A 62,515-nucleotide genomic window follows, 5' to 3' on the forward strand; every position below is an offset into this window, starting at 1 on the left:
ATACAAAAGAGAGCCTTGTTTATTTATAGCAAGAATAAAAGATTGTCTATGATGTAACTTCAGATTTTTTTAAAAAAAATAATATTATTATTAAAAGCTAGGAGAAAGTGTTTATTCATATTTCTGGAGGGTTTCCCTAGCTTTCCTTTAAGCAGGGCTTCAGGTGGGGGTTCTTTAGAGTGGTCGGTTGTTTTGTTAGTGACTCTAACGAGGTCCAGTTTGAGATGCAGACAGCTCACCCCCCCCCCGCCCCCCAAAAAGCACCATGTGCGATGTTTTCTGTCTAAACAGAGACACGCAATTGAAAAGCAAACCGTCTGAAATGACCCCCACCTAGAGCTGCGCGCCTGTGTGTGTGTGTGTGTGTGTGTGTGTGTGTGCTTGTGTGTGTGTGTAGGGGGGAAAGTCAATTCAGCATGGATTATTATTGTTATTATTATTATTATTTAGAAAACAGCTGTATTCGTATTCATTCAGAATTCTACGGCACTTTCTTTCCCATTTTAGAAAACGTCGACGGTCACTTTGAACGAAACGATTAGGTGCCATTTCTTCGGAAGGCCAGAGGCTATCAAATCAGACATGCAAAAACGACTGGAATCAAAGAATGAGAGAGGCACAGAACCGGGGAGGGAAAGAGATGAAGAGAAAACTGAAATCCCGCTGCCCAGAACGTGCTTTGCATGTTCTGTTTACTAAGAAGTAAATCCCACGCAGCGTTTTCGTGAGATGGACTGCTGAGCCCAGTTTGCTTAAGGTCTCATCCTCGCAACGCAATCCTAGGCACGCTTTAATCGAAAGGAAAGTTTCCCCAGGAAAGTGGGCACCGGGTCGTACCACCTAGCAAGTTATTGCGATGCTCGAGGGTTCATACATTATCAAGCAAGCAAGTGGGTGGGTGGGGGACTCCCCAAGTCCCTTTGGAGGCGCGATCCGCAAAGCAGTTAAGCAAGCCGCGGCGCTTCCCGAAGATCGTCTTCGAGCTCGAAAGTGAAAATGACTCGAAGTGAAAGCAATCAGCTGAGCTGACTTCGAAGTAAAGGAGTACCGTAACAGGCGTTTACATTCCAGAGATCAAGACAGACGATTTCCGCTGTTTTTTGGAGGGTGGGGAGGAAGACTTGAGAGGGCTGACCCGGGTTAGACACTGCATGTGAGAATCCCATCCCAGTCTCCCTCGGCAGGCATACTGAGCCACCCACCTGTCCGACGTCTCCTTGGTTTCGTGCGTCTTCGGAAGCGACTCAGAAGCGAGCGGCCGTCGAGGGCGGGTTTACTGGAAGTGAAACACCGTCTCAGGGAAGCGGAGAGGCACGTAAGACAGGAAAGGGATTCCCAGCTGGTAAAATCTCCCTTGAATCTGGGAATCTAGCACCAGCGAAGCGTTGAAAGCCGTGCGCGTCTCGGCGCCGGCGAGGAGGCAATCGCCGGCGAGGCCGTCCAGTTTGGAGATGCCTTTGGCCGGCCTGTGGAGGGCTTTCTTGGAGAGGATGCTGTCTATGCTGAAGCTCTGAGGCTTAGCGGAACTCCTTGGGGCGTCGGGGTCCGCCGGGTTGGCTGCGGGTGCCCCTGAAGGTGCCGATTCCTGGGGGAGCCTCGCCCCAGCATGCCCCAAGGCGCCCTCTCCCTCGACGAGCGCGTGATCCTTCAGGGAAGACTCGGGGCGCGCCGAGTGGCTTCTAATAGTCGCGCATCCGGACGGGGTCACCTGGAGGTGATGGCGGAGTCCGCTTGGGCCTGATCCAGGGCCGTTCCCTCCTCCTTTCTCTCCTCCCTTCGCGAGGTCCAGCCTGACCCTGGAGTCTTCATCCTTGCCCAAAGTTGGCACCAGGTCTTCCTCGACGGCGGAGCTAGTGGTGAGGAGATGGTGGTGGTGATGATGGTAATGGCGGTGGCTCTCCCGAGGCCTCTTGCCTTGCTCCTCAGGCGCCTCTGCACCACCACCAGAAGAGGCTTCTCCGTCCCTCTCCATCCCCTCGGCATCCTCTCCACCGACGGCGCTCCCCGCTGCTTTGGGCTTCCTCTTCCTCCGCCGGTAGTTCCCGTGCTCGAACATGTCGAGGCACCGGGGGTCCAACGTCCAGTAGCTCCCTTTGCCCGGCCGCCCCTTCTCCCGGGGGACCTTGACGAAGCAGTCGTTGAGCGAGAGGTTGTGCCGGATGGAGTTCTGCCAGCCCTGCTTGTTGTCGTGGTAGAACGGGAATCTCTCCATGATGAACTGGTAGATCCCGTTGAGCGTCACCTTCTGCTCCGGCGCTTCCTTGATCGCCATGGCGATCAGCGCGATGTAGCTGTATGGAGGCTTCTGCGGAGGCTCCTGCCGCGACAGCACCCCCGCCGAGGCGAAGCCCAGCGCCCCGGGGAGCCCTCCCCGCTCTGTCCCGTACAGGTATACCATGGGGGAGCTGCCCAGGGCAGCGGGGAGGGAGCCTCTGTACAGCTGGCTCATGGCAGATCCGAAGTGACTCGGGCTTGCCAGGGCTAAGGGAAAGTGGGGCTCCCTCTAGGACTCCCCCAGATCTGCCTGCGCTGCGAGGATCGTGGTGGCGCCCGTCCCTGCTCGCCTCGCTTTGGGCTCTTCCCCTCCTGTCGCTGCTTCATAGCGCTTTTTTTCCCCCAAGGGGGGTGGATGGGGGAGAGAGAGAAAGGAGAAGGAGAAGGAGAAGGGGGGGCGGGAGGAAATGTGAAATAATTGTTGTAAGTTTGCGATTATATGTTGACTTAGCGCTGGAAAATAAATTGTCTCCGATAAACAGCCGTTTGTGCGCCCTCGGCCCACCCACATTAATTAGAACTCTGCGCGGCGACTGCGGCCGTTCCACGTGGCTCGGCCGTACCAGCCAATGGGTCTCCCCCGCGCTCCCTTCATTTGTTTATAGCATTAGTCTGTTGATAAGTCTGCCCACCCAAGACGAATCAAGCTGTGTTTATTTGGAAAAATTTCCGGGCACCCAATATATAAACGCACTGATCTGATGTTTGAAATCTCACGTCCACCCACCCCCACCCCACCCCGCTCCTTCCTCCCACCCACCCCAACCCCTGGAAGCACACACAAAAGCAAGAGATCTTATTCGCTGCTGCAGCTTAGAAGGGAAAAGACGGGGAGCCAGCGGGGAGCTCGTTAGCCTGGCTTTCTGGCTCTCTTTCCATTCCGGGGATGGGGAAGGGCCGTGGCTCAGTGGCAGAGCATGTGCTCTGCATGCAGAAGGTCCCTGGTTCAATCTGCGGCATCCCCAGGTAGGGCTGGGATATCCCCTGCCAGAATTGCTGGAGAACAGCTGCCAGTCAGTGTAGACAACACTGGGCTAGATGGACCAACAATTTGACTCTGTATAAGGTAGCTTCCTCTACCTTCTTGCTATATTTCAGTGGGAGAGCATCTGGTCTGCATGCAGAAGGTCTCAGGTTCAGGCACCAGCATCTTCAGGGAGCTCAGTGTAGACAATACTGGACTCGGTGGACCAATGGACTGACTCAGTAGAAGGTCGCTTTCTCTATCGCTATACTAAACTCCTATCTGTGGCCCTTCAAATGTTGTTGGAACTCCAACTCCCATCAGCCCCAGCCAGCATGGCCAACAGTTAGAGATAATGGGGATTGTAATCAGCAGCATCTGGAGGGCCACAGATTCCCCATCCCTACCCTACTGCAAGGACAGGGCTATATGTGCTGTGGTCCTCCAGATGTTGGGAGATTTTAGGAAAGAAATAGTTGTGGAATTGGAGACTCCAAGGTAATGTGGGAAGCTCCAGGGCGTTTTAAAAGAGAGACAAATGCATGGGAGAAGCAATCAATGGCTACTAGTCATGGTGGCTGCATGTTGCATCTCGTGTACCTCTGAGCATCAGGTTCTGCAGATCAGGAGCAGAAGAAACCCATTGTGCTTGTCTACCACATCTGGGCTTTCCAGAGACATCTGCTATCACTGTTGGACCAGCTTGCTGGACTGGATGGGCCTGGCAACTGATTCAGCAGGGCTCTTACTATCTTCTTATCTCACTGGACTCCCAGTGCCTTTCATTTTCAGCCAGCATGGTCAAAGATTGTAGGAACTGGCATCCATCAGTATCTGGAGAACCACAGGTTGCCCACCCCAGCCCATCTGGATCAGGCCAGAAGAGCTTTCTGTTTCAGCAGTGGGTTGCCAGATGCGTTTTTGAGAAGAAACTCACAAGCAGGGTGTAAAGGCAACCCCCTCCCCCCGCACCAATTTATTATGAGTCATTGGAATATGGATTTCTTCCAATGCAATAATTTGTCTAATTATTGTCCCTTTGAAGAATCTATGCTGGTAGCCAGCAGCAGCACATCTTCTGAATGAATTCCATAGCTTAATTCTGCCTGGTTTGTGAAGATGGACTTTCTTTTGTCCTGTAGTCAGTGCCACTGAACAACCCCAGTTCTGGAGTTACTCTTTTTGTAAACTGCTTTGAGGTTTTACTACAATCAAGCAGTATATAAATCTTGTGAAAAAAGAAAGGGAGAAAAACGATTCTATGGCCCTCTTTCCACACACCATGAATAAATCTTTAAATGTTGTTTCATGTGCCTCCCTCCCTCTAAAACCCAGCCCTATGCATATTTATTGGGGGGGGGTCCCCACTGAATTCAGAGGGGCTTACTCCCAAATAACTGTGCATTGTATTGCAGCCTCGGGGCTCATTTATGCTTGCCCTGTATATCAATCAGATTGTATACCAATTAATTCTCCCAGGTCTGAGAGTGCTTGGAAGAGACTGAGTATGTACACAAAGGACCAAAGCCTCTATCATGCCATATTCTTTCCCCTGCTATAAGTGACCCCAAGAAAGATGCTTGACAATGGAGGCTGGTTCATTAGGCACATGGGGCACTGCCCCACCAATCTTGGTCTGCCCTTAGCTACAACCTCACTTCCTGCTTCTTTACAACCAGTCTAGGCTGTCAGCTTCCTACTTACTCTCAGTGTTGTCCCTTATGGAGATCAGCAGCGATGATGGCAAAACTAAAATTAGTTGGCTCCACCTGTGATTGGCTCTGGCTCCACCTTCTGCTGGTCTCTTTGCCTTCTGCCCCACCAGTTGCAACAGACACCAGCCATCACTGATGCCTAAGCCCCTCTCCCACAACTTATCCTACGTGCAATTGCAGTTAATACAAGAGATGACATGTGATGGCATTGAACGTTTTGGTGCCTGTGGCAGAAACCCAGCATGGGGACTGGAGAAAGTAAAGAACTTGACCATTTGCTGTCCTTTCATGATTCCCGCCCACCCCCCCAGACCAGCTGCCTCTTGGCAGGTCCATCCACCCCTGGAGAGAACTCAGGAGAACAATCTCATGTGTGTGTTGCATCTCAGCCAATAGGTTACATTGACATCCGGAGCTGATTTAAAACTAAGCCAATTGAAGCCTTGTAAAAAAGAAAAAAAAGAAAAACCAGGCTGCCTCTTGTGTCTGCTTTTCCTTAAATCAGCCTGTCAGTACCAATGTAAAACCTGTATGGTGTACGGGTGCTTGTGAGTGTGCAATTTCTCTCCCACGTTCAACCTTGCACTGGCAGCATTCACACGTGTTGAAAAGAACACAAGAGAGAAAGGCACCACAACACGTCTCCCTTTTTTCTAGGGTTTCTTCTTCTTCTTTTACTTCCTAGTGTGAAAACAGGCTGGCATCTGGATTGTGTCAGCTGTAAACATTGCAAATGTAGGAAATAAAAGCATGAAAATAAACTTGTTTTAAACAAAATGTTCATTCTGGTAGCTCACAGATGGGGAACCTGCGGCCCTCCAGATGTTGCTGGACTCCTATCCTCCATGGCTCCCATCATAAAATATTGTGGGGGGGAGGTAAGCCCCCCCTTAATGGATCACATGACGCAATGCGCACACACCATTTGAATGGGAATGTGCATCAACTTTGTGGGGGCCTGCCCTCTCAAATATCTTATTGTGGGGGGTCAAAGCCCCCATGGCCCCTAGGAGTTGGCTCCTATGGCTCCCATCCTCCATTCGCCTTGCTGTCTGAGGCTGATGGGAGTTGAAGTCCAACAACATCTGGAAGGCCACAGTTCTCTGTGTTGGTTGTGCAACACTCCCTGTTGTCCATGGTGACCAACCACCACAAACTGACAATAGAGAAACCAATTTTTTTAAAAAAAAATCCTTCCAGTAGCACCTTAGAGACCAACTAAGTTTGTTATTGGTATGAGCTTTTGTGTGCATGCACACTTCTTCAGATAGTCTCTCCTGATTTGTCTTGAGATGTGAGCCTGCAATGCATTTGAACCCTCACATGAAGCAGCATGGGGAGGTGGCTCAAAGATCATGAGAAGAACAGGATTTTATGCATGTGGCAGGGCTGGCTTGGGTAAGCATTGACAGCCTGCTAATGAAACCCCCACTCCAATAGAGTGGGGAGGGCACTGTCAATTCCCAGAGCTGCCTACTGTTTGCTGTTGCTAACCTATCCTTTCCTGGTGTGTGAGTAGTGACAGGAGCATGGAACAGCAGTCTTCAGCAGCCTTGCCCTCTCCCTCTAAGATAGTGATGTGCATTGGACCCAGAGACAGAGGCAGTGGAGAATGGACTGTTACAGTCAATGGGACACCGCTCCACCAACTTCCACCAGGTGTCACCTGTCTGCCTTCAAGCAACCAGCACTGGCTGTCAGCTTCTTCCTCAGTCTCTGCATTGCCTGTGCAGAACTCAGCAGAGAGAAGAAGATGGTGGGGGGGACTAGAAAGAATTAGCTTCCCCTCTCATTGGCTCTGACCCTGCCTACTATGGACCTCCCCACCCTCTGCCCTATCAGTCCCAACGTCCAGCACCAACCACCACTGGACAGTGGGCAAGCAATTTCAAGCCAAAGTGATTAGGAGGAGTAGAACCCTTGCCACATCCAAGCCCCTACCACACCCCACCACCACAAAAGCAAACCTAGAAAGAACCAGTACCATTTTGTTTGTGGGCAAAGAACATCAGTGCTGGAGCAATTCCATAAACATGGATTTCTGTTTGAATGCACAATTATAAATCTTTCAGCACAATTTGTTAAAACACACACCGTCTCAAGAGTATCTTTTCAATATCCTTTATTTGCTCTGAAGAAGGAAAGCAGGCCAATTTACATGGGTGCTCTGGAAAAGAACAATACAACCAATCAGAACATGTACAAGCTCAGGAACACAACCTTCCAATTTGCTAATGTGCTTCTGGTTCTATAAAGAAAAGGACGTGTTAGGAAGCCATACTCTGGAGTTGACTAGCCCCCAATTTGAGGACCTGATCTCCCACCACCATCACCAATCAATTTTGTATATCCCTACCCCCAAGACCCCACTGGGTTTGGCTTAGGTTATTATATTATGGTTATGATTTTATGACCTCTGTTTTGAGGTCACACTGAAATGGCAATCCCCAAAACGTCATGAACAGGGGAATACTTGGCAAAGTCCCAGGGGAGCCTGAGTCTCCGTGTGCTCAGGCCTGTTGCTTTATATTATGTACTTTCCTGTTTATAACAAAGAAAGGGATTTATAACAACTTTAGAAGTGCACACAGCTGCTTGGTGCTTACATTAGGCATTTGGGATGCTTGGGTTTTGTGTAAACGTTTAGTGGGCTTGATATTTATCTCTATTTTTATTTACTGGCGTCATGGGTTGCATCGAAGGTGGTTGCAATTCAGAAAAAAGGTATGTGTGGGGGCAGAGTAAGTATGGCAAAATAGAGGATCCCCCACATGCACGCACATGCACACAAACTTTGCTTCCTTATGCCCTCCCCTTTTCTGTCCCACAAGCTCCACCCCCCTTTCCTGCAACTCAGATAAGGGCAAAATTTAACACCCTGTGAACCATCTGTTTTCATTTCCCCCCAAAAAATCAAGTTACTAGTTCCTATCACTTTGGAAATCGGCTTGATTGAGAGTGCATGGGCAAAATCACACAGCTAAATCACACAATCTGAGCTGGGGGAAAGGAGACTGGCTGAAGATATTTTCAGAGATGAGGGGCCGCACTTCAGTGTTGCGCAGAGGTCTTCACTCTTTGCCTTGAATCAAGACATGTTCATATGTTCTTATAAATCACTACAAGTGGGGTTAAGAAAACCTAGGTGGTTGGGGGTGATGTATCAGTGACTTAGCCATTATATCAAAATGGAACCTCCATATATAAGAGCAGCATGTGGCAACTATGAAAAGGCAAGTACTGTGCTAGGGATTTATTACTGAAAATGAATCTCCCAGAATTGTACTGCATTTTATATCAGGGTGGATGTGGGGGGTATTTTTCTGCCTGTTCTGTGTGGGGTGGGGTGAGGGTGGGAAGCTATAGCTGAGGTGAATAGTGTGGAGAAAATGAATGTGGAAAGATTTTGTTTTTCCTTCTCAGTGCTAGAAATCAGGGTTATAGAATCATGGATGTCTACTTCCAGTGTGGGAGGTAGTGTGCTTCTGAATACCAGTTGCTCTTGCGCTCAGATCCTGTTTGTGGGCATCCCATAAACATTTGCTTGGCCACTGTAAGAACAGGATGCTGGACTAGGATGCTTGCCTGCTCCAACAAAGTTGGACTTCTTATGAGTTGGAGGGTTCCTTGTAGACTATTAATCTACTGGTCCAACGAAATTCTGGAACTGGTTGCTCCACAATGTGTGGATGGTCACTACCTTAGATGGCTTTCAATTGGAAGCAGATAAATTTGGAGAAGAGAGCTCTATCAATGACTGCTAGCTATGATGTAGATGGAGTGTTGGTCTAGGTCAGACCAGGGTTCAAATCCACACTCAGACAAGGAGCTCACAGGGTGACATAACATTGATCCATTACTGTGCCTCTCAGCCTCTCAACAGAGTTGTTTTGGGGACTGGTTGGGAAGGGAAAGGACCATGTATGCCACCTTGAGAACCTTGGAGGAAAAGGTGTGATATAAATGCAATAAGTAAATTCAATGTGTATGTGTAAAAAATATCAAAGTGCAGAACTTTATACACCCAAATGGCACCATCCATACAAAGGAAGTATCAGAAAGCTTGGAAGAACTCCAGCATTTGCAGAAATATTTATGGGGGCAAACCAAAAAGGGAAGGGCAAAGGTAGAGAAAAGAAAAGGTCACAGATGAGCCGTGGCGTAGCGTAGGGGGTGCAGGGGGGCCGGCCGCACCAGGCACAACATCTGGGGGTTAGGGTTAGGGGGCGCAAATCCATGGGTTAGGGGGCACAAATTACTTGCCTTGCCCCGGGTGCTGACAACCCACGCTACGCCTCTACAGATGAGAGCTGGGAGGGCCTGTCGTTTTCTTTGGAGACCACAATTAAGAGCTAGCTTTGGATAGGGAGGAGATTCTGTATCAGTTAGACAGCTTTTGCATTTTAGATACTCTGCTGCTGATTTTTCCCTCTTTTATTTTTTATGCTACTGCTACTGTTACAAGAATCTGCATTTTATTATGCATTCCACATTATTATAATTGTATCTACATAACTGTTTTTTTATCTTGTCTAGATGTTATGTTATGATGTTATGTTATGTTTTGCTGTGTTATGTTATGTTTGATGTTAAGTAATGTATTGACATTTGTATTCTATTTGTAAACCACCCTGTAATTTTTTGTCAAAGTGTATAAATGTATTTAGTTTTCCTATCATTTGAGAAACAGAAAATCATGAAACACACACACACACACTTTTGAGACTGTGTGTGCAGGCACTTAATGATATGTTTATCAGCCCAGTCCTATGCACATTTACTTAGAAGAAAACCCATTAATTTCAATGGGTTTTACTCCCCAGCTGATGTGCTATCAATGGGATTTACTCCCAAAGATCCATGCACAGAATTGCAACTTGTATGTATGTGTTTACACACAGAGAGAGAGAGAGAGAGCAGCAGCAGCAGCACATTTAATATTTGAGTATCCACTATGGTTTAGGTATGATGCAAAGCTCTTATATTTGTTAATCCATTTACTTGCATCATTACTGAAATAGTTTTAAGCTTGAGAGGGCTGCTTTGAAAGCAGCGCCAAAGCTGTGAACATCAAAAGCTGAGTGAACGTCAAAACCCCTTGTGCTTTATTAAATATTTGAAGGATAAATAAAAACAGAATGACTACTAGATGGGTATGAAATAAATAATACCTATTAAGAACACAGGTAAACATACATCCATAATGTAATATGCCCATTTCAGAGCTTGCACGTGCAGAGGGGAAACACGTGGGTTTAAAATCCAAATTCATGGAAGAAAAATGGAGAAGAAAAACATTCCACCCACAGTGCCAAGCACACTTACCCGGCAATAAATTCTGTTAAAATAAATGGGATTACTTTTTGAGGAAAGAATGTCAAAATTAAAAAGCAAGAGGGAAAGAGTGGATCGAATGGGTGCGGCTGCCTCCTCTTCAGTCTTCATGAATCCACCAGATTCCTCCTACTCCTGAACATATTAAGCAATTAAGTCCACTTAATGATTTCGGTGGGGTTTCCATGATTGAGGACCGGAGAGCATCTGCTGTGTAAGGGCAGCCAGGGCGTGGGGCGAGATTGGTGAAAAGAGAGTCTTGACTCAGGAGCCAGTCGTTCGAAGTATCCCCTCCCGCTCCCCACTGAACATCAATTCGGATCATAAAAGTGAATGCGGATCAAAGTTCCGGGTGGTTCTGGCTCCTCAGCTGGCTCCGGAGCTCAGATCGCGGGGAAATCGAAGTGAAGTCCCCAAGGAAGTTACCATCTCTCCTTTTTTTTCTCTGCCTAACACTTTCGTGGGAAAGACTGCTGGAATATCGGCGCTCTCTCCGCGACGAAAGGGTGGTGGAAGGTTTCAAAAAGGACCATAATAAATAATACTCCTTTAGACCGCAGGGTAGTCGGATTTAGGAGCAGGTTTGCACGCGACTCCGGAGAGAAATGACGCTAGCCACGTTTGTAAGGGTGGGTTGGATGGGACACTTAAAAAAAGGGGGGGGGGGATGCGGCAGTTTCCTAGAATGAGGAGAAATACGGTAACACACTAGAGACACTCAGGCCACCAATCAAAGGCCCCCGAGCTTGTGATTGGCTAATTTAATATCTCTTCTCTATTGCCGAAAATGAATGAAATTGACTAGAACGCCTTGTGGCTGAAGAGAGAGGGAAGTTACATTTTTTAAAAAAACACAATAAGAAGAAAGGCGTGGATAAATGGTTTCTGAGCATATGCAAAGAGCTTTCCCTTTGAGCATCAGTAGCAGCCACCGCACTTAGGAGCACAAAGAGTTTCCAAAGCTTCCACTGAAGCCGGCTTCATTCCTTGGAAATGATCAGCGGGCAGAGAAATAGGAAAAGGTCGTCGCTCGACGGTCAGTCACTTGCTTTGCACGCAAAAGTTCCCAGGTTAAATCTCTGGTATATCTAGTTAGACGCATGGGCGTAGCCTGCCAAAGTTGTGAGCTTTTCTTGGGAAATCAGGGGTAATACCCCATAAATCGGAAATTGCGGGGAGGGGGCTTCTGCTGGGGAGACAGAACCTCAGATAATTGAGTACTTTCAATGCTTTACAATAATATTTGTGGATCTAGGAGGCGGCTGTCCCCCCTTGACTACGCCCATGGGTAGACGACATATGGGAAATAGCTACGGGGGTGGGGGCTAGCCGGGTTTTTTGCTGCGGGTAGAGCTCCCAGTCTGTGTGGGTATTCCCGCAGATGTGAGTGGAGGGATGCCAAGCTGAATCTTTGACCCGGGTGAAATAAAGCCAACTTTTGCCCCTGCCCTCTGGCTGATACCTGAGAGGGGAGGGATTGTGAATTGGATGGAGTTGGACATTAAAGTTTTACTGAGTCAAAGCACTGGTCTATCTAGCTCACTTGCCTATACAGAGAACCGCACTATTTGGATTCAAGCAGCAGGAGATTGAACCCCAAAACTAATGCAATGCAAAGCAGATGCGCTACCACTGAACTACTGCTCTTCCACTTCACTTAATGAATATAAATGTTTTGGAGAGCCCCATAGCAGCCAAGTCGCTGAGGGGTCTTCACCCCCCCTCCCCATAAAATATTTGAGAAAATCTTTCACCCCCTAAGTTGATGGGCATTGTCATTCAAATTGTGTTTGTACCATGTTATGTGGGGCGGGGCTTACCTGGGCCCCCCAATATTTCATTCAAGTTGCCATCCCTGGAGAGCCCAAAGAAACTTCCCCTAGACCAGCCTGCTGTCCTCTGCCAGGAACACAGCCTTACCACTTTCCATTCAGTTTCTCCCAGACAGGAGGATAATTCTATAGTGGGGGTGCACAGATAGGTAGTCTTAATTACAAAGAAGGATATAATGAATTTCATTGTTCCAGTACCTTTTATTTCCAGCTAGCAAGAGTTCGAGAAACACTGTGCTTCTCATTAACTGAATTAATTGAATTATTATGATTGTTTAATATATTTTTTGATTGATTTTCCAATATCATTCCAATAGCAGCCTCATTAATGACAATACCAATTGCGTCCAATTAATACAATTATTAATGCCAGTTATTCAAATGTCAAATCATAAGATTTAATTAAACTGGCCCCCTCACATGCCAGAGGGGGCCAGTTTAATCTAACTGAATTCATATTAGTACTAGTTTGGCACCACCCACACTTTGGAACTCCCTGCCTATTGACATCATGCAGATGCCTTCACTGCACTCTTTTCAGTGCCTGCTAAAAACATCTCCATTTAGGCAAGCCTGCTCAGATATATAGAAAGTTTATGTATGTTTTCATCTATTCTTAACTTGTAATTGATTTTAATTTTTTTAAATGTTTTAAACAGTTGTTTTCAACTGTTTTTCCTGTTAATTAAAAAAAAGCAGATTGCTTTGAGAGGTTTTTTATTAAAAAAATCAAGTGGTATATGAATCTTATGAAATCAATTAAAATCAATTAAAATATTACTATCATATCATAATCAGTGATAATTCAAGATTGTAGTGCTCCTGTACAAAGCCCTAAATGGCACAGGGACCAAGTACTTGCAGGTTCACCTCCCCTAATTCCTGCCTGCCAGTGCTTTGAGATCTGCAGCAAAGTCCTCTTCACAGCACAGCCAGTGAGTATGGCTTGGGACAGGTCCTTCTCCGTGGTGGCACCGTTTCTGGAACTGCCTCCCTGGGGAAGTGCACCTGCTTCCTACATTGTTCACATTTATTTGTGGGCTAAAGCAGTGTTTCCCAACCTTTTTTGGGCAAAGGCACACTTGTTTCATGAAAAAAATCTCGAGGCACACCACCATTAGAAAATGTTTAAAAAATTAACTCTGTGCCTATATTGACTATATATAAAGTAACTCTCTTTAATAGGCATCAAATAAACACAAAGAAAGTATTTTATAATTACTTTATTATGAAATAGGACGCACCTACTTTTTTGGGGGGGGGAAATAAAGGAAAAAATTTTTTCCTTTATTTCCCCCCCCCCAAAACCAGGTCGGGGAACAGTGGGATGGCGGTGCTGCGCCTCCCCGCTGTCCCCCGAGCTTGTGGGGCTGGCCCATGTCTGCCTGGCGCGAGGGGCGCTCTACTTCAGGGCGCCCCGGCGTCGGGCGGCAGGCTACAGTCCGCAGCATGGGGAATCCTCTGTTTCAGGGCGCCCCACGCGCCCCACGGGTGCGCAAGGCTTGCCAACACGAGCGCGGAGCACGGGGCGTCCTCCGAAGGGCGCCCCATGCTCCGCGCTGCCAGCTGCCGCCCGCAAGCCTTGCGCTCCTGGGGGGAGATCCCCCGGGTGCGCAAGGCTGGCCAACACGAGCGCGGAGCACGGGGCGGCCTCCGAAGGGCGCCCCGTGCTCCGTGCTGCCGGCTTCCGCCCGCAAGCCTTGCGCTCTCGGGGGGAGATCCCCCGGGTGCGCAAGGCTTGCCGACACCAGCACGGAGCACGAGGCGTCCTCCGAAGGGCGCCCCGTGCTCCGCGCTGCCAGCTGCCGCCCGCAAGCCTTGCGCTCCCGGGGGGAGATCCCCCGGGTGCGCAAGGCTTGCCGACACCAGCGCGGAGCACGGGGCGTCCTCCGAAGGGCACCCCGTGCTCCGCGCTGCCGGCTTCCGCCCACAAGCCTTGCGCTCTCGGGGGGAGATCCCCCGGGTGCGCAAGGCTTGCCGACACCAGCGCGGAGCACGGGGCGTCCTCCGAAGGGCGCCCCGTGCTCTGCGCTGCCAGCTGCTGCCCGCAAGCCTTGCGCTCTCGGGGGGAGATCCGACTCGCCCGCCTCCCTCCCACGGCACACCAGGCAACGTCTCGCGGCACACTAGTGTGCCACGGAACACCGGTTGGGAAACACTGGGCTAAAGACATGTTTGCTCTTGTGGACTTTTGAAACACAAATGTCTGTGGCATGAGTTGCTAACCTTTTGCCCTCCAGATGTTTTGCTGAACTACAAGTCCCATCATCCCTGACTACTGGCCATAGGAGCCAACTTCTAGGGGACGAAGGCCTCACCGCCCCCCTAAAATATTTGAGGGGGCCATGCCCCCCAAAGTTGCTGGGCATTGCCATTCAAATGGTGTGAGTACACACGATCATATGATGGATTGTGTGGGGTGCGGCTTCGAAGAAGAGGAGGAGGAGGAGTTTGGATTTGATATCCCTCTTTATCACTACCTTAAGGAGTCTCAAAGCAGCTAACAATCTCCTTTCCCCTCCTTCCCCACAACAAACATTCTGTGAGGTAAGTGAGGCTGAGAGACTTCAGAGAAGTGTGACTAGCCCAAGGTCACCCAGCAGCTGCATGTGGAGGAGTGGGGAATCAAATCCAGTTCACCAGAATACAAGTCCACCGCTCTTAAGTTGGCACCTCTGATACTGCTGGGGCCTTATAGCAATTAGAATCCAGCAAAATCTGGAGGACTACTAGCCCCCCACCTCACCCCCAGTATATTGCAATCTTGACATTATAGTCGTACCTTGGTTCTCAAACAGAATCCATTCCGGAAGTCCGTTTGACTTCTGAAAACTTTCGGAAACCAAGGCGCTGCTTCGGATTGGCTGCAGGAGCTTCCTGCACTCAATCAGAAGCTATGGAAGCCATAGATGTTTGGCTGCCCAAAAAAGTTCGCACACCGGAACACTTATTTCTGGGTTTGCGGCGTTCGGGAGCCAAAATTTTTGAGTCACAAGCCGTTCGAAAACCAAGGTACGACTGGACTTGCATTTAGTGTTGAATAATGTATTTTCAAAGATGATGTATAGATTGTGTTTTGATGTCATTTCATCACTCTGAACTCCCTTGAGGGAAAGTGGGTGGGTATAAAAATGAAACAAATAGATAACAATAGTAAGAACCTGGAGTGTATGAGCAGAATAAAATAGTATGGCATTTTGAGCCTCCAAAAAATGCTCTAGAAATTATCTTGCCCACCATCTTTTTAATGTGGCTTTGAATCATCATAAAATTAACATGAAATTAGTACATATGTATTTGGCACCTTTCCCTTCAAGGAACTCGAGGCAGATGACATTTTTCTCCTCACATCAACCCTGTGAGGTAGGTGAAAGAAAAAGAGGGAGGGAGAGAGAAGAGGAAGTAACTGGTCCAATGTGGCTTTTATGGCTAAGTGAGGAGCTCAGCTGAACCTCCCTCAATGGGCATACTTAACTGCTACACCACACTGCTTCTGTGAGAGAGCTGATATAGCTCCATGGCTCAGAAACCTGAGCTATAAAATCCCTGGCTTAAAGGCTGCCTTAGCCACAAACGTACTAGGCAAACCAGCTTCTCACAGCCTTAGTCCTCTCCCACATCTTCAATATGGGTTGAATAGTAACATAGGACTTGCCGATCAGAAGGTCGGTGATTCGAATCCCTGTGACGGGGTGAGCTCCCATTGCACCTGCCAACCTAACAGTTTGAAAGCACACCAAAAAGTGCAAGTAGATAAATAGGTACTGCTCCGGTGGGAAGGTAAACGGCATTTCCATGCGCTGCTCTGGTTCGCCAGAAGTGGCTTAGTCATGCTGGCCACATGACCCAGAAGCTGTACGCCGGCTCCCTCAGCCAGTAAAGCAAGATGAGCACCACAACCCCAGAGTCAGTCATGACTGGACCTAATAGTCAGGGGTTCCTTTACCTTTACATGCATATGAAGAACTTTAGAGCAGGGGGTGGGCAGACATCAAGTTTATCTTATATGCTTTGGGGTTGGTTTGTTACTAAAAAATCCAATATCTGCACACGGGAACCATGTGCAAAAGACATATTTAGATTTTTTTTAAAAAGGGAGGGTCCTTCTGAGAACATTCTGAACCCCAAGAATTTGTTTATCAGGACTGAGTTGAGTGCATGGCCTTTCACTCGCAAAATTGCTGCTTTCTTCATTTCAGCAACCTTATTTAGGTAGGAAACACCCTCTCGGTGCTGCTATTCCAAGACAATTAAGAAACGGAAATCCTTGGTGATCTATTGCAAATTATTGGGATCGACCAGAAGATCCTTTCTGCTCATCCTTGCTTTAAAATATTCTGAACTACTCTATAAATGTTTCTGTGGTTGTAACAACTGAAGAAGTTGCCATTAAATAATTGTTGCAGTTGTGGTAACAAGCACTGGATTTGCAGGACCTGGGTGCAAATTTCATAAACTGAGGCAAGGCATATGCCCCCAGCCTCGGTTTTCTACAATTTGTAAAAATGCAAGCACTAGTGAAGCTTCTCACATGGTGGTTGGGAAGGAAAACTGTCAAAAGGCATTTTTTTCTGGGTACAATGCTGTGTAAATAGTCAGGTTTATTATTAGTAGTAATAACAACAGTAATTGTGTTAATAGATTGCTGAATAAAGTACTGAATAAGAATAGCAGACCACCAACTCCCCTAACTAGAGCTACAATCTGGTTAAATCTTATGATTTTTTAGTCCACTTATCTATTGATTAAATGTGCATTGTCTGAACCCATCCAAGGAGCTTCCTTGCCAGAAAGAAGATGCCACTTGCAAAAGCAAGGAAGAGAGAACACTGGTCGCACCCATCAGCCGAAGGACCACTGATTGCTATTCAGGAAGAACACCAGCAAGGAAAGATCAGCCTGGCCTGAACTGCTTTTAGCATCTAAAGCCTTAAAGAACTTGGGATCTGGTTACCTAAGAGACTGCACTTCACAGATGGGTCTGACAGCACTGCATGTCCCGGAGCGCACTTAGTTTGTACTAGAAACTGGGCTTTTAGTGTTACAGCTCCATCCCTCTGGAATAAGGTACCAGCTGAAATTAGACAAGTGTCCAGAGTCTTGTTATTTAGGCAGCTACTGAAGACGCTTTTAAGAAGTTAGTTAACAGACAGGATGTATGTTTCTTTTGTTGCCTCTTTATGATGGGTGTTTTTTGTTCAGCAGTGTCAGCACTGGATCTAAGGGAACTTCACATTTCCATGTTTTTGTTATTCTTATAATATTCCAGTACTTTTGTGCATAAAGACATGTCCACCACATATGGTAATATGTTTCATTCTGCATTTTGTACTCCCAGCATATTTTCAAATAATTATAATTTGATCCTTTTTAACCAGAGATGCTGGGAACTGAAGCTGGGACCTTCTGCACGACAAGCAAGTTTTCTGTCTCTGAGCTCCAGTCCGCCAGAGGCTCAGCTTTTCAGCCAGGCAATTATGCTGAGGTGCAGGGTTTGACCAGAGTTCAAAAGTTCCCTGGTTCAATTCCCAGCATCTCAATATATGACTGAGAGAGATTCACTGTCGGAAACCCTGGAGAGCTGCTACCAGTCTGTGTAGCCAGTACTGATCAGGCTAGAGTCCAAGTATCTGACTCTAAGACAGCTTCTTATGCTCTTAAACTGGCTTGCAAAAAGGACCCAGCAATGCCCTGTAGCAGGTGACCCGTATGTTTCCTAAAGTGAGCAATCAAGGAACCCCCATTGGCTGTATCCCTTCCTTTAATTCACAGCAGGTGAATTTCTAAAAGAATCAGTTAAAACCCTCTTCTGTCATGTAACAGGGAGGAAGCGCTGTTGTTTGTTGCTTTGGCTGACAGCACTGGAAAGAGACACATGATACAAAAAAGCTCCCATTGTTTGTCAGGACATACTTTGCCAGATTAAATTGGGATGGGGGGGCGGGGGGGCGGATAGACACTTCTTACGCCCCCTGCTCCTCGTGTCTAAAGTTCTAAGTGAGTTTGGCATTTGGATTTCTTGATATTCCCTTGCACAGGCTCTGCAAGGCCAAAATAAACTTAAAGTCCATGCAGGAGGCAGAGAGGCAGAGTCTTATAGACCCCGGAGTAACAAACAAGCCATTGTTCTCCAAGGAAGGCTTTGTCTCCCTACAGCCATTCCGCCAGTGTAAGGAGGGCAGGACCCACATCCTGTCATCTTAAGTAGGCAGACCCTGGTCAGGTTTTGAAAAAACTGCTTGGTCTGCAGAGATGTCAGGTAGCATCATAGGAGAATCAGAAGAGCCCTGTTGGATCAGCTCAAAGGTGCATTCATCCCAGCATCCTGCTCTCACAGTGGCCAACCTGGTGCTTATTGGAAGCTCTTGGGGAGGACTTAGGCGAGTGCAAGAGCACTTTCCCCACTTGCAATTCCCAGTGGTATATACTGCCTCTGACACTGGAGACAGAACATAACCATCAGGTACAGCCTTCTCCTCCATGAATCTGTCTAACCTCTTTTTAAAACCATCCAGCCCTGCATCTTGCTATAGCAAATGCCATAGTCTTAACTATGTTCTGTATGAAGAAACACCACGTTTTGCCTGTCCTGAATATTCAGATTTACTGCATGGCCCCACGTTCTAGTATTATATTGGGGGGAGAGAGTAGGGGAAGATCTCGTAATCCAAACCATGCATAATTTTATTCATCACTAGCAGGTCTCCTTACTTGCCTTTTGTCTAAACAAAAAAAGGCTCCAGATGTTGTAAACTTTCCTTTGTTAGCAGTCAGAGCCTAACTGAAAGCAGGAGCTTGACCATCTGTGAAATGGACACAGCCATTGTAGGCTTTGTACAAGAATCCGTCCTATTATTGTACTCCCCCTACCCCCTGGTGACGGGCTACTTCCTGCACACACACAATTCCCGCTATTTATCTAGAGGATGACTATGGGGTAGGTAGAGTGGAAGGGAAGGGCCTGTTCTCTTACAATCTGAATTCTGATGGATCTAACCCCAGGTCCCATCTAGCTAAAGCAGAAGTCTTCAGCTTTTTCACACTGTTGATTAATTCTTTCCTATATATTTCTATGGTGGTTATATTGCTGTTGCGACCCATCTTACATCGGGCCGCAACCTGGCAGTGGGTCGGGACTCCCAACCCATCCGTTGAAGGCTAAGGAGTTAATGCAATTTGTTTCCACCAGCAGCCAGTTCAACATCCCACTGATTGTGCACAGAATCTGATATTCAAATGTATCTTTCTTCTGAAAGCGGAGGTTTCATTTAGCTATCATAGTAGCAACTGTGCCTCTTCTTTAATTTTTTAAAAAATTGTAGGAAGGGAGGTTATTGGTTTTTTTTTAATGTATTTGTGTTCTTATGTTGTATTTTTATGTTGTGAGTCGCCCTGTGATCTTAGGATGAAAGGCGGTATACAAATTTAAACAACAATAATGAATACCATCATTAATAACTACTGAACTAGCTACAATATATGCATACTGTTGATAGAGCAGTTCGGGTGGTTTTATTATCTTTGTCTGCTCACCCCCAAGTTTCCCAGGATTTATTTTCTTTCTGAACAAAAATACAACCCAAATGCAGCTACAGCAATCAGCTTGGTCCAATAATACTACAGCTAGTGACTCACTTTTAAGCAGAAATTAAGGTTGACACGGAACATATCCAACATTTCCTCAGGCGTGGGGGCCATGTTTCCTTTTAAAACTTGGTTTTAGATTTTAAAACTTGTTCCCTTTTAAAACTTGGGGTTTACATTTAAAATTATTATTTGGCTTTCCTGTCACTGAAATCTAAATTTAGTTGTCTCCTTCAAGGAGAAGAAAAAAATAATAACTGGAAGTAAATGGTGAAAGCTTTTGTCACTCGGAGGCAGGGAGAGAAGAACTGGAGGACTGTTTTAAAAAAAGAAGGAAGGAAAAAGACTTCAGCAGTTTAGGCTTATATGGATGAAATCTCTTGTAGGCAGGGATAAAAGGAGGCTGTAATCTTAAGCATCCATCATGGGAAGCATATTGCATTGAAATCACTGGGATTTACCTCCAAGCAACAGAGTAATTAAGACTGAACTGAAACGCCAAACTATTGCATTTTTAGTTGAATTGATTCTAGTTAAAACTTAAATCTAGCTATCAGCAACAGTAAAACAAAAGTAGGCCTTCTTTCATTAGAAATGAATTTGAATGTCCACTGGGAGTGTGTCCCCCCCCCCCAAAAAAAAAAATATCCTGAACTTTTTATACTTTTAGAAACCTGGTGCAGGAACACATCCAGTGCCACTGCCTCAAATAAGATTTCAGCAATAACAGTTCTGCATTTTTCAAAGAAACAAAGATGGTGTTGGGAAGAGGATAAAAGTATGTTTAAGGGGAAAGAAAGGTAATTTGAAAAGGTAGATAAGGTGGTGAAATATATTACAGTCGTCAGCACAAAAAGCCAGCCATTACCAGCATCAAATTGCATATAATTGAGCCAGCGTCACCGATCACATATAACAGATCAAATGTTCATGTCACCTCCAATATCACCTTTCTGAACAGAGTCTGTTCACACATGCAAATGTGAATCACCAAGGATTGAAAAATCAAGTGATTTTGACTCAGTTGCATGTGCAACATAGTATGTCCCATGATTACCCGAATTGTTGTACTGCTGAATGCCCCATTTGTGAGAAAGCTATAAAATCCTCCTTTGCTAGGAGTAGGAAAAAAATCCAGTCAAGTCCAGGGATCACCAGGTCACCCCTTGGATGCTCTATTGTAAAATCAACCATTATCAGGTCCTTCCTTTGGCAGGGGAAAATCAGCCCTAATGGATTCAACAGTTCCTCTAGAAAGAATTGTCTGACTTCAAGCAATATTCCAGGGCTATTTATTTCCTTTCTTATTGACTCGCACTGTAATTTTCACATCTCATTGGCATTCAACTCCCACCTGACAATTCTATCCTTTATATATCCACCAACTAAGATTTCACTTCATGCATCTGACAAAGAGGGTTTGTGTACACAAACACACTTATTTTAAATTTCAGTCTTCAAGGTACAAGACTTTTGGGAGTGATGGATTGTGGAGCTTGCCTTAAATTCATGGAGTTGTCTCAGAGAATTTCCTCTGAATGACAGCTGTCTAATACTCGAGGGAAGCAGTCTGCACATGCTTAGAGGTACCATCGGCTTTATTTCACCTCCTGCAGAGTGGGGGCCGCAAGCAGCATAACAGACAAGGATGGGGGGATGGGCTGGAACTGTCCTACCACGCACCAAGGATGGAGAATCTGTGGCTTCCTGTTTCTTGACTGCAGTTCCCTCATACCTAACCATTGAGTATGCTATCTGGGGCTGATGGGAGTTGTAGTCCATCAACATCTGGAGTGCCACAGGTTTCCCCATCCCTGACTGAAGCTAGGTCTGCTCAGCGGTTAATAATAATTGTAACTAATCATCTCACTTTTTAAATTTAAATTGAAGGGTGGGCCTCCTTCCTCCACCACCATTGCCACTGGCCCACATCAAGCGTGGGAAATCAGCCAAAGTTTCCAGCTGAACAACAAGAGCAAAATTCTTAGGCTAATGTTGGCTTTAAACCCAGAACCTCCATAACCCAATGTTTAAAACATGAAATTGAGCAGGGCAGAAGTAAACACATAGAAGAGGGTAGGATGAAAGCAAGAAGTTGATTCCCATTGCTGCTGCAATCAGTGGGACTTTGCAATCCAAGAACTATTCATTCTTTAATTGTAGCAGTTATTTGAGGCAGGGATGGTTGTATAACAGTATTTTTAAATATAAAAAAGTTCTGCTTTTTCAGGAGTTCCTGAAGATAAGACTGAGAGGGGGACCCTCAAGAGAGAAAGTTGTGAGCAGCCTATTGCAATTATTACAATTCTTTATAATTTTGGGATGTGACTTGCACCCAAAGTCCTGGTAGCAGGAATATCAGTAGGTAGCTAATAGAGCATTCTCTCCTTCTTTTCCTATGATCCTAAAGGGCTCCATAAGAAATAAATGTGCTAATTATCCCCAAAATAGGAGCTACAACTAGATTGCTGTATTAGATAGTAAACATTTTGGATCCTATAATAAAGCAGGGAATTTTAATTGACTGGTTCCAAGTTCTTCAATTTAAACAAATGGGCAAATAGACAAAACCTCTCTAAAATATTTTGAAAATAAGACAACAATTTAATAAACTGAAACATTCATGTTTATTAAAAGAAAAGGCCATGCTTGATTTTTTAACAATTCTCTAATTACAATACCTGGGCCAAAATAAATACCCTGAAAATATTAACAAGTGTATCCTAAATGTACATCTTTGATTATTATAAATTCCCTCCTCCCTAACAAACCGAGCTCCTCTCTGAACCAATTTAAGTTTACCGTCTCGATAAAATTGTGAGACCCACTATTCTGTGGCCATTTACTTGAGAGAAATTCTCCTTCAGTAAAAGTACGTCTGGGTATACACACTTAGGCAGGTAGTAAATCGTGGCTAGATAGGCAAATGAATAGACTAGATACAGGGATTTTAAGAACTTGGCAATTATATAGCACTTTCCCTTAAATGCTCCCCATATATCAGGGACAGTCTACATTTAATCTTGAGGGGTCTGGATTTGTTGTTTAAAAGAAACTCCAGGATCCACTACTGTGTGTTGTATTTTCAAAGTAAGAGTGACTATTCAGTACTCTCTTTGCTTGAACAGGATGTGTCACAGAACTGGGGAAAGCACAGAAGAAAGCAACCAAATGGGTTTCGGGCTTTCCCTAGAAGGAAAGGCAAAATGGTTTGGGGTTTGAGAGGAATGACAACTAAACGAGGACATGGAACATGGTTATAAACATGGCGGAAGTAAACAGAGCACAGTTTTTATCTCTTATAATGCACAAATCTGGGGTCATCTAATTATGTCGATGCGGGATGCATAAAAGAAAATGCTCTTTTACAGACTGTGCTATGGAATTCACTGCCACAAGATGTGGTGGCAGCTTTAAAAGCAGCATTGGCCAACTTCATGGAAGAGGAGAGTCTGCCAATAGCTTTCCTTCATGATAGCTAAATGGAGCCGTCACATATAAAGGAAGTATCCCTCTGTATAATACAAGTTGCAAACCACAGGGGAGGTCTGTTCCTTTCAGGTCCTGCTTGTGGGCTTTCCAGAGGCATCTGGGCAGCCACTGTGAAAACCAGGTTGGACTCCAGCTCCCATCAGCCCTAGCTAGTGTGGCGAATGGTCAGGGATGATAGGAGTTGCAGTCCATAAATAACTGAGTCACTAAAGGCTCCTCAACACCTCACCAGTGGGACCTATGAAGCTCCTTTTATGCTTGAAATTCTAAAAAGGCACAACTAATCCATACTCTTGTGATCCTAAACATACACTCTTGGTTAAGAGTATAACAGACGCCTAGCTTGGCTGAGACAAGATTCTTCGCAATCTGCAGGCACTGGGCTGCCCATCAAAAATCAGCTAGTGCCTTCCCCTACGCCTAGTTCTGCCATGCATTTCTTTCAGCAGTCCTCAACACAGCCCTGCAAGGTAGACCAGTAGATTGTCCCCATTATTACAGGTAGAAGCAGAGAGGTTGCCATATCCCACCAAAAGAGGCTTTTTAACTAGAGATGGAGAAACTGGCCCTTCAGAAGGTGTTTTTTGTTTGCTTGCTTGCTTGCTTGTTTTTTACTACAGTTCCCATCTTCCCTTTTTAGTCCGCTGGCTGGGGCTGATGGGAGTTGGAGTTCAACAACATCTAGAGGGCCACACATTCCTAAACCTGGGGGACACCCTGCCCCTCCCTCCCATACAGTACTTTTCTTCTTTAGATGTATTTCTTTGCTATAGCTCTTCCCCACCTGCCCCAAACTGTCCACCTTTATTCTCTTCCACGGAAGTCTTGAAATCAATTAAAATCCATCCAAATATTGGATTTTGCGTGGAAAGGGGGTTACTAATAACTAGGGCAAACAGTTTTTAAAAAAACAGATTTTTTTATTTTTTAAAAAAAGGAAAGAGAAGAGAAAACAAGAGATTCCAGTATCTAGCACCCCACCCTAAACATCTTTTTAAACCCAACCCAACCCCCAACCCCCCACTGATTTGAAATGTGGCCGGAGCTAGCGGCTGTACTTGATTCTTAATCCTGCAGGTTAAGAAATAACAATTTACCTTCTAAGCGGAGACCCACCGCGACTCACTACTTTCTTCACTACTAGCCTATCCTTCACAAATACAGACACTTCGCCATTCTTGCAAAATGCTTGCAGGCTAGCGGAAAAGAGTAGCGCTTTATCCATGCTCAGAAACACATTACGTACGTATGTATTATCATCATGGGCGTAGCCAAGGAGGGGCACGGAGGGGCAGCTGCGTCCCCAATCAATGAAAATCAATAAAAATGCATAGCTGAGGTTCTGACCCCCCCTAAAAATAGGCCTGCCCCGCCCGACAAAAGGCTTGCTTCCCTCCCCCCAACCAAAATCCAGGCTACGCCTATTATTATTATTATTATTATTATTATTATTATTATTAAACAGCAGTGGTGCTCAAGGCGGTATAAGGGAATGGGGATTCCAGGGCGAAGCTTACCGATCTAACCTCCTTTAAGATGTTCCTATTGAGCTGACAGAGATTTTGGTTAAGGACGCAATTCCTTGGACGCGGTAGGAAAGTCTTATGGAACTTCGTGGGATTCTCCCTCCGAGGCGGAAGCTACGGAGCTGCAGAGGGATTCGCTTGCACGACTGCAGTCCTTGATCCCATTTTTTGGGAAGCAGATCCCATTTAGTTTAGTGAGACTTGCTTTCCAGTAAGCGGTCTAGGGGATCCTATTCGAACAGCCTTTCCTTGGAAATCAGACCCAGGTATTAAATCCGTAGAGCTGCTTGCCAGCTGATAAATCGTATCGCAATCGGGACACTACTTCGAATCTATTAATTCGAATCGGGATGTTAATTCGAAAAGTGTTGTAGCGCAGCTTTTTGGGGGGAGGGGGGATGTGGAGAACAAAACCCAGGTGAACTCCCTTGGGCATTCTCCTGTGTGTGACACATTTAAAACACAAGCAATGACAATGTTCGTTTATCTAAGCACCGAGATATAAAAGCTACTACTACTACTACTACTACTACTACTACTACTACTATTACATATAGACATCAAGATTTCGGAACCAACTTAGGAACCAAGAATCTTTTCTTCTTCTTTTGTCTTCCAGCCCAAGCCGGAATAAAGGCAAGGGGGGGTGTAAATGAATAGAAAATAATCTACCCGAAAATAAAGTGGGGACGGGTGGCAAAGAGAATGAAAAAGGGTGTAGGATAGCATAATTAAACTGCTTCTTTCAAAAAATAAGCGTTACATTGCCTGCTTTATTTATTTTTTTAATCTATATTATTTTCTCTGGAAGCCGGTGGATTTAAGAATCGGGGTAGTGAATGTTTCAATTCCTCTCGTTGGGGAATGGGTTTCACTCCGATTTATTACATCTGTGGCGGGAACTCCCCCCCCCCTCCTGATTGCTAGGGGATTTTTATTCTATTATTATTATTTTATTTATTTATAATTATTATTATTATTATTATTATTATTATTATTATTATTATTATTATTATTACAGTATTATTATTATTCCTCCTCATTAGGAGCTACACTAAAGCTCTCCAACGGCGCGATCTTAACTACTCAAAAGGAAGTCCCATAAAATTCACTGGGGCTTACTCCCAGGTAAAGAGCGTTAGGATTGCTCCTAAGCGCGACAGCGATTTTCGTTCCGACCGCTTCGCACTTATCCACAAGTGACCCTTCCGCAACTCTGGAGGGCGATTTTACTCGGAAGCGAGAGTCAAGGCATCCGTTGGGGATACTGTCCATGAAACATATTTAGAATTGCAGCTTTAAACCGGGTTTTGAACTTCGAAGGCTAACCCTACGTTGTCTGGGGCCGTTCTTGTCCTGATCCCGTGTCAAGACCATTCACAAGTGACGCGCCTCTCAGAGACCTCCCTGGTCTCGATTTTTCCCCCCATCTCCTCAGCTGCCTTCGTTTTTCTTATCATATTTTCGAAGGGTGGAGAGTGGAAGGGGAAGAGGGCTGTAAGCAGGGAAACTGCAGAAATTCACACAAACATGCGGCAGACTTTTTGAGGAGAAATAAACAGCACGGATTTATTTATTTTTTTCCAAGAATGAGTACAACAATTAAGACCACATAAGACAAAACAAACGTGACAGAGAATTCAAAGAGAATGTGTTTTTTCCCTAAATGCATTTTGTCTGTTTTTAAAGGATCAGTTCAGAGTGGGAAATCTATTTTACATTTTTTTAAAAAAAATCACACACTTGTTGTTTCCTATCTCTCTGTTTTTCTACTGAAAGTATCAGATACTTTACTCTTTAAAAAAATGTGTGTGTTTTCCAATACTTCCCATCCACAACAGTTCATCAAGGGGAAACAACAATAAATTATTCATTTTTTTTGTAATTCACTTTTAAAAGGAAAAAGGGACTTTTGATGCGTATTTGTTCACAAAACCCGAAGAAAACAGGAGGACATGTACTGATCATTAATTTGACAGATGGAAAAAGATGGGCAACATGGGAAATTTTTAAAGGAATAATCCAGTGAACTCAACTTTAAATATTATATTAATAATGGCTCTCCACTTAAGCCTGATTTCCACACATATTTACAACGCAATAAACAGAAACGCCCCTCCAAAAAAACAAATCCCCCCCCAAAACCCCCAACACCAAAACGTATACTTTTATATAGCTGTATCTATAATTATTTCTTTCCCTTTCAAAAAAATCCTATAAATGATCGTTGTGGAAATGGTGATTCTCTATAAGTTAACATTATCCGAGATCACCGTCCTTTTTTCTTTTCACAAAATAAGTTTTGCCACTGTCCTTTACTAATATATTTAACTTTCGTTAAAAAGATGCCTCCTCAACTCCCCCAAGTATAATTAACTTGAATTGAAAGAAGGCACTGAAGAACACCCCCCTCGCACGCACGCGCGCACACCCCAAACAGGGATTTTAGGGTTCGTAAAGTTCTATTTTGTGGGGCGGGTCACTTTTTCGCCCCAGTCTTTCGTTTGAATAAGAGGTCGTTTAAAAACAAAGCACGGCGCTAATTTCCTTCTATCCAATCTGAAGGGTTCGCTTAAACCCCCTCCCTTTGTTTGTTTGTTTGTTTGTTTGTTTGTTTGTTTGTGTTTCCCAGGAGTCGCTCAATCAATACTTAGTGCAGTCATACGAATAAGGGGTGGTGGTGTGGCGGTATATGGAGGGCGCAGCTCTATAGGGGATCTGGCAGGTGGAGTTGGTGCTCACCTGTTGCTCGCTCAGCGCTGTCGAGGTCTCTAGCCCCAGCCGGTGAGTGTTGAACATTTCCCGCACGTTGGAGAAGTTCTGCTGTTGCGCCCCGAAGGCGTGGCTGGGCAGGTGGTGGTTGATCTCCGACGTGTGGTTCAGGTACCAGGAGGCGGCGGCGGCCGTGGCTTGGCCGCCGGCTTGGTGGTGAGGGAGAGCGTGGTGGTGATGATGGTGATGATGGTGGTGGTGGCTGGGGGTGAGGGTCCCCTCCTGCTGCTGCCCCCCTCCCGAGGCCAGATTCATGGAGGTGAGGGGCGAAGAGGCGCCGTTGCTTTGCTGCTGCTCCGAGATGGAGGCGGCGGCTTCCTCCAAGGTGGTGGGCACACACAGGTGAGCGTTCCTCTCGCCCGTGTAGAGGCTCATGGCGCGCATGCTGCATTGGTAGCTGCCACCGGCCTCCCCCAAGCCCCCCTGGCTACAGGCCTGGCTGTAGATGGACGGGGCTTGCGCCTGGGCGTACCCAAGGGGCAAGGAGGACACCATCCCGGCCGTCCTGCTGACGGGGCTGAGCTCGCCCGGCGGCGAAGTCCGTAGAGTCATGATGTTCTCCACGCTGAACCCCGACAGCCCGTTGGTGCCGGCGCCCGGGTGGTGGGGATCGCCCGGCAGCGAGCTTTCGGTGGACACCGACGGCGTGGACGCCACGCTCCGCGGGCTGTCCTGCAGGGCGCTGCCGCTCTCCGGGCTGAGGGTCTCTACCTTGGTGATGATGGGCAGGTCCGGCGAGGAAGCCTCGCTCTTGATGACGATCTTCTTCTCAGACGGGGCGGCCGAGGAAGAAGGCGGCGGCGGGGCAGAGGCGGACAAGGAGGCGTTGCCGCCGGCGTTGTTGGACTGCGGCGTGTCCTTGGAGACGTCGGCGGCCTTCAGGGGCTCCTTGAGGTGCCTTTCCCGGAGCGTGTCGTCCTTCTCCTTGGAGACGTCTTTCTTCTTGAAGCGCCGGCGGCGTCGGAGGAAGCTGCCGTTCTCGAACATATTGTAAGAATCCGGATCGAGGGTCCAGTAGCTCCCTTTGCCCGGCTTCTTGTCGTCGCGAGGCACCTTCACGAAGCACTCGTTGAGCGAGAGGTTGTGGCGAATGGAGTTTTGCCAGCCCTGCTTGTTTTCCCGGTAGAAAGGGAAGCGGTCCATGATGAACTGGTAGATGCCGTTCAAGGTGATCTTCTTATCCGGCGCGTTCTGGATCGCCATGGTGATCAGGGCGATGTAGCTGTAGGGCGGCTTCACCAAGTCTTTGGGCGCCGTGGGCTGGTGAGGGTGGTAAGGCCCGTACGAGCGCCCCATACCGGCCGCGTACTGGTCGGGGTGCCCCGGGTAGACCCCCATGGAGCCCGCCATGCTGCCGTAAGTCCCAGCCGTCCGGTAATAGTTCTGCTCGCTCAGATAAGGGACCACTCCCAGGGCGTTGGGGTCCGAGACGGAGTAGCGGGCCTGCATGGCGTCGGTTTTTTCAAAAAAAATTCCCCTCCCTCCAAAAAGCGACAACAAAGTCAGATCTAGTAGAGGGAGGGCGAAGAAGAAAGGGGGAAATGTGCCCCCCTATGGCCTAGTCGCGTTGTTCTCGGGAGGCCAAATCGCTGCCCCCCGCCCGCCCCCTCCAATCTCCTCCGCTGAGCGAGGCCTCCTCCTCCTCCTCCTCAGAGCCAAAACATTCTCCGAAGCTGCTTTGCAAAATGGTCGAAACTCTCAAGCTCTTGCGCGGCGATCTGTCGCTGGGATCTCCTCCCGCATGGTAGAAAAGCGACGACGATGCTCTGGGAAGGAGGAGCAGCGCAATCAATGCACCGGCGTACCAAGTTTTTTTTTCTTCCTTTCTTTCTAAAAAGCAAAAACAAAAAAGCGCGACGACAGGCCAAGCGGACGGATGGAGAGGCAGATTTTCGCAAAGAAGGGAGGGGAATGACAGCAATAATCTTGTAAGAAGAAAGGGGTGAAGGGAGGCTATCGCTCAGGGCTCTCGCTTGCTCCGCTGTCTCTGCCCGCAAAGGCTGGCGACCCGCCGGCTCCGTTTGTCCCGGGTGAAAGCGGAGCGCGTGTAAACAAAAACAAGCCGTCGGAATCCAAATAAACGGTTCCTGTGCCGGCGACGCGCGCGCCACTCTGGAGCACAGCGCGAGGGGAGCCTCCGGGAAGCCCCGCGCCAGGCGAACTCCCCATCGAGGGCTGGAGAAAAGTTTCCAAAACTTCCCTTGCGGAAGGCCCGTTTTTACTCCTCGCTGGCCACGCCTCCGTCCTGCGCTCTCCGCCAATGGCGGCCCGGCTCGGGCTCGGGAGGGCCAATGGGAGAGTCAGAGGAGAGCGCCGTCAGGACGCGGCGGGGCTCCGGGAAGCGCGGCGAAGTTCGGGGTGGCTTCTGGCGTCCGCCTTCGCGGGTGGAACTGGGGCGATTCTGGAGCGCGAGGAGTAGGGTGGGTGCCGGGTGGGAGAGGTGCGATCGGTGGGATCCGAGGTCTGATTCGGTTTAAAGCCGAATCAGAAGCCGTTGCGCAAAGGCATTCGCGTTCTTAATTTAATTCCATCTATTTTAAAGAGTGGAGCCACCATCTCCGAAAAGGCTACTGTTCTAAAATATTTCCCCGCACTGGCAAATCTCCTATATGAAGCAAATTTTCCTTTTCAGGGTCGTTTGACTTTTTTTTAAAAAATGAAATCTCTCCTCATCCTACACCAACGATAACAATGCCTGAGCGCCAGTCTAGGCTACTTTCTTAAATTTTAAAGGGCGCTTAAGACAGCGCAGGGGATTTGTTCGCTCCCCTGCACCCGATGCGCCAAATCGATTTGCACTGCAAAGGAAAAAGCAAAGTTGTTTTTTAAAAAATAGAATTACTTGACACCTCCGTCCTAACTTCATTTAACACCTCGGTCCTAAATACCTGAGATTAAGTTCCAAGGAAAGTGCTTCCCCCGCTCTTTTTTTCTTTTCTTTTTCTTTTTACCACCGAGGCTCTTGCTTCGAATGAAATTGTGTAGATTTCAGTTGAGATTTCTCGCGCGTCGAGAGTGCTTAACGACTCCACAGCTAATGTGCATCAATTTAGATATTCAGTTTCTTTAAAAAGATGGCTTGAAAGGGATTTTGGTAGACTTACGACGCCCCCTCCCCGCCGCCCAATTCGACCCTCTAATTATTCCATTAGAGGCAATTAGGCTTGGTTAATTAGGGACGCGAGCCCGCAACCTAGGTGTGATTCCCCCCCCCCCCAATTTCCCGGGTCGGGACGCTCCGCTGTGCAAAGCAATTGCAAACGGGGTGGAGAGGAGAGGAAAACAATTATATTTTATTCCTTCACTTCCAATTCCATTATTATTCTTATTATTATTAAAAATCTGACAGTCAATTTCGATGTTTAAACCATATCCAAACTCCTTTAGGCTTGCTTCCTTCCTCCCCACCCCGGTTTAAATGTGCTTTTCCCACAAAGTTTCTGCTGCGATTTTTAAAATGAATGATATGACTCCGGGGACGGGTGAAGTGCTCACCGGAATGTTTTACGGTGCAATTCCTAGGCGGGTATTTTTTTAATCCCACTACGATGGAGGGGGGCTTTATTCCTAGGTAAGTGTGAGGCTAGAAAGTGAGGCAGAACATTTCCAAACTGATAAAAGACCTGTAAGTGTCGACGGCTCCTTTTGCCGCCCCAAGCTTCTATCTGACTTGATGTGACTGATTTCAATCCATTGATTTTCTGTGCTTCTAAAATAATAATGATGGCAAGCCTCTAGGATCTTGGGAGAAAGATTCCAAGGTATTGATAGCTAGTACAAGATCTTTTGTACTGTTAGGAGGCCCATTTGGGAATTTATTTATTTGAAAAGGAGAGAGGTTCAAAATACCGACCATATTAAGCAAAAAAAATATATACAAGAAAAATATCCCTATCCTTTGAAGTATTTCTAGAGATTCTGAATCTGTATTCTTTTTTTAGAGGGAGGGGGATATAAATACTCTCTTTTTTTGGAACACACTGGTCTTGTAGCCAGCTGTTTTGTGAAAGGATGGATAAATGACTTGAGGTGGAGGGAATATATCAGTATTTGTTTGTTGTCGTGAGATTTCATGGTCCTGAGATTTCATGGAAGCCCTTCAAATAAGAACACCCAAAACACGCCTGGTAAGAAGAAAAGAAATAAAATTGCTAAGGAAATTTGAAATTAAGACATGATGAGGTTTCAAATATTCTTGAAACGCCCTCTTCCAAATTCTGTTCTGTTTAATCCATCACGCTGTTACAATTAAATCCAGTTTCCCAATTTCCCTCGGAATGTAACTGAATATGTGAAAAGCATGTCACGGATTTGACAGGCAATGCAGACAAACTGGATACACAGTAACGGGAAATCTCAACCTTCTTATTTCTGAAAAACAGACGCGCTAGCCAGTATTTTAAAAGAAATTGAAATTAAAAGAGACGGGGAGATTTCCCATCTATTTTTGGAATGATTGCTCCTGCTTTCCGTTCTTCTACCCTGTTTCTGAAGTTCCAAGACTATTTAACTGAGTTACCAAAGAAAAAAAGAAAAAAGAAAATTATTCATAGATTCCCACAAAAACAAGCAAGCAAACAAAAAGAGGGAAAGGGAAATAAATAAATCCCACGCACCTTTAAATAAACTATCCAAACAATGTTTTGTATTTCAGATTTACTCCTTCGGAAATTAAGATAATCGCTTTATCGTAAAATAGGAGTGATTGGAACGGGAGGGATAAGCTTTACTGCTCCGATGCGTCTTTAAAATCCTCGAAGCAATCTTCCCAGGTACACAGAACGCTTCTTCGGACTTATCTAATTTAAATAAATTTAAATAAATTCAACGGATGTTGCATGGGTAGAGTGCCATTTACCTTTACATAGATCGCTTCCTTCATCCCCTTTTAAACTTTCCCATTGCTGCAGTCTTCGGGGATATGTTTGTCGGAAAAGACAACAGTTATAACGCCTGTTGCTTTGGAGCATCATCTAAAGGCATTCGCGCCAAGCTCACGAGCTGGAGTTTGCTGCCCTCCATTGTCTAAAAGAGTGAATTGACGTTGCCCTGGAAAAACCTCCCGCCTGTGGAATGGAGACAGCGACACCTTGTGGGTCAATAACAGCAGCGCACACATTGTAGAACGTATCTCTGCCTGTACAGTACAGTAACACCCATTGGACGGTATAGGACTTACTCATAAGAACCAACTCCTAGGGGCCGAGGTCACTTCGCCCCCTCCCAAAAAAATATTTGAGGGGGCAAGCCCCTCACCCCAATTGATGAGAATTCCCGTACAAATGGTGTGTGCGCGCCCCCAATATTTTATTCAAGTTAGCACCCCTGGACCTAGTTCTGAGTAAGCATATATATGATTGCGCTATGCATCTTTCCTTGCACCTATCACTCGCTCTCTGTTCCTAGAAAATGTAACTTGAAAAAAGCGACATTGCACATACTTTTGTTAAGAAAGAAAGAATGAAACCATAGAGAGCAACATCTGAACTTTAAAGGCTGGAAGCGAGCATCATTCATCCTTGACAAATGTATTTCCAAGTAAACGAGCGCGAAGGGGATCAAGCTATAAATTCAAAGTAAACAAATAATTACCCTAAAGTACTCAGTTTATTTTTCCCAGTAGTGATGTATGGAAGTGAGAGCTGGACCATAAAGAAGGCTGGTCTTCGAAGAATTGACGCTTTTGAATTATGGTGTTGGAGGAGACTCTTGAGAGTCCCATGGACTGCAAGAAGATCGAACGTATCCATTCTTAAGGAAATCAGCCCTGTGTGCTCCCTGGAAGGACAGATCCTGAAGCTGAGGCTCCAATACTTTGGCCACCTCATGAGAAGAGAAGACTCCCTGGAAAAGACCCTGATGTTGGGAAAGATGGAGGGCACAAGGAGAAGGGGACGACAGAGGACGAGATGCTCGGACAGTGTTCTTGAAGCTACGAACATGAGTTTGACCAGCCTGCGGAGGCAGTGGAAGACAGGAGTACCTGGCGTGCTCTGGTCCATGCGGTCACGAAGAGTCGGACACGACTAAACAACTAAACAACAACAACAACAACCCAGTTTATTGAAAATTCTATAGGGGTAACCCTACTTAGTCTGTTGGAAAGAACATTAGTGAGTAATAAAGGAAGGGGTTTTTTGCTTTGGCTTCAGGAGCATTGTTTTCACCTCTATGCACTTTTAACTGCAAATTTCTCATCCTTTATTGACTGCAGTACCTAGGTGCCATTGCTGGACCTTTTAAAGTTTCTTTCATTTTCTCCGGGCGGTAGTAAATGAAACATCCAGACTCTGCAGCTTGCAACGCACCCTTTGCGCTTGCCGAACTGCGCGCAGGTAAGCGTGCAGCGGTCGCCGGAGGAGCTGCGGACTACGGTGTCTTCTTCCTCGCTCAGTCCTGTCCCTTCTGGGCTGCCGTAGTCCGTGTCAGCACGTGGAGCGAACGGCAGCTGGAGGAGGAGCGACAATGTAACTGTCTGGGCTGACTCGGCCACTCCGGGGCAGGCATGGAGGTCGCGCAGCAAATGGGCAGCCCCGGTAATGAAGGGGACGCTGGTCTTTACGAAGTGGGGCAAGGACCTTCCTGGCAAAGCGCATGCTTTGCACGCAGAATGCCAATCCTTGGCACTTCCGATGTGCAAAAGGTGGCCGATTTGGGCATCAGCTGCTGAGGCAGCCCCGAAACAGAATCCAAGTCGTGCCGGTTAAGGAGCATTCTGATCCCTTGTTCCTATGTGGCAAGTGGGGTGCATGGGGCAGAACTGGAGCTCTGGTAGTTGGTTCTGCCAGGACCGGCCCACCTATGAGGCCAAGGGAGCATAGCTGTCAACGTCCCCCCCCCCCTTTTTAAAGGAAATTCCCTTATTCCGAATAGGATTCCTCGCAAGAAAAGGGAAAAGTTGACAGCTATTCAAGGGAGGCAACTCCCTCAGGCGGCAGGATCCACAGGGGTGGCAAATCCCAGTGTCGATCTTTCTCTCCCCACCCCACCCCGTTCTTGATAATAGCTCTTCATTCACTCCTTCTTCCCTGGCGGGGGGTGGGGCACCAGTTTGCCATCCACCTTGGGTGCCAGCCCTGAGTTCTACTATGAAGGGAGGTGAGCCAGGAAACTAGGCCCTGCGGTTCAGGGGTGCATTCAGTCCCTCCATCTCAATATCTGGCTGTCCAACATGCTGCCTTATTCTGTAAACACCTGGCTCACTAGCCAACTAGCTCCCGCTCTGTTTGCCTCCTACTTGGGAAACTAAGCCAGGAAGAAGGCTTGCTCTTACCACTGCTCTAGGTGCAGGTGGTCTCCTCGTGCTAAACTGGGGGTTGGGGCACTCGTGTGCCTTTTCAATCGCAACTAAATCAACCACAGAGGTGCTGAGGGAAGGGAGGAAGCTGGGTGCAGGTTTCTGTGCATTCTGCATAGGAACATATCAAACTGCCTTATACCGGATCAGACCATTGGTCCGTCTAGCTCTGTACTGTCTACACTGACTGGCAGCAGCTCTCCAGGGAACATTCCCAACCCTACCTGGGGCCTTCTGCATGCAAAGCAGATGCTCTTCCCACTGAGCCCATTCCCCACCATCTAGACTGATCTAGATTCTGAAGGGGCCTTGGAAACTGTTAAAAAAAAGAATGCTTCTAATTTATTAAATATAAACAGAATAAATAAATACTTGATTAAGGCTGCAATCCAAACCCCACTTTCTCGGAACTGAGCCTCAGGGAATTCAAGAGGACTTGCTTCTAAGTAGAAATGGTTGTGCTTGCACTATAAGGTATACCTAGAGTAAAGGTAAAGGGACCCCTGACCATTAGGTCCAGTCATGACTGACTCTGGGGTTGCAGTGCTCATCTCGCTTTATTGGCTGAGGGAGCTGGCGTACAGCTTCCGGGTCATGTGGCCAGCATGACTAAGCCTCTTCTGGCGAACCAGAGCAGTGCACGGAAACGCCGTTTACCTTCCCACCGGAGCGGTACCTATTTATCTACTTGCACTTTAACGTGCTTTCGAACTGCAAGGTTAGCAGGAGCAGGGACCGAGCAATGGGAGCTCACCCCGTCATGGGGATTCGAACCACCCACCTTCTGATCGGCAACTCCTAGGCCCTGTGGTTTAACCCACAGCGCCACCCGCGTCCCTCATACCTAGAGTAGACCTGTTGAAATCAGTGGACTTCTCAAGGGTCTGCTCTGAATATGTCTAGCATTTGGATTTTGTCCAGGCTTATGTGGAAAATGCCAGTGTGAATCCATCCTGACTCTTACGTTCTCTTCTTTATTGCAAGGAGTTTCCAAGTGGGACATCCGCCATAAAATTTGGGACTACATGGAAGCAAATAACTTGGCTGATTTCCCAAGACCTGTCCATCACCGGATTCCCAATTTCAAGGTATGATAGCATGGCCTCCAGGTGAAAATTAAAACACACAACATCTATTGGAACACATTCCTGCTTATTCCTACAGAGGAAGGCTGTCAATGCTTGGGACAGGTTTTGACGAAATACTGACAGTGAGTTTATTGAGTAAGAAGGCATCCGGTATCACCTGCAAATTTCATTTGGCTTCTGCATGCGGCCCTTGAGGCCTTTTGGGGTGGCCCTTTGCAACATTTGATGCCCCTCCCACAGCCCTTATGATGCCTTCCCAAAGCCAGGTAAGTGAGGCAGTAGGCTTTGGGAGGCATGAGGGTTCTGACAGGGTCCTAGAGTCCTCCCACCTGCTTCCCAAAGCGTATTTAGTGCTTTTTCCAGCTTTGGGAAGAAGGTGGAAAGTCTCCAGGACCCTGCCAGACCCATGCATCTCCTTCCCAAAGCCTAGACCAGGGGTCAGCAACCCTTTTCAGCCGTTGTCTGGTCCACCGTCCCTCAGACCTTGTGGTCGGCCAGACTAAATTTGGAAAAAAAGTATGAACAAATTCCTATGCCCCACAAATAACCCAGAGATGCATTTTAAATAAAAGCACACATTCTACTCATGTAAAAACACCAGGCAGGCCCCACGAATAACCGAGAGATGCATTTTAAATAAAAGGACACATTCGACTCATGTAAAAACAAGCTGACTCGCAGACTGTCTGCGGGCCAGATTTAGAAGGCGATTGGGCTGCATCCGGCTCCCGGACCTTAGGTTGCCTACCCCTGGCCTAGAGCCTTTCTTATTCAGCTTTGGGAAGGCAGCGTGAGGATTGTGGGGTCATCAAATTTTGGCCTTGCTCCCCCCACCCTACTGTGTGACAAGGCAGTGTGCAGCCCACGGGTTGTGTGTCAAAGTAATCTCGCGGTCCACTTGGGATGAGAAGTTGGACCGCCCTGTTCTAAGGGCTATAGCTCAGTGATCAGAACATCTACTTTGCATGCAGGAAGTCTCAGGTTCAGTCCCCAGCATGCAGGGCTGAAACCCTGGAGAGCCACTGTAGACCAGTCTTTTTCAACCTTGAGTCCACAGGTGTTGCACTACAACTCCCATCATCCCTGACCACTGGTCCAGCTAGCTAGGGAAGATGGGAGTTGTAGTCCGACAACATCTGGGGGTGAAAGGCTGCTGTCGACAATACGGATCTAGATGGACTGACTTGGTAGAAAGCAGCTTCTCATGATCCTAAGGGCTAAGCCTCTTCCACATGTCGCTTCTTACGAGAGATATCTTACCAAAACAGGATGCACCAAGTGCTTCCGCAAGGCTTCCTGATTTGCAGGAGTTCCAAAGTGCCAGGACTGTTAAAGTCAACCCTGATGCCCCCCAGAAGAATGCCCGCTTTTTAGCTCTGGAAGTGAGTATGCTGCTTTCCCCACTTTCTCCCTGGCACAGGGATCTTTCGAGATGAGCGGCTCCACCCAAGCATGGGATGTCTTTGATAAAGCCAGGGAGGTCAAGGTGGATCCTGACAAACCTCTGGAGGGAATCCGGCTGGCTGCGCTGCAGGTAACCAGACTTTTGCTCTGAGGGGCGATTTTGTAGGCTCATTTTTGTGTGAACACCCCCTGTCTCTTCTTCTCCCAGGCCAGGAAAGCTCTCTTGGTGCCAACCCCACGCCTGCGGATGGGGCTGTTCAACAGGATCATCCCTCCCCCTGGAGCAACCAAAGAAATGCTAAGAAAATGTGCCACCTCTCAAGTAAGAATGGCAGGGAGGAGGAAGCAATAACAGGGGTTTTTTTTGGTTAATTGATTTCTACTGTGCTTCAAAAAGACTGCTGAGCATCAATGGGACTAGCTAGAAGGCGGTTGAAAAGTGATTAAGTTTGCTAGATGTTTCTGTTTCCTTGCTTTCTTGATTTTTTTGTATTGCTATGTCCAGACTGCAAAGCATTTCTACCATTCCAGGCCAAATCAACAGCATCCCCTATAAGGAATGGCTTGTTGCTGTCTTGTAGGTCGTAAAGTGGGGTTTTGGCGCCCTCCAGTGTTGGAATGCCAAAAGCAGGCAGGCGTTATGGGATATATTTTCCAGAGGAGTGCCTGTGTTAATCTGTTGCAGAAAAACAAACAAACACAGGATCTTGTTGCAATGCCTTTTAAAAAGCCACAGATTTATCCCATGGCATAAGCTTTCGTGGGCTAAAATCCACTTTGTCAGGTGCATGTAGTGTGTTTAACCTCAGGGGACTAGGACCTGGGAGACCAGGATTCAGTTCCCCAATCGGCCATGAAGCTCACTGGGTGGCTTTGAGGCAGTCACTGTCTCTCAGCCTTAGCTACCTCACAGGGTTGTTGTGAGGATAAGATAGGGAGGGACAGAACCATGTACACCACCTTGTGCTCCTTGGAGTAAAAGGTGAGATATAAATATAGTCAAAATATTATTAATAACTAAAGCATTACTTAGTTAAAGGTAAAGGGACCCCTGACCATTAGGTCCAGTTGTGACGACTCTGGGGTTGCGGTGCTCATCTCGCTTTATTGGCCGAGGGAGCCAGTGTACAGCTTCTGGGTCATGTGGCCAGCATGACTAAGCCGCTTCTGGTGAACCAGAGCAGCACATGGAAACGCTGTTTACCTTCCCGCCGGAGCGGTACCTATTTGTCCACTTGCACTTTGTGCTTTCAAACTGCTAGGTTGGCAGGAGCAGGGACCGAGCAACAGGTCACCCCGTCATGGGGATTCAAACCGTCAACCTTCTGATCTGCAAGTCCTAGGCTCTGTGCTTTAACCCACAGTGCCACCCACATTACTTAGTAAGTAGTTAGTTAATAGATTCACATACATGTACATATATACATACATATATTGGTGTATATTCATATAGGCAATGCTGTCAAATGGAATTAAATGTAAAAAATGCAGGCTCTGATTATGGTCACATTCACACTATACATTTTAACAGTCTTGGAGAATCCTGGGAACTGTAGCTTGTTGAGGGTGTGGGAACTATAGCTCTGTGAGATCACCACTCTGTGAGGCCAGCACAAACGATAGTTCCCAAGGTTCCCCATGGCTGTTAAAATGGCAGGATAGTGCTTTATACATACAATGTGGATGTGAACAATTCCACTATAAGTTTAAATGTAAGCAAGATGATCATCCGCCGTGGCAGAAACTGATAGTAACACAACTCCAGTGGAACAGAAATCCATGATCGCAATGGCAGTTGCAGGTGACAGAACTGAACTGCCTGATTAAGTTGTCCTTCGGCAGCCTTGAGCTGGAGACCTCCTTTGAAGCTCCTTTGTTTGAGAATGAGCACGTTCAGGTCAGCAGCAGAACGGAAAACCTGGCATTTCTGAAATTGGGTTTAGGATGGGATTTCCTCCAAGCTGACGTTCCCAATTGCTTGAGAGTCCCAGAAGAACAACTTGGCTGGCTTCCAAGAAGAGAGCAGGACCGGCTGTGCTGGATAGAGGAGGCTTCTGTTCTCTCTCAATAGACTGTTGTTTAGTGGTTGGGGGAGTTTGCAAGGGGGAGGGAGAAGGGAGCAATTCAGGCTGACGGTGAGCAAGCACTCTTCTCTTCCTCCTCTCTCTCTTTCTTTTCTTTTTCAGGGTGTTCGGGATTACAGCATACCTGTCGGACTAGACGCAAAGGTCCACGTGGACCTGGTTGTGGTAGGATCTGTGGCTGTTTCTGAGAAAGGTACATGGCAGAAAACCATGTGGCTGGGAACTTCAGCCAGAGGGAAGCTGCTGAAACAAATTCCAGACAGCTAAACCTGGGCAGATTATCTAAATGGAATAGAACCTCCATGTTTAGTGGTACTGTACACTCCACTGAGTATCAGTTGGTGGGTGGGAAGATAGTGAGGGAGGGCTGTTGCTTCCTGCCCTGCTTATGAGCTTCCTGGAAGTGTCCAGTTGGGAAGATGGACAAGGTGGCCCACACCATTGATATGATCCAGCAAGGCTTTTCTTATGTTCATATTAGTCATTATACTTGAGATCAGAGGCCCCATATACCAAGGCAGTTTACGCCCAAGTTGGATAGCAACATAGGAAGCAGTTTCATATCAAGTATGGTCCATCTAACTCAGTCTTGTCTACACTGACTGGCAGCAGCTCTGCAGGGTTACAGACAGAAGACATTCCCAGACCTTCCTGGTGATGCCGGGGATTGAACATGTGGGGTCTTTTACATGCAAAGGTGGGTCACGGGTCTGAAAAGACCACAGTGTAAGATCACGGTCTTTGAGCACTTGTGACTGGTGCCCATTGGGAGCTGTAGAGTCGAAGGCAGGGAGGTTGACAGTAGGTGGTGCCAGAGCCAATAGCAGGAAGAGCCCACTAATTCTAGTTTTGTCCCATCCTCCTCCTGCCGGCTGGGTTCTACAAGGGCAATACTGAGACTTAACAAACGGGGAAGCTGATAGGCTGCAGCACTCCCAGAAAGGTTGTGAGAAGGCAGGCAGGTAGGGACTGGCTGAGGGCAGGCCAAGGTTGCTAGAACAGTGCCCCATTCACCCTAACAAGACCAGCCTGCATGGTCCTTGAGTCATGGTTTGCAACAAGGAATGTCTACCAACCACAAAAGGTGGTCATATTTGGAAGCCAGTGGAGCATCAGTATCTTGGCTAGATGCAAGGCTACTTTTGTGTAACGTCAAAGTTTTAATTTTGAATGAAAGTCAGCAGCTGAATTTTTACCATAATGTAAAAATGTGAATTTTTACTATAATGGCACTGTGGGTTAAACCACAGAGCCTAGGACTTGCCGATCAGAAGGTTAGCGGTTCGAATCCCCGCGACAGGGTGAGCTCCCATTGCTCGGTCCCTGCTCCTGCCAACCTAGCATGTCAAAGTGCAAGTAGATAAATAGGTACCGCTCCAGCGGGAAGGTAAACGACGTTTCCGTGCGCTGCTGTGGTTCACCAGAAGCAGCTTAGTCATGCTGGCCACATGACCTGAAAGCTGTACGCCGGCTCCCTCAGCCCATAAAGCGAGATGAGCGCCGCAACCCCAGAGTCAGCCACGACTGGACCTAATGGTCAGGTGGCCCTTTACCTATACCTTTCAGAACACTAGAAGAGCTACCTGGATCAGGTCAGTGGCCCATCTAATCCATCTTCCTGGTTCTCATAATGGCCAATCAGGTGCCTCAGTTGGAAAGCCTGCAAGCAGGACCCAAGCAAGCATTGCTGCCTCTCGCTGTAGAGGACAGGGCGTAACCATCATGGCTAGCAGCCATTGATCATGTATCCTGCATGAATTTGTTCAGTCCTCTTTTATAGCCATCCAAGCTGGCTCCTGTGAGAATTTGTTGAACTATACAGACCTCATCATAAATAAAAAAGGCAATTAGTTTTCCAGGTTGGGCCCACACTGTGCAGTGGTTCTGTTCAAGCTATTCAATTCCAATTCCCTCACCCTTCCTCCCAATTTTCCATTCCCCCTGCAGTAGTCCATGCCCACCGAATATGCTCGGTTCTCATTGGGCTCAAATGGCGAATTTTTGCCCTCTCAGGGTCTCCCCCATCACACACTACCTATTTCCTTGCACTTTTCCAAACCCTGGAGTTATCTCTAGCCTGCCGAGACCTTCCTCCTGAGGGTGAGTCATGCTGTTTTGGTTAGATAAGCTGCAGTGGAGGCTGGACAAGAAGAGCAAATGGGATACTGCCCAACCAACCTCAGTCTCCCCTCAGTCCAGGGAGTGGCATCCTCCTCCTCAGTCTCAGTGTTGCCCTTGTAGAACTCAGAAGGGAGGAGGATGGGGACAAAACTGGAATTAGTTGAGTCTGCCTCTCATTGGCTCTGGGCCTGCCTATCATTGGTTCTGGCTCCACCTACTATTGCTCTGCCCTACCAATCCGGGTGGCATCACTCACCACATTTGTACAGCTAAATTTATGACTAGAGAAGAGAGAGAGAGTGTAATGATTTTCCAGGACTGTAGGTGGCAGACTTCCTCTTAGAAAAAGGTACTTTTCTCTCTGACTCCAGCAAAGATAAATCCTGCAGGGGTGGTTTTAGAGGCGGCCACACTGGGTTTTGTGCTGCAGGGGGTGCCATAACAATGTGGTAGAATGGTGCACGAGAGTCGGGCAGTGCTGAATTTTAGCACCGCATGGGGCACCGCTGAAATTTGAGAACCCAAGGTCTGCCACAGAATCCCTTTTCTGACACTGGCTGCATCATCTAGAAAAAAAGCAAGTGTATTGGCTTTTCTTCAGAAGAATCCTTGTAGATTTAGCTGAAGGGTGAATGAAATAATAAACAAAAGCACCTATGATGAGCCAAACTTACAGATTTAGTCCGGTAACTATGGAACTCTCTGCCACAGGCAGCAGTGATTGCCACCAACTTGGACAGATTTAAAAGAGGACTGGATAAATACACAGAGGAGAAGGCTACCAATAGCTACTAGCCACAATGGCTATGTTCTGCCTCCTTGGGCATAGGCTTCTGAACACCAGTTGCTGGAAACCACAGGAGGGGAGAGTTCTCAGGTCGTTCTTGTAGGCTTGCCAATAGAGGCATCTGGTAAGTCTCTGTGAAAACAGAGTACTGGCCTGGATGGGCCCTTGGCCTAATCCAGCAGGCAATTCCTGCTTATATACAGGTATATATACAATGCATCCCTGTGGTTGTTTCTTCTTGTAGTCTCTCACTTTCTCACTGCAGGCTTCCGAATCGGGAAAGGGGAAGGCTTTGCAGACCTGGAGTATGCAATGATGGCCTCCATGGGAGCTGTAAGAGAGGACACAGTAGTTGTCACAGCCGTTCATGACTGCCAGGTAACAACAGCTGCATGGAACTGGGGTGACTCGCTACCTGGCAGGGTGAGGCTTCCTGGGCACTGGGCAAGATCTGAGCTAGGAAACAAATTTGGTCATTTCTGTGTGGTATGCAAAGTAAGCACTTTGCAGAATTAAACTCTGCCCCTTCAGATCGTGGTCAGGGGAAACGAGATAAGCGAAGCACCAAATATTGCCCTCCCCAGAAGCCTGCTGATTTCCCAAATTCAATAATTTCTTTGTAAAGGAAAAATATTTGGACGCAAGATCAACTGTGGAAGCAAAAACTAGAGGAGATCATGAGCCTCTGTGATGAGGCAGGCAATGGATTTAAATTTCAGCTGAGCTATTTGCTCTGGCTGCCGTATTTCTTCTGTTCTCTGGATGGAACTCACTCCTGCAGGAGGCAATGATGATCACCAACTAGAATGGCTTTGAAAGAGGATTAGACAAATTCATGGTGGATAAGTGGTTAATGGCTGCTAGAGCTGTGATGAGTATGCTTTGCCTCCACAGTCAGAGGCTTCTGAATACCAGTTGCTGGAAAATGGCAGGAGGGGAAAGCGCTCTTGTGTTTTTGTTGTTTAGTCGTGTCCGACTCTTCGTGACCCCATGGACCAGAGCACGCCAGGCACTCCTGTCTTCCACTGCCTCCCGCAGTTTGGTCAGACTCATGTTTGTAGCTTCAAGAACACTGTCCAACCATCTTGTCCTCTGTCGTCCCCTTCTCCTTGTGCCCTCCATCTTTCCCAACATCAGGGTCTTTTCCAGGGAGTCTTCTCTTCTCATGAGGTGGCCAAAGTATTGGAGCCCCAGCTTCACGATCTGTCCTTCCAGTGAGCACTCAGGGCTGATTTCCTTCAGAGTGGATAGGTTTGATCTTCTTGCAGTCCATGGGACTCTCAAGAGTCTCCTCCAGCACCATAATTCAAAAGCATCAATTCTTCGGCGATCAGCCTTCTTTATGGTCCAGCTCTCACTTCCATACATCACTACTGGGAAAACCATAGCTTTAACTATACGGACCTTTGTTGGCAAGGTGATGTCTCTACTTTTTAAGATGCTGTCTAGGTTTGTCATTGCTTTTCTCCCAAGAAGCAGGCGTCTTTTAATTTCGTGACCGCTGTCACCATCTGCAGTGATCATGGAGCCCAAGAAAGTAAAATCTCTTACTGCCTCCATTTCTTCCCCTTCTATTTGCCAGGAGGTGATGGGACCAATGGCCATGATGTTTTTTTGATGTTGAGCTTCAGACCATATTTTGCGCTCTCCTCTTTCACCCTCATTAAAAGGTTCTTTAATTCCTCCTCACTTTCTGCCATCTGTGTCATCTGCATATCTGAGGTTGTTGATATTTCTTCCGGCGATCTTAATTCCAGCTTGGGATTCATCCAGCCCAGCCTTTCGTATGATGAATTCTGCATATAAGTTAAATAAGCAGGGAGACAATATACAGCCTTGCCGTACTCCTTTTCCAATTTTGAACCAATCAGTTGTTCCATATCCAGTTCTAACTGTAGCTTCTTGTCCCACATAGAGATTTCTCAGGAGACAGATGAGGTGATCAGGCACTCCCATTTCTTTAAGAACTTGCCATAGTTTGCTGTGGTTGACACAGTCAAAGGCTTTTGCATAGTCAATGAAACAGACTAGCTCTTGTGCTAGTCCTGTTTGAGAGTTTCCTGTAGGCATCTGGTTGGCCACTGTGAGAACAGGATGCTGACCTAGGTGGGCCATTGGCCTGATCCAGCAGGCTCTCCTTGCCTTCTTTATGGTGCTAAAGGGCTCTGCTTTGAAAGCCACCTATGGACTGATGATATTTTTCCTCCTCCTTAATATAGGTGGTTGACATACCAGAAGATCTGCTGGGCAACCATGACCTAACTGTGGATTACATCCTTACCCCAACGAGAATAATCAAGACTGGGTGCAACCACCCCAAGCCACAAGGGATCCTCTGGCACAAGGTAGGTGGCCTGTTCTGCAATCAGCAGTTCGCTGGGATGCTAGAGAGGCATTTCAAGTGTCTTGCAGAATTTGCATTAGATGTGCTATAAATGAATAGGTTGTTGGTGACAACAACTAACTATTAACATCACAGTCTGAGGCGTAGGGCTAGTAGGTTAGATGCAATGGTCATCCTATGCAGATTAGACCCATTCAAATGAATGGGCCTGAATTAGTCACATCTTCTGATTTCAGCTCTGAAAAGGAAAAACACTGGGTACAGTCTATTATTTACCGTATTTTTTGCACCATAACACTCACTTTTTTCCTCCTAAAAAGTAAGGGGAAATGTCTCTCTGTGTTATGGAGGGAATGCCTACAGGTGGCATGCCTACGGATTTTCCTCCTCTAAAAACTACGTGTGTGTTATGGTCGGGTGCGTGTTATAGAGCGAAAAATACGGTAATTTAATTTGGTAGCAGAAGGCTGGACTAGAGGAAGCAAAGATAGCCCTATGTGGGGGGGGCAGGGGGGAGTGTGACTTTCCATATTTAAGGTGGGCTGTTATTTTTACCACCCACCAAGAATAAAGCTAGTATATAGACAGATGTATGGGTCTGTTGTTGTTTTATAAAGTATATCAATGTGTGGTTTTTAAAAATTGATTTGATGTTTGCATTCATACAAAATTTGAGACGAAAAATAAATAGGAGGAAGAAGCACAATATTAGAAGACAAATAACAGAACGACAAATAATTCAACCAGAGACAGTGAGCGGTTTATCTATTCATACAATCATACGAATCTACAAAAAAATGCATCAGAATAATAATTATTATCCTGATATATATATAATACTTATAAATTCGTTAATGTAGGTGGGGAAGTTGCCTGAGTAATTCTGTTAAAATTTTAAGTTATTGCTATTTATTTATACTAGTTGTTTATAATTTGAAGTATGGGAAGAATCATTATCATACCATCTCATAACTGAAAAAGCGTTGCAGCTAATCCTCCATCCCCCCCCCACCCTGTTTGCCATTCCAAAGTTTTTTAAACATTGTACATTCTTGTCTGAATCTGTTTGTTTTCATTGTTAAATACTGCCAGGATGTCTAGGAATAGAGAGCAGCTCAGGAATATTGGAGGCAGATTGGGGTGGGAACAAGAAACATCTCAGTTTGAATCTTCAGGCTGATTGGCTCAGGTGTGTTGCTGTGGTGCCCATTCGCTCTGGTGGGGCGGAAGGCAGGGAAACCAACTGTAGGTGGAGCCAATGATGGGCACCACTGATTGGTTGTAAGTAAGAAGGCAGGCTTGAAGCTGGTGGGTCAGAGCCCCATTCAGCTTAATGAACCAGCCTCCACTGTTGTGTTCATTACTTCATAACAAAAGCACTGAGGGATGGGGAGGGGAGCCTGCAGATTTCTTTTTATTTACTTGTTTGTTTAAAAGTATTTCAGCCTGTCTTTACTGCTGCATAGCCCTGCAAGTGGTTTGTTGCAGAACCAAAAATGGTTGCAGCAAAAGTAACACGTCAGAAAGCAATCAGACCAAAGGTCTAGCCCAGCATCCTGTTCTCACGGTAGTTGGCCAAATGCCTGTGAGAAACCCACAAGCAGGATTCAAGCACAAGAGCGCTCTCCCCAGTTTTGTACCCCAGGACCTGGTATTCCGCAGTACAGGGCCTCTGACAGTGGACACAAAACATAGCCATTGCGACTAGCAGCCATTGAAAGCCTTCTGCTGCACAAATTTGTCCAATCCTCTTTGAAAGTCATCCAAATTGGTGGCCATCGCTGCTTCCTGTGGGAGTGAGTTCCATAGTTTAACTATGCACTACATGAAGAAGTATTTAATTTTATTTCCCTTGAATCTTCCAACATTCGGCCGAATCGTCCAGTGCAAGTGCAAGAGCAGCCTCCCCTCCTGAGGTTTCCATCAACTGCACCCAGAAGCTTTATTGAGATAGGGATGAAAACTTCTCTCTTAGCCCCATTCTCCCCAAAATGTAAAACGTATTTCTCCTTTTGTTTGCGGTGGGGATTTTTGTGGGGTGGGTGGGGAATATCTATTCATTCTCCTTATGTCTTTGCTCTCCCATGGCAACTGTTGTGGTGCCCCCCCCACAACAACTCCAAATTTAGTTGTCCAGAAATGCTGCAATTGCTGAGCTAACTAGGAAGATTACAACCCAAATCTGCCTTTGCGAACAGATGGCAGGATGAAGGAAGCACAACCTTTGTCCCAAGGTAGATCACAGGCTTTAATCTCTCTCTCTCTCTCCCCTAGATAACAGAGTTTTTGATATACAGTCTTCCCTGCAGACCAATCCTGTCTGCAGGAGTGTGAAAGGCAACACAAGAGATGAAAGAGTTCCTGGGTGGTGGGAGGGAGGGCGGCCTTTGCCAGAGCTAGGCAGATCTTGCTTGCGATTAGAAGTGGGGGAGCCAGAGATGGCTGAGGAAGTTATTTATGGAGGTTGCATCCTGACACTAGATATGGGAGCCATCAAAGCAATGGGGAGAACTCCTAACACTAGAACTCGTGGACATCAAATGAAGCCGGTCGCTGGAAGATTCAGGACAGATAAAAGGACTTCTTATTTTTAATCTTTGTTGTATTTTTAATCTTTGCTGGAAGCTGCCCAGAGTGGCTGGGGAAACCCAGCCAGATGGGTACAAATAAAAAATTATTATTATTATTATTATTATTATTATTATTATTATTATTATTATTGCAGCGTATAGCTGAACTTTGGAACTTGTTCCCACAGGAAGCAGTGATGGCCACCAACCTGGCTGGCTTTAAAAGAGGACTGGACAAATTCATGGAGGATCAGGCTAGTGTTGGCTACTAGCCATGATGTCAATACTCTGCTTCCACAGTCAGAGGCAGTAGTGCCTCCGAATACCAGATGCTGGAAACCACAGAAGGGGAGAGTGCTCTTGCGCTCGGGTTCTGCTTGCCGGTTTCCCACAGGCATCTGGTTGGCATCCTGTGAGAACAGGATGCTGGACTAGATGGGCTATTGGCTTGATCCAACAGACTCTTCTTATGAAAATTAGACTTATTCTGCTCTCTATGTATATATTTTGCTTGGTTTTTCATCATTGCTTCTGCTAATGCTGGGAATGGTTGAAGGTATGGCTGCTTGGACCGAACATCGTAGCAGGCAGAGGATACTCCCCCCAACCCTGCCTGAAGTTAGGAGTTGTCTTCAAGAGAGAGCGGGGAGGCAAATGATTCCCATGTCTTGAACAAGGATCCCACCCTCCTCTTTTGCTGTTATGACTTAGCTAAATAAAGACTCCAAATACATAGAGAGAGGAGTTGGATTTGACTCAAGAGGCATTTATTTGCATTGGGTCCAGGAGTGATCAGTGATGTGAAAGTGGGTCTGGAGGGAGAACAACTCTCTTTGGACCATTTAGCAGCGTGTTTGTGCATTCCGCGAGGAAATTTGACGAAAACCAACAGGAGGTTCTAAATCGGGGCTCCAGGAGAAACAGAGCAAATAAAAAACACTGTTCCTAGCCAGTTTGGTGTGCTTTGCATATGACGTCACCAAATACTCTCCAAAGGGCAGTTTGCACAGCTGAAAATGCTTTCTCTGGAATCGGCAGAGATGCTATTCAAGCAGTGACATTGTCCAGCAATTGGCTGGAAGCTCCTTTTTTTTATGCCGCTAATAATTTGCCTGGGAGCGCTGCTTTTATTAGTCAAAAGCCAGTGTTGTATAGTGGTTAGAGCAGGGGAAGCCAACGCGATACTCCCCCAAAGTTGCTGGACTCAAACCACCCATCAGCTCCCAGGCAGCAGATCCAACAGTGAGGGAATGATGGGAGCTGTAGTTCAACAACGTCTGGAGGGCCACAGGTTTGGGAAGGTGGTGTGTCGGGCTAGAAGTTAAATGCCCTGGGTTCAAGTTCCCACTCAACCATGAAATTCACTGGGTGACCTTGGGGCAGTTGCTGCTTCTCAACCTAACCCTACCTCATAGGATTGTTGTGAGGATTTTTTTAAGGGTGTTGCGTATCCACCACCTTGAGTTTCTTTGGAGAAAAGGCCAGGTATGAATGGTGTTTTTGTACTGTTTACATTTTAAACTGCACATTTATCTCTTGCTATTTTAATCAGAGTTTCTCAAGCAAAAGGGGGCGGGGAGATGGGTTCTTCTCTCTGAAAGAGCTTACAATCTAAATCATAACTAAAGTGAAGGGTGAAGAGAAACTGTATAATTTTTTGCAAGTAATGGACTTGTAAATGCTATTGTGCAGACTAGATCAGAGCCAGAATGAAAGGTCTCTGAGTGTACCAAAGGAAAAACAGGTTATAAGTGTTATTAACATGAACAGTGCTCTCCTCCTGCCCCCCATCACAGCTCTAGCCACCTAGAATGGGGGAGCCAATGGGGAAAGTTGTGGAGGAAGGATCCAGCACAGCACTGGATCATGCCTGGCAAGTCTGTCAGGACAATGTGCTGTAATATACGGTATATAGCCAACATTGGTGAAATGGGTAGTATTTCTCTGCAGCAGCTTAGTCTTCACAGATGCTATGTGTGCTTTGTGTATCTCTTACGTCATCTGATGCTACTGGCAGAACTGTGTGATTGCCTGGTCTTGAGTTTTGAAGTTTGGGTTCGATTTAAGGAACAGGGGAACTAACTCTTCTCCATGCTTTAGATCAGTCACGAAATGCTGGGGAAGATCCCGGTCCTCAAGAACCTTCGCCACAGAGAGAAACAAGAAGGCAAGGATGTTTCCCTCAAGGATGAACAGCGAGATGTTCCAGCTCCTGGCAAGCCAGTGAGAGTTGCCAAGAAGAGCAGACCTGAAAGTAGCAGTTTCCAGGATCAGGCCAGCCTGTCCCAAGCAAGTCCAGAAGGTGGGGCGTCACCAGACAGCTCTCCCCTCCCTGATGCCCCTGTCGCTGTGTATGTGGGCAGCATTCCTCAAGGGACCAGAGTGGGCGAGTTAAAGGATGCCCTGAGACAGTGCCACGCAACCCCTGCAAGACTGACATGGCAAGGAGGACAACACAGGGCGTTTCTCACTTACAGTGATAAAGCCACAGCTGATGCTGCTGTTGTGGCTCTACAGGGCTTAAGCCTCCACAGCAGTCCACTGAGAGTAGAACTCGCCAGGAGCCAGCTGAGCAAAACAGGAAGCAGGCCCAGGTGAAGCTGAATGGACAAGCAGGTGCAGATCTGGGAACAACAATGGGATGCAGCGTGCTTGAAGGGTTTTCATGGTTGGGTGATCTTATCGATCTTGGAGGCTACTTCTTTGGACAGGGACCCCGAGTCTTCACAAAAATAACTGGTATTTTAATGAATGCTGAGGCTTTAGAACAGATTATTTTAGCTACTCCAGATGTTGGACTCCAACTCCCATCAGTCCCAGTTAGCATGGCCAGCACTCAAGGATGATAGGAGCTGTAGTCTAGGAAATCTGGAGGGCCATGGATTCTCCCCAAGCTACTCAAAGCTACATTACCCAGAATCCTCAGCAGGGGGGCAATGTCAGGGCTTGGTCTACATGGCAGAACCTATGAGTCTGCCGTCTCTACATGTTCCCTTAAGTAGAGAGCTAGCATGTCAAGAATAGTTCTTACCCAGCCCATTCCCTGTTTGCTAGCTTTATGCTGACAGGGAGGTGTTTTCTCTCAGTTTTTAAAGATGGTGGAGCATGCAAAGATGTGATACGCCCCATCACCACAGTCAGAGATGGAGAGGTCCCTTCTAGCATATCACTTCTCTTGACACCTTGTACTTCTGCTGGTATAAATCAGTTTAAACCACTTTGAATTAACCATGTAAACATACATTCTTTGGAGAAACCATTTGGACCACTTTGTGCAAATTCTATTTGGCCATGGTATTGCTTGATGAAGCAAAATTATGCGCATCTGCCCAGCTCTCTGCTGTTGCTCCCTTTATATCCATTTACTATTTCGCTGCATTCAGATATGAATTATAATACTTGATAGTTGGGTACAACTAGGGGTGGCTTGCTACTGCATTAGAGCTCCCATCATCCCTGACTATTAGGCCACGCTGGCTGGCGCTGATGGAAGTGAGAGTCCCACAATATTTGGAGGGCTGCAGGTTCCCCATTCCCTTATGAAAGAGGGGAATGCCTCTCCTGAATAGAGGCATTCTTCTGTCTCTTCCAGGCAGTAGAGAATGCTGCTTTCAAAATGAGGAATAGGGGACCTTGTGTTGCTGGACTACAAGTCCCATCATCCCTGACCATCAGCCATGCTAGCTGGGGCTGATGGGAAACATAGTCAAACCTGGCGAGCACGAGGTTAAGAAAGGATGCTCTGTGGGGAAGAGTTGATGTGAAGAGTACATTTAGAACGCATGTGCACAAATGCCTTTTACAGAATAAAACTAATCTCTTGGATTTCCCCTCCCTCTCTAATTGTATGTTGCTTTGTTTCCTGAAAAACTGGTGGGATTGTGGCTGAACCTTTTTTTCTAAACAGAAGCTCTTTTGCAGCCAATCTTAGGCAAAAAGTCAAAATAAGCATTGCGATGTTCTCTTTCTTTGAAAAAGAAAATACAAGAGTTGGAAATATTTTTCATAGCTCCAGGATGTACTCTTAAGTATATTTTAAGCCCATTATGATGCCCCAAGAGAGGCAGACCTTTCAGAAAGAATTAAAGAAAACCTTTTCAAGGTTGTAGAGTTGCTTTCTGGGCAAAATCCCACAGCCTGTTCTGCCTTCTCTTTTTTGCAACCCCCCCTTTTTTGCCTTAGGAAAACAAAAGCTAAAAGCAATTATATTGATGCCCTGCAACAGTTTGAAAGAAACCAACACAATGGGAAAATGCCTCTTCCCTTCCCTTCTTTTTTTACCAAGAGCTTGAGCACTAGGAATGTAGGAAGCTGCCTTATACAGACTCAGACCATTGGTCCATCTACCTCAGTGTTATCAACACTGACTGGCAGCAGCTCTCTGGGATTTCAGGACGTTCCTTTTCCAGTCCCGCTTAGAGGTGCCTAGACTCAAACCTGGGTCCTTCTGAGTGTAAAGCAGTTGCTGTGTCTCTGAGCCACTGCTGTTCGTCATATTATACTACTGGAGCTTATGGCCTGCATCCGGGGTTCTCATCCTATACAGAGGAGACCCATTCCAAATAACAAGTGTAGCTAACTCTTAAGTTGTAATTAAACTAAGTTGTATTCAGAGTTAGCCACCTACTCCTAGGATAGGGAACATGTGACCCTCCAGATGTTGTTGGGACTCCAATTCCCATCAGTCCCAACCTGTATAGCTAATGGGCAGGGATGGTGGGAGTTGTAGTTGAACCATCTCTGAAGAGCCACCCCTCCCTGGAATAATCCAAAGAACTGTCCTGTGTGAGCTCCATGCATCGAAAGCGGCTTCTAACCTGCACTTCTTAAATAGTAACACCATCTTTCCATGCCACCCTGCAAATATCACATTGCAAGCTCCTTTGGAAATTCTGCAAAATTTCAAATGCAACTTCTGATGCAGTGGGAGATGTTTAGAAGATGGGAACCAACATTTTTCTTCAGCGTGGTAAATACATACCACCTCCACCCACTTTAAGTAATTCTTTGGGTTGGGGACCAAGGTTTCCAAAAAACATGGTGATTTTCAAGTCAGATGATCCAAAGGATGATCCCTTTCCTGTTCTATGCACTGGGGTTTTAATCTATGGAAACCTCTGTGGGGAATAAAAATAGAAAATAAAATTGAAACATTGTTTAAGCAAATGATTAGACCAATTAATAGCCTGTGGGTTGAGTAAAATTGGAGTCCCTGGTGGAGAGCAGGCGTGTGTTTTTGCTTTCTTTTTAATTTTATTTCCCTATAAATAGAATAAACAAAATGGTGAAATAACTTGCATACAGTGGTACCTCTGGTTACAAACTTAATTCATTCCAGATGTCCATTCTTAACCTGAAACCGTTCTTAACCTGAGGTACCACTTGAGCTAATGGGGCCTCCCGTTGCCACCACGCCGGTGTTTGTAACCTGAAGTACCACTGTATACGAGAGCACATGGATAACGCATTATCCAAAATATTGACTTAGGACATTGAGATACAAAGTTTTGGTAGAATACAAAACATATAATTACAAACATCCATGTAGCTATGATATAGTAGCCTTTCCAGTATCTGAGTTTTCCCAGAAAGTTGTGGTAGTGGTTTTTCCCTATTGTGAAATGGTATCAGCATTGACAACTGCGTTTCTTACTGCATTGCAGGTAAGAAGGCTATAATATGTGAGAGGAGTTGAGATACTGTTAAAAAGAGATTGCAGCTAAATTAACCAGATGGCAGGAGGAGGGGGTTGTTCATTTTCTGGGACACTGGCATAGCATACATTATGAAATCAAACCAGACAGAAGTAAAATTGTTTTTCTTATTTTGTCCCCGGCACGTCCTTAATCTGTTTGTCAGTCTTTCTAAGAGAACTGTTTCCCACACCAGTTTGTACCAGTTAGTTATCATGTGGTGCTTAAAGCTTGCCACTGTCCCTGCCTTATAAACAGCATGTAGAAAGGTATTCCAGAGGGTGGGTGCAGTTTTGACCATTGCCCATGTTGATTGGGGCAGATGAGAGCTCACCAATAACTGGAGTGCCACAGTCTTGCAAAAGAGAAAAGAAAAATACCTTCCTCTTGTTTTGGTAAGAATTTTAACAGTTGCTATATTAAGAGCTGGTTGCCTTCGTAGATGATTTCTATGACTTTGGACTGTTTCATTTACAGAAAGCAAAGTTTTCATCTCCCAAAGGAAACAATCACTCAAGTTGTTGATATATGGGAGTCATTCTTTGCTGCTGCGTGTAAACAGGCGCAGCAATTCCTATTGTACATAAACTCCTGGTTCCTAGCAAATCCCCAGGGAAGCATTATTATATCCTGCTTCTTCCAGGTGTGGCTTTGCTTGCTGACCATTAGATTTGGAGAGCTTTTCACAGAAAGGAGTATATACCAATACCTTGGGGCTATTTCTGGCATTTCAAGATGAATTTCCATTCCAAACAGCAAGGGGACTCAAAATCTGATGTACCAGGAAATGGAGGGAAAACTCCAGAAATACTTTTTTTTAAAAAAAGAAACCTAAATGAATTGTCATAGTATGATTTAGGAGCAAATGTCTGCCTGGCTAAAATTCACCAAGATGTCCCCATTTTGAGGAACGTCCTTGTAAATGCATTTACAAAAGTGTCAGCATCATAAAGGTACGCAGGTCCTTACCTTTAAAAAAATAAATCTTTTTTTAACACTTTACGGCTAGAACTCTATGCATGTCTGCTCACTTTCGAATAAACTTGCGTAGGATCAGCTGGTAAGTTACAGAGTTTTCCAAAGTCACTCACTTCTTAGCAGTCATAAATTCCATGAGTGGCCAGCAGGCAGCGCAATTGGCGCATCAAACATCCATTAAAATCTTAGGCCCTGCCTCTCTGCATGGTTTTTAAGCATCTATCTTTCCCTCTCCTACATTCCCCAGTTTGTTTGGTTTTATGTTTACGGTTTTTATATTTTATGGTCTGTTTTACTGGTAACCACCGTCAGTACTCTTTGGGGTGGAAAGGTAAGTTAGATGTTATTTAAGTAACCAAATAAAACTGATCATAAAAAGTCATACTAATTGAGAGGTTTGGTATGTAGGCATGGCGGGGGGAGAGCAGGGAACAGGGAGTTATGGTCTGAGTAATGTTCCAAGGAAGCATCAGAAAGGGGGGTCCAAAAATGTGATACAGTACTGAAATTGTGCCAGATTTTGAATTCAGTAAGAATTAAATATCTGCACCTCTTGATTAGTGTGTCTCACTGCTGACCTAAACATTTCTCCTTGATTCCTCCCTCTGGATTTTAACAAGGACTGATGCAGGCTGTGGTGTATACCTTGTAGAGCTGTGGTATTCTGAATCTACACATCAGGGCCTCATCCAGGCCCTGCCCCAAGCTATATTTACCTTTTACCTTGAATGTTTATCTTGCGAACCGCCATGAGATCTTACGATGGTGATACATGTCTAATTAATAAAATAAATAAATAAAATGTTTGGGTTTTATTCTTTATTAATTACATTTACCCCCTGATTTTTCTCCAAGGAATTCCAGGTGGCATATGGTATTCTCTTCATTTTTTTAATCCTTATAACATCCCTGTGAGGCGGGTTACACTGAGTGAAAGTGACTGCCCCTAGGTTTCCCAATGTGCTTCATGACTGAGTTGTGGGTCTATACCTGGGGTCTCCTCAGTCCTAGCCCAACACTCTTCGTGCATTGGCCCCAAAATTAATTGCAAGTGTAGAGGTTTATATACAACTAAATTACATTCAATGGGGTTGCATCCACGCTATCCATTTAAAGTTCTCTTTAAACAGCTTCTCCTCAAGAATCCTGGAGACTAGTTTGTTAAGAGTGCTGCGAGCTGTTAACTCTCAGGGCACTATAGCTCCCAGAACAAGCCACAATTCCCAGGATTCTTTGGGGGAAGCCACGCCTATGAAGGTGGAATGGGCCAGGACCGAAAAAGTGAGACCTGCATCTCCTCTGAGTAGAATTCAGTGTGCCCCAAGAGGAACTCTTTCATGTTACGGTGCCTTCCATCTTCACTTTGGTGTGATGGGGACTAAAACCAAGTGTGCAGGAGGAGTCTATGAAAAGCTGCCCTCCTCCAGGGAAATGAATGGAGGCTCCCTCATGAACGCTAGAGAACATCCAGTGCTTCGTGATGTGGTATGTAATGGCAGCTACCAGGCCCCCTGAAATGCGTTCACAAGCCAGTAAAAATGTTCATGACTGTCAGACAGCTTGGGGTGGAGGGAATCCAGTTGGCAAATCCTTGTGCGAAATAAATATTCCCCCTCCCCTATTACCCCTGCCGTGGTCTTTGCAAAAGAACAGGGTGACTGCTGTCATGTGTGGCTTAAACGGACCATAACCAGACACACTCGGTGTCTGATTCCCAGCAGAGATGTGGATTCTTGCTGCGATAAGAATAGACCTGGTGGGACAAGACTGCATTGGAGTCTGTAAAGTTTTTGGAAGCTGGCTGGGTGGCCCATTCCTTTGTCGTCAACATTGGTCTTCATGACAGCTTCATGGGTGCCCTTGGATTCAATGCAATGGTGTATAAAACATCATTGGTGGCTGCACAGCAACAGCTGAAAGCCCATGATGATGATGATGATGATCAATTTTTTGTACCCTGCCCATCTGACTGGGTTGCCCCAGATACTCTGGGCAGCTTTCAACAGAATATAAAAGAACACAACAAAACTTCAAGCATTGAAAGCTTCCCCAAACATGGCTGCATTCAGAAAATCATATAATTGTTTATCTATTTGATATCTGATGGGAGGGCATTCCACAGGGTGGGTGCCACTACTAAGAAGGCCCTCTGCCTAGTTCCCTACAACTTCACTTCTCGCAGTGAGGGAACCACCAGAAGGCCCTCAGAACTGGACCTCAGTGTCCAGGCTCAATGATGGGGATGCTCCTTCAAGTATACAGGGCTGAGGCTGTTTAGGGCTTTAAATGTTCCATGTTCAGGGGCAACCTACCACTGGAAGCCAGTTACTGGGGACAGGCTCAAGAGCAGAGAGGGCTGTTGCCTACTTGCGGTCTACCTGTTGCAGAGTCTGTTCAATACACATGGAAGCCCAGATCAAAAAGCAGGAGGAAGGCTCTGTCTTTGCAGGGGCAGAGGCCTGGGAGGGTGAATGTGCACTCATCCACTATAGGAACCATGGGGCCTTATCTTCACTTCCCTGTCAAAAGGTGCATTGCATGAAAAGGGGACCTGCCTGTTTAGTCTGAGCTCAATGGCTTGTGGAATAGTTGGCATCCAAGGCATCTTCTGGTTTGGCTGGTTCACTCAACACTGAGCCATCTGTAACCGTGCAAAATCTCACCTGGAGCCTGCAGACCAAGCCCCTTGGCAGGCATGCCCACAATTCAAGATGTGTCATCGTTCCTCCTTCCTTGTACAGGAGATCAGGCTTGACACTTTATTGTCTGACATAAGTAAAGGCCAAACCTAAATGCTTCTTCATCATAATCATGACCCTTTTTCTAAGTGGCCTACATACATTAAAAGATAAGACAGTCCCTGCCTGCCAGCTTGCAAGGATACATGAGGAAAAAGGGATGGGGAGGAGAGAAGAACAAAAGTGCTGGAGCACCTGCTCTTTCTCTGGCCAACAGAAGGGAGCAAGCTGGCCTGCCCTTTGCCTTGATGTTCATCCTGGGAAGCTAGTGGCAGAGGCCAGCATTTGCCTCCCTTCGCTTTCCTCTCCCAGTTAACTGGCCTTTGGAGCAGAACGTTCTTTCAGGGATAGAAGAGAGGAAGCAAGTTTCTGGGACCAACAGATCTAGATGATAATCAGGAGAATAAACCTGCAGTTTTCATTGGGGGATTTGAACTCCACCACTCTGCAAACATGTACACTTCCTAGAAGGGATGGTTGCTTCAATGTCAAGTTTCTCTGGAATCTGATTGAGAGGTATTATTTAGGAAGGAGGGGAAGGTGAACAAACATATTGCTTCTTGAAAAATTTCTCCAGTATGCATTGACATTTCCTCCTCCCCGCTCCCCCCGGACTTCTTGCTCTTACTATTTCAGTTAGGGCTTGAGATGGGGTATTTTCCTTTCCTTCTCTTTCCGCTTGATGAATGTTGCTTTACTAAAAAAAGAAAAATCCACACACAATTCCAAGCTGCAGAAATGGCCAGCTACATGCCAAGCCTGATCCACACAGCGAGGCATTTGTGCCATTAATTGCCTCTGCCGAAGTTATTGATAATTTCGGTGTAAGCTGAGCCGAGAGAAATCCCCCTTGGGCTCAGAATAATCAGGTCTGAGAAGAAACAGCTTCGTGAAAGGTAGATCTCCAGAGAGGCTGGGAACTGTGGTGGGTCCAGAGAGGAGAAGAGGGAGGTGTGTTCAGGGGGAAGGGAGAGGAAGTCTTTAACTAGGATTTCATGCTCGTTAATTTCAGCTCAGAGAGAGCTAAAATTGAAAGGCAAAATGATAACAGCCAGAATCCATTGAGAAGTTCCCCAATAAGGATCCCATTGAAAGAAATAGGAGGGGGGAGAAGATTGGAGAAGTGTTGACCACTAGATCCAGAGATTCTACTGGTGGAATATTATTACTGTCAGCAGCATCAACATTGAATTTATTATCCACCACCAGCAAGTCCCAGGATGGGTTATAACAACATTAAAAACAGTTAAAACAAATTACATTCACAGGAATAGGGTGGGTCTTGGATAGGAAAAATATGTAGTAATAGTAGTAGCAAGTAATAATTATAACCTGCTCTTTACCCTAAGGTCCCTGGACAGGTAACAGCATTAAAGCACAATATTAAAAACAGTTTAGAACAACTATGAAAAGAAAGCTTTCTTCTTGTTTTTGTAGGCCATTGGCAGCTGATGGTTGTTGTTGTTTTTAATTGTACCATTTTTTAAATCATCTGCAAGTAATTTCAAATTGCAACTTTTGGGTAGTATCTCCAGTATATCAATAATTATTGTTAATCGTAATAATACTCCAGGATATAACAGTCTGTGAAGTAAGGTTTAGGGTCAGAGAAGGAGCAAACACGATGTGTGAAATTGGAAGATTAGAGGAATGAAATCTTGTACCCACATACCTGGTGATGAGACCTGCTAAACTCAGTGGGCTTATTTCTGAGTAGGCTGGCAAGGGGTTAGCACTGTTAATCTTACAGAAAATTATGAAAAGTTTTTTAAAAATCAGTATCCGCTATGTAAGTACATGGTGAGAACACTCCAGTTTAAGAATTGGATGCTTGAGGATTTTGTTCAGCTTGCATTTTAAAGTGGAACAGTTTGCACATCCCAGACAAATAAGTGAATTGGAATACAGTTGTCCTTTGGCTTTTGCACTTATCCAGACTTTTGGGATATATTTCCCACCTCAAAGCATACCAGAATGCATTATAGGCGCATTTTTGCAAAATTACTGTGCATTTTAAATGAAAGAGTCGCAAATGGGATCAGATGGGATTGGACAAATTTATGAATGAAGACATGCAAAAGTGAATCATCTATCCCTACCTCTGTGTTCACACACAGGTCCCATTTATGAAATGAAGTTTGTGTTGGAGATCTTCCCAGTGGATGCCCCTTTAAAAAAGGCTACCTTTCCCTTATTATTTTCCACAGGGCTGTTGTATATTCCTTTAAAATGAATTGCCATTGAAGTTGCTGAAGAGGAGTGAATCTCTGGCATTATAAAATCCTGAATCTTGGAGGAAGACGGGAATAATTGCCCAAAATGCTCAATTAGTATGAACTTTGTGCAGATTAAATCCCTTTTGAAACTACTTCTTTAAAACAGAGAGGGGGGGGAGTATCTGTCATAATTATATTCGTTTTTACATGTATCACTTCAAGTTATTTAATCAATTTGAACATGTTTTGTAGATAAAAAAACAGAAAGAATATAATTTTGGCTGGATTTGGACTGTTTCACAGATGGAGGGGGAAATGTTGGCATTTGGAGTTAAAATGCTCATCAGAAGTTGAAATTAATGTGGATTCCCTACTGGAGGAGCACACTTCCATATTTTCCTTCTTCAAAGTATCAGTGTGTATACATCCAGGGTAAAGTGTCCTCCACCAAGCAGGGCATCTAGTGCACACTTCAAGGTTCTGCTGATGCATTATAGTTCCTGCCCTGAGCAGCAGACTGGACTAGATGTTCCCTTTCTTCTCTGTCAATTTTATGTGGAGCTCTTTGGAATGAGACCAATGGCTCAACATCCTGCTTCTAGCAGTAGCCAGCTAGATGGTGGCATTACCACTTGACACTGAATCTCTGTTGGAGGAGCAAACTTTACCCTGAATATAAACACACTGAGGCTCTGAATTTAGGAAAACAAGAAAGCTACACTTATTATAGGAAATGCATGCTTGATAGGAAAGAGCCCTCATTTTATCCAAAGTAGGTGGATGTGCCTTGAGCCATGCTTGCTGTTACATCTCAGCAGGAGAGAAACAAACTGTTTCTCCTCTCCCCAGGTGAGAAGCAGGAAACAGGAAATGAGCCAAGCACCTGAAGGAAGGTCAGAACCAGTCAGAGAGGACAGTCTAGAACAGGCTTCCTCAACCTCGGCCCTCCAGATGTTTTGAGACTACAATTCCCATCTTCCCTGACCACTGGTCCTGCTAGCTAGGGATCATGGGAGTTGTAGACCAAAAACATCTGAAGGGCCGAGGTTGAGGAAGCCTGGTCTAGGAAACATGGAGGTTCCTCTCTCTAGCTACTCCTTCTAGTGCAGACGCATCAGCCTCTGGTGCAAGCTAAGTTGCGTCCCAACCCTTCCAACAAAAAAGTAACAGCTTTCGCGTAGATATTTGGAAGTGGGAAGTTAGGCTTATTTTTTGCATTGTATATTTAGGATAATTTGTCTGCAGCATGGAGACTTGGGCTGCACTGGTTGCACTGTGGTCTAAACCACTGAGCCTCTCTGGCTTGCTGATTGTAAGGTCGGCAGTTCGAATCTGCGTGACAGGGTGAGTTCCTTTGGCTTTGTCCCAGCTCCTGCCAACCTAGCAGTTTGAAAGCACACCAGTGCAAGTAGATAAATAGGTACCACTGCGATGGGAAGGTAAATAGCATTTCTGTGCACTCTGGCTTCCATCACGGTTTCCCGTTGTGCTGGAAGTGGTTCAGTCATGCTGGCCACATGACCCGGAAAAACTGTCACATGCCGGCTCCTTCAGCCTGAAAGCGGAGATAAATTCTGTACCTCAAAGCCGACTGAACTTAACTGTCCAGGGGTCCTTTACCTACTCAGAGCAGACCCACTGAAGTTAATAATTGACTAACTTGGGTTCATTCATTTCAGTAGGTTTACTCTGAGTAAGGTTTAACGGGTGGCAATGATTTTGTAGTGGCCTAGGTTCTTGTACTGAAAATGTTCCAAAACAAGTGTTGGGAGTTTACAGTGAAGCAGTACTAGGCTGCCAGTGCAGACCTTCAAGTGACAAGAACCAGTGATTCAGTCATCCAGGGCACAAATGAGTGGCTAGACTTTTCTAACTTACTTCTGCTGCTCTGCTGCTCTAGACAGGGAAGGGTATAACAGAGCTGCCCAACATTCATTCAACAATAATACAAATAGCAGAGAGCTTAGCCTGGAAACCTGGAAGCAAATATAACATGACAAGAAGCAAACCAGTTTGATTTGTAAGTTAGCACAGGAATAGATTCAGCATTAGCAAGGTTGAAGCATTGTGGCACCATATTCCAAGGTGCAAATCTTTTTTCTCAGATAGAACTACAAAGAATGAGTAAAAGTAATGAGTGATTCTTAGCAACTGGTAGTCAGATGCCCACTGCCTTTGGTCGTGGAGGTAGAACATAGCCATCATGGATAGTAGCCTTTTTTAAAGCCTTCCAAATTGGTGGCCATTACTTTCACATGTGGGAGCAAGTTCCATAGTTTAACTACATACCGCATAGAGGAGTATTTCATTTGGTCTATCCTGAATTTTCCAACATTAAGTTTCATTGGATGTCCATGAGTTCTAGTGTTAGGAGAGGGATAAAAACTTTCCTCCATCCATTATCTCCATGCTATGCATGGTTCCATAAACTTCTTACCTACCTCGGGTGTGTGTTCTCAAATATTATAAAGAACATAAGCAGCGGCAGACTTTGAGCGTTCACATTTCAGCGGCACCCTGTATGATGCCAAAAATTGGTCTTCGTCCCCGTCCCCCTGCCTCTCTCCTTCCATTCAAAGTCATTGTTACAGCACCCTCTCAGCTTGCTGTGTATATTGCACTTAATACTGCAATCCTATACACATATATCTGGGAGTAGGTCTCAGTAAACACAGCAGAGCTTGCTTCTAAGCAAACACACCTAGGTCTGCATTGTCAGTAAAGTTGAAAACAATGAGTCAAATCAGTCATGCCTTAAGTCCCATCAAGTTCAACAGGAACTAAGTTCAGATCACTTGGTCTGCATCCAACCCATTTTTTTAAAAAAAATCAATTATTTGTTTATTTTTTAATTAAAGATTTTCTTGATTTACAAAAGTGTGTGCAATGTCTCTCTCTCGCATTTTTTCCCCCATGTAACATTTTTACAAATCAGTTTCATTCGTTGAGACATTAGGAAGAAAAGGAGGAAATTATTTGTAAAGTGTATTGTTTAAACTTTAAAGGATTATTTTTTAAAGGATACTTTTCAAGCATCATGAGGCCTGTGAAAACCCTGAACAGAACACTGGAAAGAAGAGCCATGCTTAACACCTCTAACTGCACAACTGGGTAAAATATTATTTGCAATTTTCTTTCTTTCTTTCTAGCTCCAATAAACACCTAAGGTTGCATCTGACTAAGTCATACACAGAGGAGACCCACTGAAAGTGATTGTGTTAAGTCCATTGGGTTAAATGTATTTGTTTGAGTGTAACTAACTTGGATGCAGCCCTTAGAGACTGACTTTTCAAAAGCAGAAGCTTCAAGGAACGACCTGAAACTTCTGTAAGAAGTGCAGGAACTCTCACCTGAAGCGATTGGCTCTTTTATTTCCATGGTACACAGAGGGAAAGAAGACATGCTATAAAAGTAACACTTTATAGCCTAATGAGGATTTAAACCCATGTCTCCCTAGTCCTAGTCTGACACTCGAATCACTACACCAAACTTCATTTTAAATCTCTGTAACCCACCTTGAGATCTTGTGGTGAAGCGTGTGTAAGAAATCAAAATAAATAATAAAAATATATTTTTTATCGCCCTTACTGTTTAGAATTGAATTTTTTTGTTTATTATTTGCTCATTAAGTGGCTTATATCTAACTATTAATAAATTAGCTAGATGCAGGGATCTTTTTTAATACCTCTAAATCTGTCACAC

General features: G+C 45.8%; 2 protein-coding genes and 1 long non-coding RNA gene across 7 annotated transcripts; 2 read left to right on the plus strand and 1 right to left on the minus strand.

The window, feature by feature from the left end:
• Nucleotides 1-2,360: 2,360 nt before the first annotated feature.
• Nucleotides 2,361-29,719, minus strand: FOXC2 (forkhead box C2). 2 transcript variants are annotated; one of them, XM_081922927.1, is made up of 2 exons: nt 27,464-29,719; nt 2,361-2,605 (listed from the first exon to the last, which is right to left on the minus strand). In XM_081922927.1, the coding sequence occupies exons 1-2, from the start codon at nt 28,940-28,942 to the stop codon at nt 2,504-2,506; spliced, it is 1,581 nt and encodes a 526-aa protein (XP_081779053.1). In that variant the 5' UTR covers nt 28,943-29,719; the 3' UTR covers nt 2,361-2,503. The 2 variants fall into 2 exon arrangements, with proteins under 2 accessions (XP_081779053.1, XP_081779054.1); XM_081922928.1 differs by lacking the exon at nt 2,361-2,605 and adding an exon at nt 9,690-10,778 and having other exon boundaries at nt 27,464-29,718.
• Nucleotides 18,409-23,311, plus strand: LOC309376515. Its single transcript, XR_014171232.1, has 3 exons — nt 18,409-19,357; nt 21,934-21,981; nt 22,832-23,311. It is a non-coding gene; the product is annotated as an uncharacterized lncRNA (long non-coding RNA).
• Nucleotides 29,720-33,931: 4,212 nt separating the features above from the next.
• MTHFSD (methenyltetrahydrofolate synthetase domain containing) lies at nt 33,932-51,018 on the plus strand. 4 transcript variants are annotated; one of them, XM_081924089.1, is made up of 8 exons: nt 33,932-34,029; nt 35,775-35,878; nt 37,299-37,412; nt 37,491-37,604; nt 39,469-39,559; nt 42,540-42,652; nt 44,494-44,619; nt 49,289-51,018. In XM_081924089.1, the coding sequence occupies exons 1-8, from the start codon at nt 33,999-34,001 to the stop codon at nt 49,784-49,786; spliced, it is 1,191 nt and encodes a 396-aa protein (XP_081780215.1). In that variant the 5' UTR covers nt 33,932-33,998; the 3' UTR covers nt 49,787-51,018. The 4 variants fall into 4 exon arrangements, with proteins under 4 accessions (XP_081780215.1, XP_081780214.1, XP_081780213.1 ...); XM_081924088.1 differs by lacking the exon at nt 37,299-37,412 and adding an exon at nt 37,147-37,260 and having other exon boundaries at nt 33,986-34,136; XM_081924087.1 differs by having other exon boundaries at nt 33,986-34,136.
• The last annotated feature ends 11,497 nt before the right edge of the window (nt 51,019-62,515 follow it).

The sequence above is a fragment of the Podarcis melisellensis genome, assembly GCF_964234715.1.
Source record: "Podarcis melisellensis genome assembly, chromosome: 8".
Taxonomy (NCBI): Eukaryota; Metazoa; Chordata; class Lepidosauria; order Squamata; family Lacertidae; genus Podarcis; species Podarcis melisellensis.

What these genes read in the sequence shown, in the direction of transcription:
- FOXC2 (XM_081922927.1), bottom strand. Translation starts at nt 28,942, where the DNA reads ATGCAGGCCCGCTACTCCGTCTCGGACCCCAACGCCCTGGGAGTGGTC. An exon ending in CAGCGCTGAGCGAGCAACAG is followed by an intron (nt 2,606 to 27,463) that starts GTGAGCACCAAC and finishes GGGGAAAAAAAG; the next exon opens with CGCTATGAAGCAGCGACAGG.
- MTHFSD (XM_081924088.1), top strand. Translation starts at nt 34,088, where the DNA reads ATGCTTTGCACGCAGAATGCCAATCCTTGGCACTTCCGATGTGCAAAA. An exon ending in CCCGCTTTTTAGCTCTGGAA is followed by an intron (nt 37,261 to 37,490) that starts GTGAGTATGCTG and finishes TTCTTCTCCCAG; the next exon opens with GCCAGGAAAGCTCTCTTGGT. An exon ending in CAGCCGTTCATGACTGCCAG is followed by an intron (nt 42,653 to 44,493) that starts GTAACAACAGCT and finishes TCCTTAATATAG; the next exon opens with GTGGTTGACATACCAGAAGA.